This window comes from Erpetoichthys calabaricus, chromosome 12, assembly GCF_900747795.2.
Source record: "Erpetoichthys calabaricus chromosome 12, fErpCal1.3, whole genome shotgun sequence".
Classification (NCBI taxonomy): domain Eukaryota; kingdom Metazoa; phylum Chordata; class Cladistia; order Polypteriformes; family Polypteridae; genus Erpetoichthys; species Erpetoichthys calabaricus.
In genome coordinates, this window is record NC_041405.2 from 128,088,400 (window position 1) to 128,149,347 (window position 60,948).

General features: G+C 39.8%; 3 protein-coding genes across 7 annotated transcripts in view; 2 read left to right on the plus strand and 1 right to left on the minus strand.

Annotated features, from left to right (window-relative positions):
• sin3b (SIN3 transcription regulator family member B) overlaps window positions 1–10,316 on the plus strand; it is a 34,049-nt gene extending 23,733 nt beyond the window's left edge. Inside the window, exons 10-19 of the mRNA XM_028816148.2 lie at window positions 362–478; window positions 600–838; window positions 989–1,172; window positions 2,485–3,088; window positions 3,616–3,785; window positions 3,898–4,071; window positions 4,468–4,560; window positions 5,067–5,158; window positions 6,013–6,211; window positions 6,302–10,316. Coding sequence (XP_028671981.2) covers window positions 362–478; window positions 600–838; window positions 989–1,172; window positions 2,485–3,088; window positions 3,616–3,785; window positions 3,898–4,071; window positions 4,468–4,560; window positions 5,067–5,158; window positions 6,013–6,211; window positions 6,302–6,532 — 2,103 coding nt within the window. The 3' untranslated portion in view covers window positions 6,533–10,316. The remainder of the gene's footprint in view (window positions 1–361; window positions 479–599; window positions 839–988; window positions 1,173–2,484; window positions 3,089–3,615; window positions 3,786–3,897; window positions 4,072–4,467; window positions 4,561–5,066; window positions 5,159–6,012; window positions 6,212–6,301) is intronic.
• A 5,526-nt stretch (window positions 10,317–15,842) lies between these two features.
• On the plus strand, window positions 15,843–27,741 carry uba52 (ubiquitin A-52 residue ribosomal protein fusion product 1). The gene is made up of 5 exons (XM_028816161.2): window positions 15,843–15,937; window positions 19,563–19,670; window positions 26,778–26,864; window positions 27,221–27,323; window positions 27,583–27,741. The coding sequence occupies exons 2-5, from the start codon at window positions 19,568–19,570 to the stop codon at window positions 27,674–27,676; spliced, it is 387 nt and encodes a 128-aa protein (XP_028671994.1). The 5' UTR covers window positions 15,843–15,937; window positions 19,563–19,567; the 3' UTR covers window positions 27,677–27,741.
• A 4,964-nt stretch (window positions 27,742–32,705) lies between these two features.
• On the minus strand, window positions 32,706–60,356 carry LOC114662593 (homer protein homolog 3-like). Of its 5 annotated transcripts, none has more exons than XM_051935059.1 (10): window positions 60,194–60,356; window positions 58,205–58,248; window positions 49,814–49,970; window positions 48,958–49,089; window positions 48,763–48,870; window positions 41,449–41,591; window positions 35,258–35,414; window positions 34,352–34,462; window positions 34,027–34,107; window positions 32,706–33,699 (listed from the first exon to the last, which is right to left on the minus strand). In XM_051935059.1, exons 2-10 carry the CDS (start codon window positions 58,225–58,227, stop codon window positions 33,514–33,516), a joined length of 1,098 nt encoding a protein of 365 aa, XP_051791019.1. In that variant the 5' UTR covers window positions 58,228–58,248; window positions 60,194–60,356; the 3' UTR covers window positions 32,706–33,513. The 5 variants fall into 5 exon arrangements, with proteins under 5 accessions (XP_051791019.1, XP_051791018.1, XP_028671986.1 ...); XM_051935058.1 differs by having other exon boundaries at window positions 60,189–60,356; XM_028816153.2 differs by having other exon boundaries at window positions 60,159–60,356.
• Window positions 60,357–60,948: the final 592 nt, after the last annotated feature.

Here is a 60,948-nt window from a genome sequence, read left to right on the forward strand (position 1 = left end):
AATAGACAAAAATGTAGGTTCTTGGTTATCTCACTGAATTGTGAAAATTTGCTAAACTGAGTCTCCCACAATAGCAACTCCAGCTCTAATTCATATTATCTTGGCCCAGGAATTTACTGGTAAATATAACCAATTTGTGGGATTGCCTTTGGATATGAAAGTAGCATGTCAGATTATCTTTTAGGTCTTTTTTTTATTGACAAAATATATATATATATATATATATATATATATATATATATATATATATATATATATATATATATATATATATATATATATATATATATATATATATATATAATATATATATAATATTATATTATACATTTTTTTTAACATCTTTCTGCTTCTGGTAAAGGTTCTGAATGATACTTGGGTTTCATTTCCTTCTTGGTCAGAAGACTCAACATTTGTTAGTTCAAAGAAAACTCCCTATGAAGAGCAGCTACACCGCTGTGAGGATGAGCGTTTTGAGGTGAGAAGCCAGACGGATTACACTAAATGTAATTAAGTGTATGTTTTTTCTTTTTAATTAACAAAAAGGCATCCTTTTTCTAGTACATATAAAGGAATCTTTTGTTTTCTGTTCTGCACAGCTGGATGTTGTGCTAGAGACAAACCTTGCAACCATCCGTGTCTTGGAAAGTGTACAGAAGAAGCTTACACGGCTGTCCCAGGAGGACCAGGATAAGTTTCGGTTAGATGACTGCCTTGGTGGTACTTCAGAAGTTATCCAGCGGCGGGCCATCTATCGCATATATGGTGATAAAGCAGCAGAGATTATTGAGGGGCTGAAAAAGAATCCTGTTACTGCTGTCCCTATTGTGCTAAAGAGGTGAGCAACATGCCACATCAGACTTAATAGTGGGAGATACAGTGTCATTTGACTAAACTGAAATAGCTGTTAAGCTGAAAAAGGAGTTGGGAAATGTGCTGTCAAATATTTTTTGTGAACAAAGTAATCATAAATTCATATAATCATCAGGTTGAAAGCAAAGGAGGAGGAGTGGCGGGAAGCACAACAAGGTTTTAACAAGATCTGGCGCGAGCAGTACGAGAAAGCATATTTGAAGTCTCTGGATCATCAAGGTGTCAACTTCAAGCAGAATGATATCAAGGCACTTCGTTCAAAGAGCCTGCTCAATGAGATTGAGAGTGTTTATGATGAGGTAGGTACATGCTACTTTCTGTGGATAGATAGGAAAGTGTTTTTAATTAAATACAGATGCAATGTATATAGGCTAGTTTGCTTAGTGTGCATCTTTTTATTTTATGGAAATACGCCAAATAGGAATTTCACTAAAAAGGTAGTTGAGTTTGCAGATTCCCTAGATTCAACAAGTGCATTGACAATGGACATACAGAGAACTCAGAATTAAATTTTTCCTGCAAAATTGAGTTCTCCCACTAAAACATGAGGGGGCACAGGTGGAATAGAGCCAAGGATAAATTAACATTTCATGTTAGAAAGAGGGTGGCACAGTGGTAGCGCTGCTGCCTCGCAGAAAGGAGACCCAGGTTCACTTCCCGGGTCCTCCCTGCGTGGAGTTTGCATGTTTTCTCCGGGTACTCCGGTTTCCTCCCACAGTCCAAAGACATGCAGGTTAGGTGGATTGGTGATTCTAAATTGGCCCTAGTGTGTGCTTGGTGTGTGGGTGTGTTTGTGTGTGTGTGTGTCCTGCGGTGGGTTGGCACCCTGCCCGAGATTGGTTCCTGCCTTGTGCCCTGTGTTGGCTGGGATTGGCTCCAGCAGACCCCCGTGACCCTATGTTCGGATTCAGCGGGTTGGAAAATGGATGGATGGATGTTAGAAAGAGGGTGGTGCAGTGGTAGCGCTGCTGCTTCGCAGTAAGGAGACCTGGGTTAGCTTCCCAGGTTCTCCCTGCGTGGAGTTTGCATGTTCTCCCCGTGTCTGCGTGGGTTTCCTCCAGGTACTCCGGTTTCCTCCCACAGTCCAAAGACATGCAGGTTAGGTGGATTGGCGATTCTAAATTGGCCCTAGTGTGTGCTTGGTGTGTTTGTGTGTGTGTGTGTCCATGCGGTGGGTTGGCACCCTGCCCAGGATTGGTTCCTGCCTTGTGCCCTGTGTTGGCTGGGATTGGCTCCAGCAGACCCCCGTGACCCTGTGTTTGGATTCAGCGGGTTGGAAAATGGATGGATGGATGTTAGAAAGATTTTTCTCTTCACACAGAGACCTACATGTATGTGGAGTAAGTTACCAAGCAGAATACTCTGGGGACCTTCAAATCTCATCTTCTGAGACGTTGCAAAAGATAGGTGAATTTGGGATTGATGAGCTGTGTTAAGATGAATGGCCTGTTCTCATCAAAATTGTTGTGTAAAAGCATCCTGTTTATAGCACAAGAAATTTTGTCGTGGTAACTATGATGTAAGAAATGCAAATTGCAGCACTCGGGTTATATTGTACAGTATATTCACTTTCTTAATTTGCTAATGTACCTGCACACTCTTGTATTTCAGCGTCAGGAGCAGAGCACTGAAGAAAACAGCACACTTAGCCATGAACCTCACATGCTTTATGTCTATGAGGATAAGCAAATCCTAGAGGATGCAGCATCACTAATAATTTACCATGTGAAGCGGCAGCCCACCATCCAGAAGGAGGACAAGGACCACATCAAGCGGATTATCCAACATTTCATCCCAGATCTATTTTTTGCCAAGCGAGGCGAGTTGAGTGAGTCAGAGGAATCAACAGATGAAGAGGCAGAGCCTGAAGAGTCAGCAGGGGGAGGTGCAGAGGTGAATGGTGATCCCCGCCGGAAACGGCACCGCTCAACTCCTCCAGGAATTTCCTGTGAAGAGAAACTTGATTTGAGGGACAGTGAAGCTGAACACCAGAAAGGACTGGATGATGTCTACAACTTAATCTTTGTAAACAACAACTGGTACTTCTTCTTACGTCTGCATCAAATCTTGTGCTCGCGACTTTTGAAGATCTACCAGCAAGCTGAGAAGCAGCTCCTAGAACATCGAGCAGAAAAGGAGCGGGAGAAGCTACTGTGTGATGGCAGGAAAGAGAAGGTTAATGATCTGGCCATGGAGCTGCGTCTGAAACAGCCAAGTAAGGATTTCGGACTATGCAAGTTGAATGCATGGCTCCAGATTTGGGAGGTAGTTTAGCTATTTAAAGTGTGAATATTTTGTGACAGTTTAGGAGAGGCTGTCTTAAGAAGAGACAGCAGAAGTGACCAAGAGTGTCATAGTAGACATGTGGAAAAGTAGTTGATAAAGTCAGAGAACCTCCTGCTGCGAGAGGTGGCTGGGTAACACACAGATTGTCTCCTCTCTGGCATGAAAGGCAACAACTCATAATGACTTAAGAAGCATTTGGAAACTTGAAATGTATTATAAAGCTAAAATGGCCAAGGAATTTGCTTGTGGTTTCTACTACTAATTCATCTTTCCTATATAATCCCTTCCCAACTCATCTGCGTATATCCATTTGACAAATAAAGCCACTGTTACCATTGTTTAGAATTTACTCCTTCACATGAACAGGTTTAACTCAATTTTTGCCCCTGTTGGAATTCTGTAAGTAAGCCCCAATGACCGCATTATTTTTTGTATGTCAATTACTCTCTTCAACAGGTGAAGTAGAGCTTGAGGAGTATTACCCAGCATTCTTGGATATGGTTCGGAGCCTGCTGGATGGAAACTTAGACTCAACACAGTATGAGGACACCTTGCGAGAAATGTTCACAATCCATGCGTATATTGGCTTCACAGTTGACAAGCTCATCCAAAACATAATTAGACAGGTGAGCTATTCAGAATTTTGGTGAGACTGGAAATTCAGCTTTGTTTTGCAATTGAAAGTTGAATGATTCCTTTCCTGTTGATGATCTGCTCATGCTTCCTGTCTTATTACAGTTACAGCATTTGGTCAGCGACGATGTTTGCCTGCAGGTAGCCGAACTCTACTTGAGCGAGCGGAAACGGGGTGCTGCTGGGGGGAATCTTTCATCTCAATGCGTGCGAGCAGCATGGGAGACCAGTTACCAATGGAAAGCAGAGAGATCCATGGCTGACGAGAACTGCTTCAAGGTAAAGATGTTAGTCATATGGCTATTACTGTTATGTGTGCACAGTACAGTGAAATTCTTACTTTTTTCCAGTAATAAAAGGATTTTGCTTTTCATTCAGTCTATTTGTCTGCATTGTACTCCTTCTATTTCTAAGCATCATTACCTGAAGCCTTGTGGTTGTGGGGGGACCCGATTCTGTTCACATGTGGCAGTTGAAGTGATATTTACAAGTCTGACTTGTAAACAGTTAACTTTTATTCCATGGTGCTTCTCAGATAGTGGCTAGCTTGAGTTGATGACTATATTAACAAGAAAGGCATAGACAGGGAAGTGGATGCTTAGCAGTGAACCTCTCATATTCTTCCCATGAATTGAATCACTAAGGTTTTGCTTCCTTTCTAAATTCCTGCTAAAGGTGATGTTCATTCAGAACAAAAGTCAGGTCACCATGACAATTGAGCTCCTGGACACAGAGGAAGCCCAAACAGATGAACCTCTGGACATACAGGTAACTCTTTCCAGTGGAAACACAGTACTTTATCATCTTGATTCATTTCAGTTTACTTTTGTATAGCAGTCTTCACTTAATCAGTATTTCAGTTTTGCAATGCTCCTTAAATTGCTTTCAGTACATTGGAGGTTGTAATGGAGGTAAATCTATACAGAGCAAGAACAATGTAGGGCCTCCAAACTTACATTTACTTATTTGGCTGACTATTTATTTATTCATTTATTTATTTATTTATGTTCAAGGCGACTTACAACATTTACGATTACAACTGGTTACATTTCTTTTGGTTTTCCAATTGGTGCACAGGCCGGTCATATGACTTGCACATGGTCACATAGTGTCAGCAGCAGGATTTAAAGCCATAACCCCAAAGCCTTAACCACTACTCCACACTTGTTCTTCTAAATGTGTTTTTTAATGCTGCTCGGGAATTACTTTAAGCACTGGGATGTACAATGTGAAAGTGGTGGATAATGCCTGCTTACGTTCCCGTCACCTTTCAGCACCTGTCAAACTACATGGAGCAGTACGTGGGGACAGAGGCAGCCCTGTACCACCAGACTGAAGGCTTCTTCAAACCCATCTTCTTGCCAAGGTGGGAATTTAAACACCCCTTAATGCATTTCACAAGGCTCTTTCCAATGTTGAGACTTGGCTTTTAACATCATCACATATATGTTTATTTTTCTGTTATGAAATATCTATTCTAATTAAAACTGTGTGTGTGTGTGTGAGTACTGTAGTTGTGTTTTTCTTTTTTTTTCTTTCATATATGTATTAAATTACCTTTGATGTGGACAGGGTTAACACCATGGGACCAGCTCACATTGTTCTCAATGCACACGTATATCGCTGATATTTTAAATAATTGTTTTAGTGACATAATCACCAGTGGCCATTGCAGTCTTATGTGTTTATCCATTTATCCAGACTTTGGGTTGGGTGGGTGACTGGCAATCAACACATGCCATCTTTATATGGTGGCTCTTTATTAATTTTTCTAATTAAAAATGTTGATTCATTGGTTGTAAAAATGATCCCTTCTAATGGAACATTTTGAAAATTTGAAAAAAAGAGGACAACTGACAAGAATGATCCTTAGCAATTTTAGAGTGAAAAAGAATGAACAATCACGCCACTGTGATTTTTAGATTCTGATGTTTAAAGGCTCCACCTGCGTTATGTGTCTATTTAAAGTGCCTTTCAGAGTAGGATAGCTGGAATGCCATCTAGAGTGGGACAGAATTTATTATGGGAATGAGAGTGTGTGGTGGCCGGTGGAACGAGATGGAATTTTGTTGGTACCAGCTAGGAGCAAGGTGAAACTTTGTTGGGGAGTGCGAGTGAAAAATCTGTACAGTGCAGACCCCTAATTAGAACTGTAGGACTACCATCTATGTTCAGGGCTAGTGTATAAGGTAAGTTTGTATTTGTTTCTTTTGTATCCAGGAACCTGCGCAAGTTTCGCAAGTGGCAAATCAAACAAATCACAGCCATGAAGGACAAGAGGGCTTGGAGGCCCAAGCTGGGTATGGAGTGTGCCAGTGATGTAGACTGCCGCTTTAAGTTAAACACTCACAAAATGGTGTTTGTGATGAATTCAGAGGACTACATGTACCGTCGTGGCTCGCTTGTGAAAGCCAGAAGGGTGAGTGTGACATATCTGGCAGGTGTTAAGTGAAAAAGGGCAAACCCGAGTCGTTGGCTAAAATTTTTTTTTTTTTTTTTGTCCTTCTAGTGTCAGCACATAGTAGCTAGAGGGCAGCACCAACGTTTTGAAGAGTGGCACCAGCAGTGGCTGTCGGATAATGTCCCTGATGATGCACAAATGGCTGTGCAAGACTGGTTGATGGGTGAAGATGATGAGGAGATGGTACCATGCAAAACCATATGTAACACAACACATGTGAATGGTATCCCAGTGCACAGGTACCATGTGCATTACAGCAAACGGCCACCATCACCTTGACCTGCAAAATATTTCTTGTTTCATTTCACAACTAGAAAATGACTGAAGATGCCTGTCATGAGGAGCTCATTTTATATTTGTTACATTTTGGGTGGGTGGGGTCATAAAGTCAAGTTAGGCCTGCAAGGATTTTTTTTAACCCTCCTTCAAGGGAGACGGGTGAAATAGGGCATGGCAGAAAATTGGTCCCGTATTTACAACACTCTCACTCTTTATTGGTGTGACATTGAACTTCAGCACATACTGGAAAATTCTGGTATAAATTAGGTTGAATAAATCACCATACATTATATTAACATCTCTTTATCACAATTAAACAAATCATATATAGCAGTGGATTTTTTAAAAATTGATTTAAAATGTTTTTCTTCCACACTGTTTCCCAGTAAATGTACATGTAGTGCTCTCCAAACCATGCAACACGAATGTGTGCTTTCTCCTTACTCCTTTTGCACAATCAAATTAATGTATACGTCAGTTGCCAGAGAATGATTTGGATGAGAGGTACACCCTTGCACTGTGGGAGGGAACTTCCTGGCCAGCATAGTATTTTTTTTTTTTTTTTTTTTTTTTTAAACTGGCTTCCTAATATCACGTTCGGTGTACAGGCAAGGATTGCTTTCCTTTCAGTTGCACTTCATAAAATTTCTAACATGCATATTATATTTATGAAAAAAAAATATATACTGTATATTTAAAACTGTGAAATCATGGGAAGTGGCAAAATGCCCTGACATTTCTATCTGCTTTTATTTTTTGTCATGCCTTAAATCTCCAAATTTGAAACCGCTTTTAATTTTGTTTTCCTGCTTTGTATTGGTAAAGTTTCTGACCAACCAGTATGAATATTCACTAACTTTTTTTTTTTTTTTTTTTAAATGTGTTTTGTATCCAGATTTTAAGCCCTAGTGCAGTCTCCATGCCTACAGGTTTCAAACTGGCGTCTCTCAGCTGCTTTTATGTTTTTTAATCTTGTTTTTTATAATCATACAGTTTGTTTAATGATAGATTTTATATGAGTGCAATATGTACTTTGGGTGGGATCAGAGTCGTTGCATTCAGGCAAGCATTTTTCACAGTAACAGAATTTTAAATTCACTGCCACAAACCAATTCTACACACTGCAGGTGTTAAATGGATAGGTTCTGTCTAGCAGTTTCCGTTTAACATTGAATATATTGTTCAAACTAAATTTAGATATGACCTAAATTTTGCCTTGCTGGTACTTTTGCTACACAGATAATAAACTTTAAGCAGAAGTAGCTATTTCATAAAGACATGCATTTTTAGTATAAAATATGATTTTTTTTTTTGCAAACAAAGAGTGGAAAGTAATTTAATTAAGAAAGTGAATGAGGGTCCAGCCTGGCTAGTCCATTCACCAGCCATGCATTTTACTTTATTTTCAAAGTGAAGGCCACAATCAAGCATTTTTTTTTTTTTTTTTTTGGAAAGTCTGCTTATATGCAACTTTCACATAAGTGAGACCTCAGTTAGCACAAACAGTGCTCTGCTTGTTGATGAAGAAAACTTTTGTGACTGTTAAAAGATATGAAGATGGAAAGTGTACTGAAGCGTGCAACACTTCAAAAGAGAGAATGAAGACCATGAAGCAAGATTTTCAATTTTGAGTTTTTCCTGGTGACTTTCGATTAACAGTAATATGTATGTATTGAAACTGAGGGTGTGCAGGCATTTAGGAAGAATCAGCCTGAACATTTAACTTGGCACTTTATTCCTTATTGCCTATACCTTTGCTGTATGTACAACTTCATTTTTTTCCTTTTCCTGTGTATTTACAGCATTTTTAATACTTTTTTTGTGTTTTTTAGTGATTGCTGAATTATATGTAAAGATACACTTGCACAAATCTGAATACAAAACATTACTTCTGTATTACTGTATATATATTAACGCTAACTGTTCTCACAGATGTGCGTGCAAAATAATTATGCAGTGTTATGGTAGGGTTCCAAATCTGTACTAGTCCAGATACATGTGCAGAGAGAGAGATGTTAGGTCAGCAGGTCAATAATGATCTACTTCATATCATTTTATGCAGATATTTTACATTACATTTATATCAAGATAAGCTGGCTTGCAGCATTCTACGTGACTTATTTAATACATTTTATTTTACATGTATCTATATACAGTCATTTATTTAGCAATACAACCAAAAAATCCCTTTGCGATTTTATAATAGTAACTGAAACTGCAGCTGATGAATAATAAAGTATTGACATTAATGTACTTAAATATTTATAATGAACTATCCAAACATAAGTTCAAAATGATTTTAACTCTTAAAGCTACATAAATCCATAAGGGCTAGGAGAACTGTTAACTATCTAAACCTGTAAAATCATCTCATTAAAATGCTACATGCATTGTAATTTAAGGCTATATAAATAATTAAAAATACTAAATACTATATGCATAATTAAATTATATTTATTATTAAAATGCTCCATGCATAAAAAATGTAGATTATTTAACTGAAATACCTTTAACTGTTTGGCAAGTGTGATGAAGACACTGTCTGTCTGATCTATGGGTTCTAGAGTGTGAATCATTCTTAGTTTCCCCCAAATCACCCTAAATTTGAGAACACAACTGTTTCAGACTAAGTAATGTCAGGATTTATAATGTGACTTTTTAAACATATAGTAATAGGACAAGTTAATTGACATAAGGAAAGTGACTGCTAAATGCAGTTGACAAGGTTACTTTTTAAAGTGCGTAAATATTTGTTATACTTGATATACCTTACTGATTATTGATTAGCCAAAAAAGGAGTGAAAGCAGACATTGGAGGAGCCCTTGACTGTAACATTAGCTCTTTTATTTATGTGAGCAGAGTATTTTACTTATCTGTGTAGACTGAACAAAACTGTGATTGGTTTATCATTTGCTTAAATCTGTTCATATGTAGATCTTTCTCTCTCGATTCAGTGTGCATGTGTGTGTCTGTATATTCTGTCCTGTCTTGTCCAGGTCTATTCAAGTATATAGGGATGTCAGATCTGAAACATGACCTAAAATGCCAAATCTTCTTAAAAGTGACTTGTCATTGAAAGCATTATCAGGCCATTGTAATGAGCCCGACACTTGGTAAAAACTTGTGGCCAATCAACAGATACCCCGGCTAAGAAACACTGAAATGATTTTGAAAATTTCATAATGGACAGCATGAAAAGTAGCTTAAAAGATTTTTCAGCTCAGTGAATTTTTTTTCCATCACTTTTAGCAATTTTAAAATATATTCTTCTTAATATTTTTAAATACTGCACAGCTTCATGCCACGCCAGCTATCTGGATTTATGAATTCTTTTTGGGATCAATGAGTGGATGCTTTAGTGCAGAATTGCACTGAATGTATTAATTTGCACCGGTGATGTAATAATACTGATAAAATGAAGTGCAAGTCAAAGAAGAGCTTAGATTACCTCCATGTATCATGGAGAAAGCATTCATCCAGTAGTGCTGTACATTGGCTGGGGCTGCGGCTGCTTCCACTTCCACTTGGACATGCCCTTAATGACAAGATTGTATTTTTTTCTCTCCCTCTGACATAAAGCTTTTTTCTCCTGTCCTAGGCAAATGTATTGTAACTTGAGAGAAAATAATTTTTTAACAGAATCCTAACAAATGGTTCATATTGTAATATTTGGTTGGGGCTGGGGGTTGTGTAAGAAATGGTATTTGAATGGAGAATGTAAACTTCTTGTTTTGAAGTAGAAAACTGAAGAAATAAATGATGGATTGTAAAATTCTTAAAGAAGCTCCTCAGTGTGCCAATGACAAATGAATCTGTTTTTCAATACTGTAATTTGATAGCTGCTGCCAGCCTACATGGAGTTTGATGGCTTGTGTGTGTTTGTCATTTAGCCACTAGCTTCTGCAAGCAGAAGGTTGTTACTGATCTCTGAAAGAGGCTAAACCATGCCGTTCTGAGAAAGGGCATGCTTCTGCTCAGTCCTCCATTTACTGTATCATCTGTTTCCTTCCTAGCGTGAGGGAGAGTCGGAGTGGCAACAATGAGAGAGCAAATGGCAGACATCAACTTGGGTTCATTTAAAAATGATCAGCCTTATTTTATATAGCATAGTGGTGTTCAAGTTTAGTCCCAGGGGTTCATGTGGCTGCAGGTTTTTGTTTCTGCCATATTCACAATTTGTCACTCATTTTTACTTTTAACTGATCTCATTGTTTAATTACCTGCCATTTTAATATTTTTTCTTACTCTGCATTCAAAAAAGTATATTGTTGATTTGTATTCATAGACATTAAGAAATAATTTTGTATTTCTGCTAAACTCACTATGTAATTAATTGTCTTTTAAATTCATTTTTCCTGTGGAGTTTGCTCTCTTTATTGTATGTAAATACTGGCAATTAGTGCCAAGCAGAGCAGACAGCAGTGCAAACACCACTGACTGCTAAAGGGCAACAGCCAGTTCAGTATTACCCACTTGTGAGTTTATTAGTAATTATTGTAATAAATAACCAGAAAGTTTAAAAGAACAACTTACTTTAAACAAAAAGTGAATTACAATTTTTACTGGATGACCCAGAAGTTTATAATTTTTGGATTGATACAAAAACACACATACTCAAACAGGGAAGCAGCAACATGTGTAATTAATGTAAAAGAAGAAAGTGGTTGGGATGAATCTGATCTGCAGCCATAGATAGAAGGCAACATGTAATGGTAGGAACTGGTATTTCAGATCCAAGAGAAATACATACAGCTTAAACGGGCATGAAGACTGCAGCATGGCACAGTTGTTAGCAATGCTGTTTCACTGCCTCCGTGTCCTGGATTAGAAGCACACAGTTGGTAGAGGTCTGTGTGGAGTTTGCACTTTCTACCTGTGTTGGTGGTCATGGAATCTGCAACAAAAACCTGCACTCACTTGGGGTCCCCAGGACTGAGATGGAGAACCATTGTGCTGCAGGAATATTTTAGAAGTTTCTAACTGGTTTCCAAATTGAAACACTACTATTTTAACTCATTCCACTTTGTAAATTTTCTCAAGACATCTCCCCCAATTTGAAGTAGTGCGGCTAATGAATCTAACTTTTCAACTCTTAACACATTTTTGATTTGACTGATGAGTAGTCTTTGACAGGGCCACTTTGGGATATTTTCTACTTTTCAGGTTCTGAGGGAAGTGACCACCATGCCAATGCCCACCTAGACAAGGCGCATTAGTGGGATAATAATGTGACATGCCACACACTTTTCTTCAACTTGACTTCACAAGTATTTTCTGACAAACCTCGGTACATGTATTAACACCTGTACTTTAAAATTGGGTTTATGTATGACTGCAGAAGACTGAAAATGGAATAAAGGATTTTGAATCAAGGCAACTAGGAGTGGTGAGGTGTTGCATGTTGATTAGCAAAGAATTTCACCCATACACCTCAAAATTCTGACACTGCACAGCAAAACTGTCAGAGCTAGTAATGTGAATGTATATACAAGTATAATTTCATTCCTTCCTTACATACACTTTTAAGGGTTACTTTAAAAGTGTAAAGGACACTGGAAATTTTTCTGTTGTGGCAAAGGCGCTATATAGGCGTCGACCCGACAGACTGACAACGGAGGCACGTGTAAAATAAACTTCTTCTTCACCACTCTGGCACTTAGAGTAGTGTCTGCATTGTCTTTTTATAGCACCCCCAGAAGTGCGCCAGGTGCTTGTTCATCTACTTCTGGGTGCAGTCCAGCCCACACGGGCTCATTACGCCACGCAGCTCCCCCTAGCGGTGGCCATGGAGCCCAACAGGGATGAGCTCCAGTTTTCCACCATTGTGGCCCCGATGCAACCCAGGGGGGCTGCCCCAGAACCAATATCAAAGGGGCGTCCTGACCGTCCACCACACTGGGTATAAACATATAAGGAATCATCACAATCTTTGCTTCATTAAGAAAGGCTTAACTCAAAACTTCCACAAGTCTCCTGCCATGCTCTTGATGTTTCTGGGATGGGCTATTATTATTTATTCAGCAGATGCCTTTATAATATATATATATAAGGCTGTGTAGAAGGTGGAAGTATCAAAAGCAATGAAGAACATGATAAACGAGCAATAGTCATACTACTAGTATATAATTATGCATGCGACTAGACTAGCACTCCTCATTGTCCTAAACTTTTTGTCAGTACAAAAGCAGCTATCCTATAGAAGAGATACTATGCAGTTTCAAAATATTTAAGGAAAATGTGTGTTTTCAAAAGACCCCTAAGTATGAGTGCAGTTCAAATAGCCAAAGGAAGATCAAGTCACAGCTTTAGCACAAGAACACAGAAGCATTGTTTATCTTGGTATATCAAGCAAGACCAGCTATGTTATATGGGTTGGAGATGGTGGCACTGACCAGAAAGCAGAGACACAGCTGGAAGTGGCAGAGAGGCAGGGGTAGAACAGACACTTCTTGAAGAGCCACATGGAGAAACTAAAGACTAGAGGTAATGAGAAGTAGAGCCATTCGGAAAATTGTAGGTCAAGGTAAGAGTTTTGAACAGGATCCCTGCAGCAACAGGAAGCAAGTGGAGAGAGCAAAGCAGTGGAGCAGTAGGAGTGACACAAGGAGCAGAGAACACCAGCCAAATAGATGCATTCTGTAGGAGCTGGAGAGGTTGGATATCAGTTGTAGGAACCCCATCAGAAGAGTTGAAATAGTCCAGCTGAGAGAAAACCAGTGGCTGAGCAAGGAGTTGTGTGGCATAATTTGTGAGGAAAAGTCAAATCCTCTAAATATTACGAACACTGAAATGACAGGATTGGGCCATTGAAGAAGTATATTTGATAAATGAAAAGTGAGGAGTCCAGAGTCATGCCAAGATTCCTGACTAACTGATAGTGAAAGGGTGACATTTCAAGAGTAATCTTTATGGATAAATCTGATCAAGGAGAATCGGAAGACAAGTGAAGGATATCAGACTTTGAAAGGTTACATTTAAGGTGATGAGCAAGCTTCCATGATGAGACGGCAGAGAAACAGCCAGTGAGCTGGGCTGAAAGCTGTCAGTTGTAAGAGGGAAATGAGAAGATCTATGCAACATCAGCATAATGGTGGTCATAGAAGCCATAGGAATAATGTTGCCCAAGGAATGAATGTAGAGAAAAAAAGGGACGCAGACACAATACTGATCCTTGAGATACACCTGTGAAGAATTTCTGTAGGGAAGACAAGGAATTAGCCCAGAAGAGAGAAAAGGGTCGGTCATAATGGTAGGATTAGGACCAGTCCAAAGTAGAGTCACTGATCCCAAGCTTATTGAGGGAAGAGATAAACAAGGAGTGGTTAATGGTAATGAAAGCTGATGAAAGGATGAGAAAGATAAGGACAGATGAGACAGAAGCAGCTTGAGCAGATCTAAAAGCACTGCAGTCTCAGTAGAGTGACCCTTGCAGACTTCAGATTAAACAGATTCTAGTAGATTGTTGTCAGAGAGAAAAGAGAAGAGTTGCTTGTAGATTATGTGTTCTAGAGACTTGGACAGGAATGGCAGAAGGGAGATGGGTTGAGAGAAGGTTTCTTGAAAACAGGGATCACGTGACACTTCTTTAAATCTGTAGGGAAGATACCAGAAGTCAGCGAGGCATTTCAAATAGAAAAGATACAGGGAATCAATGAACAAGAGATGGACTGAAAAAAAGATGAGAAGGAATAGGGTCCAGTGCACAGGTGCTGGGTCTGTGGGTACTGAGCAGGTCAGAAATGTTCCAGCCATTTGCAGGAGGGAGGTGAATGATACAGAGGTGACTCAGATGAGGTGTTTGAGGTCTTGTACTGTTTTTAAATGCTGGTGACTTCAGATGTGAAGAAAGAAGCAAAATCATTAGGAGATACTGATAATGGCTGTGGAACAGCAGGAGGACTTGTGAGAACTTGAAGGTGGAGAAGAGGCAATGAGTCTCAATGTGCTCAGTGTTTCCAGAATGGGCTTATTTCCCCTTTAACCCTGAATTAGCTCAATGTAGTTTGAGAATGTTACGTTATTTTTATATCCTGAATACTTAAATATCCTAAAAAGCAAACCTCACAAATTTATATGCAGACAAGTAATCTCTTTCAGTGTTAACTTGACCATTAACAATTGTTTGATAATATTTTCCTATTTTTTTATCACGTTTAACATGAATTACATATATAGCAATAATATGTATTATTGAGAAAAGTACACAGCAAAGCGCTGCTGCCTCCCTGCGTGGAGTTTGCATGTCCTCCCCGTGTCTGCATGGGTTTCCTCCGGGTAGTCCGGTTTCCTCCCACAGTCCAAACACATGCAGGTTAGGTGCATTGGCGATTCTAAATTGTCCCGTGTGTGTGCGCCCTGCCAGGGATTTGTTTCCTGCCTTGCACCCTGTGTTGGCTGGGATTGGCTCCAGCAGACCACCGTGACCCTGTAGTTAGGATATAGCGGGTTGGATAATGGATGGATGGATGGATAATATAACATATGCTTTAATATTCAAACTATATTCAATACAATTTGATATGGCTGGTCCATTGATTTCTCCATATTTATAACACATGTAGTATATGGTGTAAATTGACCACAACACATGCAAGATCCAATCACAAAAACCTTTGTTTTATAGTCCTAAATGCGTATGTCAAGTTGTGTGAACTTTTGAGCTGTGGCTTTGCAGATATCGTTATCGGTTTATTTTATTTTTTAATTTTAAAGCTTATAAAAATCACCTAAAAACTAATAATCTGTCATAACTAATGAAAGCAAGTTGTCCACAAATTTTCATGGGAATCGGTCCGTTGGTTCGTGAATTGTAAAATGTTTACCACACATCAGGAATGCTCAAAACGTTCTAGGAATATGAAAACGTGTTCTTCGAGTATTTTCATGAAAACACTACTTCATCTTTGAAAAATTAAGAAAGTACAAAGGAATTGTAATGCCGTAAGACGACGAATAACAAAAAAAATCGCAAACTCTTTTAATTGATATACGAATGTGTTTACTCCATGTCAACTATTATATTCAATACAAAAGTCTTCAAACATTTTCCCGGTTTACCACAGCAAGCCCTCAATTCCTTAACAGCCCAAAATTGTTGTTGTTTGTCACTCGTTTGCAATTATTTTCCCAATAAATGACTAGTTGAAACAGTCGAGCCAGCTGAACAGAGAATCCGTGACGTAAAATATTTTTCACCTTACTCGCCTGACAAAAACATCCCGGTAAACACAGTTTAATCGAATTTAATGTTCTGAATTTCTTCTTGCCTATACAACCTTATTGACGTCACTTCAAAAGCCCGCCTACTGTGTCTCGCGAGAATGCGCACTATTCCATGTGACGTATTTCCGCTGTCTTTTCGAGCCTCGCTCTCTTTTTCCTCTGGCCTGGCAGCAAGCGTGCAGGTTGGTGTCTGTGCTATGTGATTCTTTGGTAAAATATGACTTATAGTGCAATGTTACAGCTCTAGAAGTTTCGGTAATATGGTACTAGTACTATACCATCGGTGGTGAAAACTCTTAAAGTTTATCCCAGTGCTGTAGCGGTGAAGAGAACTGCATATATAAGGCCTGCCGTCCAACGTGGAGTCGGCCGCATGAATATTTGCGTTTGGCTTAGGAAAAGTTGTTCGGGAACCCGTACACATTAAGACTTTCTGATTTTGTTTTCATATGATGTTTAATATATATATATATATATATACCCAATACGTAGTGAGCCCACTCTTCATCTGTATCAGATTGTTATTCATAATTCGTCTCTTTGTCGAACGCACCTCGCCCCATGTTAAGAGTCGCCGGCGCTAGTCTCTACACTGTTTTTAGGTGGAGGTAGGGGTGCCTGTTTTCTTCAGACTCACTAATAATTGACAATTCATTGATGTCAATCAGTCTAACACGTCTTTGAGAAAGGTGAAAAATGTTTAGACACGGCGAAAAGGGTACATGCATAAATCTGATTTAAAAGAAAACAGGGCTGAATAAACGAAGAGTTGAAGTTTACATTTTTGAGTTTTCGAAGCAGTTCGGAACGACTAATTCGAAGTCAAATCTTAATTCTCTTTTCATATTAACATCTCGTGACCAGATACCGCTTAAAATAAAACTTCCTGCCAGGCGGTCGAGATCTGTTGTGGTGATTAAACTTAAGGAGCAAAACGTTCATTTTGCCACTGTAGAAGGTGTTTTGGGAAAAAATGTTTAAAATAGCTTATTTCAATAAGTACTTGTTTAGTGTTGTGTTCTTCAGGGTCTTATCGAATTACTTAATTTTAATTTGATGTGGCAGACACATGTGGGTATGTATCCAAACCTACATCATGAACCTCTTTTTATACCTCGTGTAGTCACATGTCTGCACAGTGACATGTATTTTGTAATTGCAGCAGCACCTGGCGTTGCCCAGGTTAGTCATTTTTAGGTCTAACCAAACTCATGTGAATGGTGTTTAATTTGTACCCGTCCAGAGACGAGTTATAGCAATTTAATTAACTTCAGGGCTCAATATCTGGGAAAATGCACTGCCCTTTAAAGGAAATGCCCAGGACCACCAGGGTCAAAATTTTGGGTTCTAGAGTAGTCTAGTGTTTGCTCCCGACAAGTAAATTATGTTTGCAAAGTTTTGGGATTGGAGCAGGGTGGTGGAATTGTATGAAAAGCAAACACACCCAACTGACATTCAGCAACTTATGTTAGGTTTAATATGTTGTACATAGCCTGTATATTGTATAAACTTGTGTATTCAGTGATCAGCCTCAACATTAAAACCACCTGCCCAATATTGTGTGGGCCCCCATGTGCTGCCATAATAGCTCTGACCTGTCAAGGCATTGACTCCACAAAATCCTGAGGTGTCCTCTATATTTGGCATCAAGATATTACAAGCAAATCCTTTTAAGTCCTGTAAGTTGCAGTGTGGGGCCTCTACACATCGGGCTAGTTTTTATATATCACATCCCACCGATTGTCAGTTGGATAGAGATCTGTGGAATTTGTCTTTATGTATTGTCTTTTCTTGGATCACTTTGGTAGATACCAAATACTGCATACCGGGAACACCACGCAACATCTGCTGTTCTGACCCAGTTGTCTAGCCATCATAGTTTGGCCCCTGTGAAGGTCACTCAGACCCTTATGTTTGGCCACTTTTCCTGCTTCATCACATCACCTTTGAGTACTGTTTACGTCCTGCCTTTTATATTCCTCCACTTAACAGGTGCCTTTGTAACAAGGTAATCGGTGTTATTCACTTCACCTGTCAATGGTTTTAATGTTGTGACTTGTAAATATTTACACACATGATTTGTACGAGGAGTACTTGTGTTAATGGTGTTTTAATTTAGAAAGATAAGCTTTCTAACTGTACTTGTGCTGAAGTGGTTTCTCCTTTTGCTCACAATCTCTCTTACTTGGGACAGTAACCCACTCAGAACAAACACTGCTGAAACTGAGGAAGATGTCTTTTAATAAGAGCAGATGAGGGAACATAACACACTGTCTGTTCCAGTAAGTGTTATCCGTAATGTCTGATAAGGACTGCATTGCTTTTGGGAACATGAGTTAAAGCCCTGGCTGGGTTTTGTGATGGAGATTATTTCAAGGAGCTGTATTTGGTGCTGAGCAAGGTCAAGGCTTTTGCCACTCCAAGCACTGGAACATTAAAAAGGTACTGTTCCATCTAGTATCAACCTCTTGGATATGTTTCAGTACAGATGTTTTAGACTTTCTCATTTGCTGAGAGTCTAAACCTTAAGGCGGCGGCACCTAGTTTGAGACTGCAGACGTGTTCTATGGCCTTCAACACCAGATTCTGTCTGTGTGAGGCAAAATATGATGCCCTTGTCAGCATTGTGCACATACTGCCAAATAGGCAGCATTTGCAGTGACAGTGCATTATCTTTTCTTGTATTCTTTTTGTCACTAGATACTCTTGACATCCTTAATCGCTTAGTTGTGTGTGTCACAAAATTTTGCTTCCCCCTTGCATGTGGCAGGCAATACAAGTATGTTATTTCTCCTCAAGATGATTCCCTCCAGATTTGGGGTTTTTATTGGCTCCTTTCATTTTATACATTCAATAAGCTGAATTCAATAAAACAGTTTAAAAAAAAAAAAAAAAAAAAAAGTTTCTCTAAAATCAAGGTCTGCGTACAGAAAAGTTCACAGGATGGTGTAGACTAGGCACTGATGTTCTCAAAGACAAAACTAGTTGGGTACAGGAGAACATGCTCACCATATTAATGCTGCTCACTCAGCACAAGACATACAACCAGCAGAAGCAAGGCTTGGCCAACATTGGCAGGCTTAGATATACAAATACTCTATAAAGTTATACAGATAGCACCAATCACAAATTGGGGGACAGAGTCGCAGTTTTGTGTGTTTTAGGTCAATATGTTCTGATCTCAGATCATCAGCTTGTCCTTAATTTTTTATATGTTGAATCTGAGCAAAATATTAAACCTTTAAAATGGTGTAATTTAATGAAGTCCTATTCACTGATGTTATATGGTGTTTTTGCCATGTGAACTTCAAAGTATCAGTGTATGCTTTAATCTACTCAATATATTTTTTGAGTACATCATTAGTTCATACCACCGCATGTTTCTGTAACTTAATGTGTCCCCTCCATTGGTTTAATTTACTGCGTATGTTTATCCTTGCATATTGTTAATGGCCATTTGTATGTTTAACTGCCATAAATATGCACTAAGTTGGAGTTCAGCGTTTGTGGTTTTCTGTGTGTAAAAATCAGATCAGAGAAATGTAATATGTAACAGCTAACAGAGATTGGCAAAGCTGTTTATAACCGCCCAACAATGCCAACATCTAATGTGACAATATTGACCCTTGAACCCATTTAATTAATGCTACTACCTGATAGACAGTGGTATCTTACATATGCTGCTTGTGCTTGGGGTAAATGTTGGGAGAATTTTCTGCCTTTTTGTGGGTGCAATAAATCATTCGGCAATTCAATAATTTAATACATCCTTAATGTTCTTTTGTGTTTTCCTAATTTTTCACACAGCCAAAATGCAGATATTTGTGAAAACGCTGACTGGGAAGACAATCACCCTTGAGGTGGAGCCCAGCGACACAATTGAAAATGTCAAGGCAAAGATTCAAGACAAGGAAGGTAGGTTTGAGGACAAAATTGTATTTCATGATTGTGTGTGTGTTTTGGTATGTTTGACCGCAACCATAAGTTGTAATGTGTCCACATTCAGAAGGTAATCTAATTACATGGTCTTTTGTGACCCAACTAACATCCATCTGTACGACAAAGATGTTGGAAAGACTTAAAACAAGCTGTGTTGTACAAAGATATCCCATTAGGAGTTATCTTTTTTTTGGGGCAGAGATGAATTGTGGTCTCATCTGGTGTGGTGTTCATTGTTACCCCAAACCCTCAACGCTCTCTTCTATCAAAGACTAATATATTTCCAAAAAAATAGAGCCGCCAGTAATTTGGTTCAACTTAAAGCACTGTTTCCAAATATGCCACTTTCCCTTCTGTATGCCAAACATGTACTTTTTAGGTTCATTGAACACTCTACATTGTGCAAATGGTTTGGGTCAGTGTTTGGCAACCTTTATGGCCTCGAGACCCAGTTGTACCTAGTAAAGCTCACTGGCAACACACATGCAGAAATGAGAATGATGGCAAACAGGGGGAAAAAAAATCGAAGAGTGGCCCGTTTGGTTTGGAGTGAGGGTGAAGCCGGCGCCATTAGAAACGGGATAAAAAAAATCTTGGCACAGCTCTGTCAATCCCTTTGATGAAGCATAAGGGTTATACCATGAACAAGTTACCAGGTGAAACAGCCACCATCCCACAGCCCATTCCTCTGTGACCCATTGATGATCACCTGCTACCTCCAATTGGCTGAGAAACACCAGGGCTGCCAGGAAAGATACTGCCCCCTACCCCATAACTCAGCACTGGAAGAAGCTGCTATGAAAATGTATGCTTGTACTTCGTATATTCCACACATGAAATGCTAGAAAAAAGCAGTAACAACAAGGGACAACTGCAAAAGAAGGCAGGAGAAAAAGTGTGAATTGTAGCACAAAACACTACTCTAGTGTACAAGACGTAAGGTTCTCTGTGTCTGTTGGTAAACAGGAAATTATTTCAAGGACTGGTATGAAATATTTTGAAAGTAGTGGTATGGATGAGTATGTAATTATACGTACATAGTTAAAAGTTTTGTTACTGCAGAGTGGTATATAGTGTGTGTTTGTGTTGTGGCGGACTGCCAGCGGGCCCTTACCCACCCAGGACGCCCCAACCATGGAAGGACTTGGGAAGAGAGTATTTTCAAGACCGTTTCTCCCCCAGACCGACAGAGGGACGTCCCCTTGGCTTCCAGCAGGGCTGCAGGTTATGAGCATGGAAGCTCAACCCTGCTGGGGCCCATGACCACTGCCAGGGGGTGCCTGGATGTTTGCAGGCCACTATTTAGCAGCACTTCGGCCACACCCGGAAGAAGCTTGTTGGGCACCTGGACTCCTTCTGGGTGCCCTATAAAAGGAGCCAGTCACCATCACTCAAAGGCCAGAGTCGGGAGGAAGAGGACAAAGCCTTTGTGGAGGACTGGAGATGGCGGCAAAGGAACTGTGATGGTGCTTTATGTACTGTGTTGTGCTGTGGGGAGCAGAAAAAATAAAAACAATAACTGCAGCCGCAATAAATGAAATTGTTTTGGTGCTGGAGGCAATGTGTCCAAAAAGGGGGCACCTTGTGCCAAACAGTAAAATATAAAAAATATGACGCATAAGTTTTAATATAAGAAAACATGTCGTCTTTGTTTCTGCTTGTGACAACAGAAAGGATCTGGAAATCTTTTAATCGCATGTTTGTTGTATTGGTTTTCTCATTTTCTATTTGCTCATGCAAATTCTCACATAAATACAGAAGTAAATCAAAGCAAAACCAAGCACATGGCAGAAAAAGTTTACTGTGATTTGGTCTTTCCAGAAAAATTCATGTTCTGTTGGGTGAATGGTTATTGTAGAAGAAGGAATGCTGAGATGGCATGCACAGCTGGTCTACGTTTAAAATGGTTGAATATTGTAATACTGGCATTTTGTTTAAAAAGACTTGTATAAATTAATTTATAATGTGTGTGTAATCACAACACACAGATCAATATTCGACAATTGCCTTGCACATATTCAGAAAGTGTTTAAGCATTTATGTTCCTGTGGTTTCCCACATCATATTAGACTGCATTGTAAGACACCAGTTTGTGCAAGATATTTTAAAAATGTATAGAATCACTTAACTTTAGAACACCATTTTGTGTGGCAAATTCATATACAGTAATCCCTCGCTACTTCGCGGATTCACGACTTCGCGGATTTTATATGTAAGCATATCTAAATATATAACGCGGATTTTTCGCTGCTTCCCGGGTTTCTGCAGACAATGCGTCTTTTTACTTCTGGTATTTGCTTCCTCAGTTGGTTTGCCCAGTTGATTTCATACAAGAGATGCTATTGGCGGATGGCTGAGAAGCTACCCAATCAGAGCATGCAGTTAAGTTCCTGTGTGCTGCTGATTGGCTCAGCGACGGAGTGCTGCATTAACCAGGAAGTCTCATCTCACCCATTCAACATTAACGTGCTCTTGCTACTGCATTCAGGAGATTATCACCTTCAATCATCATCATTTTTACTGCGCAGCATATTCATCACCATCATCACGTCATATATAGCTACGTGTACTTCGCTATACAGTAAGTGTAAACTTATCTACCGATTTCATATTGCGTAGCAGTTGTCCCTGCTATTAATAGAGTAAAGGGTGGGTTGTAAACAATACAGGGAGGGTTTAAAAACGTCCAAATACACGTTAAATAATTAAATAAATACGGTGTGTCTACTTCGCAGCAATTCAGTTATCGCGGTCAGCCTTGGAACTCCCGCGATAAGTGAGGGATTACTGTATACCATGTTTGTGAAGAAATAACTTTGACTTTAAAAATACTGGATTTCCTCTTTTAAGCAGAGAATTTGATTTTAATATTGCAATGCTGGAAAATTGCAGGTTTCATATTTGCTGGAAAACTAAGCAGTTGATACAAAAGTCTACAGCCAGTGACCAAGTGTACCATCTGTTAGAATGTGTTTAGTTACACATACACATATATAATGTGCCACCTCTACACTGCCATAAATTTCACATCATAAATAAATATTAGCACCACTGTAGATTCTTTTATGTATACATGGGACTAAAAATGGCAAAAAAAAAACACAACTTCTTTAATATATCTACTAAGGTAATGAATCACTGGTGTGTAAAGGTATTTTCCATATTGTAAATAGTGTTAGTGAAAATATATCTTCCATAATGTGTGTGTGTGTATAATATATTTTGTGTGTGTGTGTGTGCGAAAAGTCCTTTTTGTCTGCTCTTTGCCTTTTATTTCTGACCTTGATTTGTCCTGCTATTTTTTCAATTACATCTGGTTCTGATGATTAATCACCTTTTGTTTGCGGTAATGTGATCTGTTCTATCTTTTCTTTGATACTGTAGCAACTGACATGATAAAGTGTCACAAAAGTTTTACTTGAACAATCGCTGACTTCCTATCCCCAAACGTAACTTTCTAGCAATCTCTCCAACGCCCCCCTTACCGCATCAATCAATACCCCGCTATCAGTCTTCCGTGCTGTACTCCGCCCTCCCTCAGGCGGACCTAACAGTCACTTAAAACCAAAAAGCCCTCAACCTGGCTGGGACGCTACAATACTTAGAATTTTACTGCTTTCATATTCTGCACCTTTGTCTGCATGTGTATCCCGCCATCGTTTGTTTGAGCCTTTCGAATTCCACTGCTTTCATAATCTCTTATCTGTCTTTTTTCTCTCCAACTCCTTTGGGTCTCTATTCTCCGTATTGTCCTTATATGCTTTATATGTGCTGAGAGCACAGGATATGTGTGTACTACGTGTTTTTACACGACTGAGTTTTTTTTGATGAATGTGCTCATATATGATATCTTTTGTAGGTAGGGCATGTCTTGCAAGAATCTCGAGACGGACTCTGGGACAATCTCTTGGCACCAAGTCTCATGTTTACGGTCCCCGCGAGACGCACCGTGGCATGTCTCTTTTGTCTTGCGGGTCTTTCAAATGTCTTCCGAGAAGGTCACATATTGTAGCCTTGCTTTTGCTTTCCAGGATTTTTTTTTTATAATAGAGAAATATATATAAAATTAAATAAATCTCTAATATGTAAAAAATCATTATTAACCAAAATATCAGTGCTTATCAGATCATACTTGACTAATGTACAATACATCAGAACAAATAAAAGGGCAATGATTGTCAAGATGTTTTACACAATGTCTAGTTATCTAGTTACTTGAATTTAAATTGCAGAAGGTAAAGCTGATTAAGAAAAAAAAATACCAAATCGAAGAATAACACTATAGAGATACAGCGAGTGACCAGCAACTGAATGAAGTTGGTCACGTTTATTTATAGACATCATCAGTTAAAAAGTGTGTTCCCAGGCTATTTATTGTGTTAAATGTTATTTTTCTAAACAAAGACCAAGTTTCATTTATTCGGCAGTATTGTGGTGTATAATGAAAGGAACATTAAAATTTTCTCTCCCCATCTCTTGCTTGTGGCTACAGCACTTGCAAACTCTGCTTATGTGACTTATGGCAGCTAAGCTTTGTTTAACTTTCACCAGATGATACAGGCAGTATTTCAGAGAAACTAAAATTGTATCTTTATTTGTTAAAAATCAGAAATATGCTTAGCTGTGAAGGTCACTCAGACCCTTAAGTTTGTCCATTTTTCCTGCTTCACCTGAGGGAGGTGCCAGAGGTTATCCTAACTTCATGCTCTAATCAGTTCAGCAGGCTCCATTTGCTCCACACGATAGAGAGTCCTCTCCTTTTACATCACAGCTCATTTCTATCAAAAAGACTGGGTAAGCCCAACAACCATTTGTAAAGGAGCAGTATTCCATTCATTCATTCAGCTGCTAGTACTCCTGATATAACCACCACCCAGATCTCCAGGTGAAGATGTGGCTAAAGAATGAGTATAAGACTGAAGACATTATGCCAGAAATTTTCTCACCCCTTTACTATTGTAGTCGGATTAGAGTTTAAAAACTTAAGCATTTGCATTAGTCAGTAATTCTCATAGGCATGTTAACCCCACTTGTAAATAAGATTCTGGGTACTTGTTTTACTCTGCTTAGAATAGCTGCTTCTCCCCCTAGCCTGCAGCGTTTCTCTTCTAGAACATCACCATGACCTTGGAGTTGGAAGTAACAAGTCTCATCTTCACCTCCTCTCTCTTCACTGTAAAGTTCATTCTAGAGGTCATAATGTGATGAGACCAGGAAGTTAGCAAATGGAGTAAACAGAGAAGATAAATTCTCAAGTCCCCAGACAGAGTACACTAGAAGCCTTGGCTGCATCATGATATCCTGCCCATGAATATCTCCAACATGTATTTGGTCATAGCCTCTTTCCGACTCTAGGAGCACCCGTTTGAAGGATTCATAGTTTCCCGTGGTTCTCGCATACTTTAAATACAGTTAGAGCGTCTACTGACCTGTGGCCGGGAAGGTTAGTATTATTATTCTTTGTTCTGAGGTTTTGATATCGGTACTACTGTGTGGCCTTTCCCAGGGAATCCATGGAGTGTGATGTGGCCTTCACTTCTAGTGTTGTCATTGACGTATATTTTATGCAACTCCAACAAGGCACCCTAACACAAGACTCCTTGATGGTATCCTCTGCATTCAGCATTTCTGGCTTGACCTCACATCTGTGGCCTTGCCACCACAAATGTTTTTAGTCATGGCAGTGACTTGGACCACAGAAATGATAGATACTTTATTAATCCCAAGGCGAAATTCACATACTCCAACAGCATGTGCTTTATTTTACCAGGTGCTTCTATAGTTTTGCTTTCTTTGGGCTTGGTCACCAGGTTTAGGCAATCATTTGAGTGTGTCTTCCAACTCTGTATTAAATTTCCAGTCAGCTTCACATCTACAGCAACCAGCCAGGACCTAGTGAATGCCCTAAACCCCACACAGGGATCTCTTGTGGGGCACCTCCATAGTAGGAGAAAGAGCATTTAAGGGGAGAAGTCTTGTTCCAGAGCTAAAACTGAAGATTTAACGGGGATTTTTTGCCTCTTATTTCGCCCGGCATCAGAGAAGTTAATTCCACACCCAGACCGGCAGTTTCCATTGGCAGTGTCTGGTATCTATGAATTTGTCATATCCTGGCCTGTCAACTGATTATAAATTGTAATGGAAAAATAGTGTATTCAGACCGCTTCACTTTTTTCACATTTTGTATTGTTGCTACAATTGTTTGAATTAATTTTTCTACCTCATGAAACAAAACTCGATATGACATCACAGGCACACAGTGAGGAACGCATTTGTGTGCCTTCCACAGATTGGTGTATGGGATACAGAGACATCGATCCAAAGCAGGGTTAGATCCCTTGGCTGGCCTGAAGGTTGTAGTCAAATCTCTTTAGTCTAGCTCTGTCGGGGTGGGCAGTGTCAGTCCTGGAGAGCCGCTGTGGCTGCATGTTGTTGTTCCAACCCATTTCTTAATGAGAAGCCAATTATTGCTGATGAAGCGCTTATTGCTCAAGTCACATTTTGATGCTTCATTTTAGTGGTCTCGCTTGTTAAGGTTCCCCACCCTTAATTGCTTATTTCAGTCATAAACAGCTGCATTCACTGTGTTTAATGGCTCCTTATTAGCAGTAAGATGTAAATGACAAAGCAGTCTCCATCTCGCTCGTTTCCATTTACACCTGTGTGTTTTCATAATGCACTGTTTGATTTAATAAAACACGTAATACAAAATGTGACAGACTGAAAATTATCCGTTTAAGGCTTCAAATTGTTTGGATGATATCATTGGAAAGGAAGAAATCTGATATAAGAACCTTACATTGCAGACTAACAAGCCGTAAAATTAAATAAGGTCTGAGACTGGCAAGGATTGGTTTCTAATTAAGTAATTGGGTTGGAACGAAAACCAGCAGCCACTGTAGCTCTCCAGGACTGACATTGCCCACCTCTGGTCTGGCCCAATATTTTGTCAGTCCAACATTTGCAAAGTCAGATGTACTATATAACTTTATCTTGTTTGCTTTTGTAAAAAGATTAAGGTGTGTGTTAGTTTTCATGCTAATATTAAAGGGATCCTAAAATTGTGTTTTTTTTTAATTGCAGGCATTCCTCCGGATCAGCAACGTCTAATCTTTGCTGGCAAGCAGCTGGAGGATGGGCGCACATTATCAGACTACAATATCCAGAAAGGTATGGTCTTTGAAGAAAATGTATCAAAAGAATTTTGACCATTGGTAAGTCACATGGTTTGTGCTGGTGGTTTGCACATACGAGTCTGTTTTACTGCTGTTAACGCAGGACACAAAGCCATGACTTGTTGAATCTAATAGTGTCCGTACTTTCAGAACATGTCTATTTAGGGAAAGAATGAAAAGGAAATACAGCATGTTTGAAACAACTAAAAATGAACAGGAATTGTAAAAACTATTGGTATATATTTAGTTGCCCTTGAGGAAAGTACAACTCTTGAATCTTGTCAGTTATTGATTTATGTGGTAATGCTGCTTGCTTTGTGGTAGAGCTTTTCAGTATTTTTTTCTCTACAGAGTCCACCCTACACCTGGTACTGCGCCTTCGTGGTGGTATCATTGAGCCATCCCTCCGCCAGCTTGCTCAGAAATACAACTGTGAGAAAATGATCTGCCGCAAGTAAGTGTGACACTTTAGATCCAAGTCAAGGTAAACTTTAGTCGTGGTGGGTTGAGCAACTGAACTGTCCAATTCTGATCTACAGCCACAATCGTAAAAGGTTGTACCTCCTGGACAGGTCTTCATTTATTTAAGCAAGAGAATGTGACTACTGGAATACATTGAAAGGTTAATTGATAAGACAGTCTGCATGCATTCAGCTGTGATACCTCTGGTTAACAATACACATGTTGGTCATATCTCTCGCCTGTCTCTCCAGATGTTATGCGCGTCTCCATCCACGTGCTGTCAATTGCCGCAAGAAGAAATGTGGCCATACCAACAACTTGCGACCCAAGAAGAAGATCAAGTAAAGTGTGTGACCTGTTTCAAATTCTTGTCAGTGTGGCAAATAATAAATTTGAAAAAGTTTGTTGAATTGGGTCCTTAATTATTTTAGTGGAGAGTCAGGGAGAATGGGAATTAGAACAGCGATCCACATAACTTTGCCTTATAGCTTTAGCAGAATCACAAAGAGGAAATCAAAATGTTGTTTTATATCCTTTGGGTGATAGTCGAGATTACAAGTCACAAGTGAAGTACAGAGACAGCACCATTTTATCTTTGTTTGGTATGATTTACATTTTCAGTTGATGATAGAAAAACAGACCACACAATCATTCTGTGGCACAGTTCTTTTATTTAGGTGAAAAGATTGACACAGATAATATGACTCCTGCTTTTGGGGAGCACTTATTACTATTGCATGTTAATGTTCATATTCAGGGGAGTGTTACATATCCAGTGTGCTCTATTACATCTTGTCCAGGGTTTTTTGGGGGAGTATAAAGTATATAAAAGTTGTTCCATAAAAGCAAGCAATACAGTTGTGGATTTTCTTTTTTGGTAAATGTCCCACTCTGTTGTGTATGCCGTACTCCAAGTCTTCAACTTAATCCGCTTTAAAAGTGAAGAGGTGAGGAACCTGCAACAACAGACTTCCATATGATTTGCAGTTGCACTTCTCTTTCTGTAAGTTCTTTATTTTTTAATCTGCGCTATTGCCAATTCTGAGTGTATCTTTAAGGTTGTTCATCTTTGACTTTTATTTCATACCGAGTTAGACTCAAGTTGAATTTGATCAGTCAGTTAAAGATGAACTCATCTTCAGCAAAGGAGAGCTGACCATTTATTTACTAAGGCAAAACCATACTGTAGGGAGTGTGACTTGTTTAATTTCTGATAAGCAGTGTTGGCCATCATTTAAATCCCCAGAAGTAGGTTACAGTCTTGTCCAGTTAAGCACACACGTTAGGCAGTTTACCTACAAAGTGAAACATTTTTTGTTTTTACTGAACTGTGTGGCCTGAAAGGTTCTCATTGTACAGGATTACATTTATATCTACTGCAAGGTGAGCTAGACCCCATTTCTGCAGGAAAGTACCATCTATGGTTTTAGATATCAAGGTGGATTTATTTCCTCTTATCTGTAAAGCTAAATTGTAACAACCCAGAAAATGTTAGTGTGAATAGGTCATTTTAGGCAGCTTTTCATTTTATTATCCAAATAGTATAAAACGTGCAAGAGAGCTTTTGTGCAAACCTAACTTTATAGGTCAGACATGCCAGAGCGAATGTTGTTCACAATCTGATAATGTACTTACTTTGACTTTGCCAGTTCTAAAGTAGTTCTCGGGAAAGTAAATCTACGTCATCAATGTTATGTTGTGGATAAATATCAGAGTCCTTAACGTTCTGTTAAAACTGGCACATTATGATGAATACACAAACTGGTGAACAGCACCAACAGGATCTGTCTTTAATCTGTGCAGATTGTAAAAATATATACATTTTAGAAAGACGGAATGCAGCTACTTAACAGTAAAAGAAGGAATTGAGGGTTCTGAATGTTAACAAGTGAACCAGCAATAGGCCAAATAGTTTAATTAGCAACAGCAGTAATTGGAACAGAAGCCTGCAACCACTGTAGCCCCCCAGGGTCCGAGTGTGAAACATCAACCTGATGTGAATGGGGACATTTTTCAGTCATTAAATGTTATTCCCCCAAAGAAGGTTACTGCTCATATGTCTATAATTTAGTCTTGAAAATCCACCAAAGCAGCAAATATCCATAGCAATCAATTACATAAATCCAGTCCTGGAGGACTCCATAGCTTCTGCTTTTCTTTTTCTTTTTTTTTTACCCCCCACCTCAACAAATTTTTCAGATGTAAATTAATTTATTTATTTGAGGTTGTTTAATTAGGTGAATTGTTGCTTAAACTGCAAATCTAAAAAATTAGTTCTTGAACACTGCTGACAGAGTGAACGATTTTCTGTAGGCCAGGCTGGTAATGACTTGCTGCATTCAAATGGATGTTTAAATTAACCCGATGCTCATTTAGCATTCATAAAACAGTCTAATTAAACAATCCGCTCAATCCCAAGAGCAAAACCAATACAGGACTGCAGTAAAAGGCTTTAGCAACTGTGGCTGTCTGATATACAATAGCATTAAAGCTGTGACTATGCTGTAGACAAACTACTAAAAGCTGGAGCAGAAAAATTGTTCAGTTTAGCTGCGTATTTGTCACACTGCACACTTTTTAACACTTTCCATGTGCTTTTACTTTAAGTTTAATGCGTGGTAGGAATTGCCATCCTAATTATGAAATTAATCAATAGACGGAAAACTAAGGGTGTACTTGTCCTACCAAAAGACTATAATTGAGAAACACTGACAAGTGTGGCCTAATTCTTGATTTGCTTTTTGTAAATATTGTTTGATTTGTTCTTTAGTCTATAAACTCAAATTGACTCTAATTGTCTTTAAATTATTAACTGTGACATGGCAATGTGCTGTAAAACACAGTCGCAGATGGCTGAGGCATTGCATTGCAAAACAGCTTGCACTGCGTCTCCATGAACAAACTAAAACTGGCTGTGGGTTCACACCTAACACGTTTAAATGGAAGCGATGTGTTCACAGCCCTGCAACTACCATCTATAAAAGATCAAAACGCCACAACACTCCCACATTACCAAACAAACAAGCACACCTAGCAGTGTGATGTAGCTGCGAAGTTATTCCTTTACTGGTATTAAACTGCATCTTTGTAAGAACCAGTTGCAGTGCCTTCAATAAAGTATTTAGACCCATTTAAGTTTTTCAGGTTTTTCTATGTTGCAACCTTGTCCTAAATTACTTTTTTCCCCAATTCATGCAACATTTAATACCCCACAATGACAAAACAAAAATGGGTTTTGCAGATTTAATAAAAGTGAGAAGCTAACATGACATTTACACAAGCACCCAGACCCTCTGCAGTGATACTTGAAGTTTCATGTCTTGGATGCATCCCATTCTACAGTATTATTGATCATCATGGAGATGTTTCTGTACCTTTGCTCAATTCCATTGACTGGGCATAATTAGAAAAGACCCACGCTTGTCTAAAAGATGGTCCCACAGTTGAGCAAAGACAAAGCCATGAGGTCCGAGGCACTGCCAGCAAATACTGGAGACAGAATTGTGTTGAACAAATCTGGGGTAAGGCTACAAAAAAAAAAAAAAGCACTTAACCATTCCCAACAACACATGCATCTTGAGTGGAAGAAGATTAGAACCACCATGACTCTACGGGCCACCCAGCCAAAGTAAGAAATTGGAAGAGAAGGGCGGGCCTTGGTAAGTGAAGTGACCCATCTCCAGAGAACCTGTGTAGGGATGGGAGAAAGTTCCAGAAGGACATCTTTGAATGAATCAACCAAGCTGGGCTTTATGCAGAATGGACAGACAGATGCCTCTCCTCAGTAAAATATGCAAAGGAGTCCATTTGGATTTTGCAAAAATGGCACCTGAAGGACTTTTCACCCTACAAGCACCAAGATTACCCGTTTGAATTCAATTCCAAGCTAACCTGTCTGGAGGAAACCAGCCACTGCTTCTCAACTGTAAAATACCATTGCAGTGGTGGGGCAAGCATCAGGTGAGGGTACTGGGAAACTAGTCAGGGCTGATGGGAAGCTAAATGGGGCAAAAGTACAGAGATACACTTATTTAAGGAGCACTCATCTTCCACCAGAACAATGACCCCAACCACAAAGCAAAGACAACACTGGAGTGAATTAGGAACGACTGTCTGTTAAGATGTGGAACCTGGACCGGACAACAGAAAATAGCCGCCTGCCAGCAGACTCCATCCAACTTACCAAAAATAGTTGTGTTAATGTGATTTTGTGTTTACTTTTACAAGTAAAACATTTCTAAAGCCCTGTTTTCACTTTGTCATTCTGGGTTATTGAATAAAGTGGCAACATAAAATGTAAAATATATATAATACAGAGTGAAAGGGTCTGGATCCTTCACTTAAACTAAATTAACTTTAAGTTCACTTTGAATTTGCAGAACTGTCTAATTGAATGATTCCATTCCTCCCGCTCAAAAAATATCAGTTTAGGAATGGCACTTAAGTTGGGGAAACAACACTACACCTCAGCAGCACAGTGAGACATGAGAAACCGTGATGTGGTAACATGAACTTGCCTCATGTAATAAATACGGGCTTAGAACTTCTTGTGAAAAAGACAACCTTATACCAAACAAGGGTTTTACTGTTCTTGGTTGCTTGTTTGTATTTTCTAGAGGTGCTACAACAAAGGATCACATGATTAAGAATTTGATCACATCCAAATAATTCAGTCAAAGCATCAAGGGAGCCATGCCTGCTTATTATTGACCAATAACGACTTTCACTACGAGTGTGTACCTGACAAGGAATCGGCAAGCAGGGTAGAGCAAGGATATAATTTGTAAATATCAGAGCATGAGTAATAATAGTATGTTTTTACTGATATACTAAGTATTTAAATCAGATGTGTGTGGCAGTGATATTTGTATAGCCCTGGCTTTACTATTAAACATATTGAGTGACATCCAGCAAAAAGCTCTAAACCCACTTATTACCATCAGCGCCCGAGCCAAGACACCATGGGCACATTTGAACCACAGCTTTTTAAGTGGAGAGCTCATCATGTGGCAGTGGTCACATGTTACAGGAATTTTAAGAGTTACCATTGGGGATGACAAACCTTCCCACCCTGTTATAAAACACGTGACTAACCAATCTGCATTTCAGGAGAAACTAAAAATTTTAACAACTAAAAAGCCAACTAAACACAATAAGCTTGTGTCACATCGCTCTATGCACAGTGCAATCACAAAAAATGCAATTTCTAGCTAAACTAGTAATATATTTTTTGAATGAGATGAGAAGTCAATGTTATGCTACAGCTTGGCCGAGTCAGGAAGGACTTTTTGTCTTCTGAACTTTGCGTGAAATGAACACAGCATTAATCCCCAATGGCCCAGTCATGCTGATGAAGTAGATCTTGACTCAGTGAGATTGTACGGCAACACAAATTTTATTTAATTAAATGGTCACGATAAACTCAACATTCCCATTATACGTGTTGGCTTCCAAGTTTGGAGCCTAAACCTTAAAGCTTTGCAACCAACATGGCTCTCTGACCGTCAAGAGCAAATGCCTGCATTTTTGTGTCATGCAGAAAGCGATCATCTACACATAGTATTAGAGATGTTTTGGTGTGCCTCTTTATCCATTTAATTTGAAGAATCCTGCATCGCAAACTGTATCCACTACTCTCCAAGCTGCAACATCTACCACATTTGGAGGGATATTTTGTTCCTAATTATGCGTATTATTTTATCGATCTGGCTGAACAGATGTACCGTATGACCATAACAACATAGCACCTGGGCTGCCAGCAACCTGTGATATCTCCCATATTGAGATGTTAATGCTGGACCACGTACCAGCAGGTCTGAATTTTACAAGGACATGTATCCATGCCATTTATTGCTGTTGGAAGCCTAACTCCACCCCCTCGCTATAGGAGGAACCCCATGACACAGCACACCATCACATCTTCCTCCTCCAGTTCAGTTCCGTTATTGCCTTTGCAGAAGAGATGGTGGCTTGGTGGCTTGCTGGCTTCCTAAAAAATGTGGTTCAATGCTACTTCTATGACACGTTTTCCTGAAGGCTACTGTACAGGATGCTCTAAATTTGGCAGGCTGCAGACAACGTTGGCTATCGGTTTCATGTGCTTCGTTTTCTTCTTCCTGTAGAAAATTACTGGTGGGTTTTTTTTCTTTCCTTTCACCCATGAGACAGGCAACTCTTCATTTTTACTTCTCCACCATTTTGGCTAGACTCTGCCGTAAATCAGTCAAATCGAATATCTTGACATCAAGGATGTCAAGGATTCTCTGGACTTCCCTCTCTGCCTGTTCACGCTCCTCCAGGGAGCTGGCGAGGCTCTGCTCCGCACTCTGTGCCCGTCTTTCAAGCTCAGCATTCTGCATTTCCAGTTCCTGTTGTAAATACAGAAGAGTCAATAATCAGCCCACTACATTTACCACCAAGCTACTATGTCATGCTGCCACAGAGTTCCCTCAGGGGTCAGATAGCAGATGGCATCACAAACTGGAGTTCGTTCAGTGTGAACATGAAAGCTGCCACCGTTTCAAAAAGGGTGCTGGCAATGTGTAGCCATGCCGCAGTCAAAACTGAGACAGGTGGGCTCTTCCAAGCTTATACATGACACACCTTATAGATGGTTCCCAGTGCCGCCACTGAGCCCTTATGTCAGCGACTCCAGAAAGCCCCCTAGCGTTAAGTGACTTGTGTAAATAACCCACCTGTAGGCGTTGTAGTACCTCTTCCCTCTCCCTCTCCAACTCATGGAAATCGGACTTCTTGCTCTGAAGCAAATGAATCTCCTGGAGAAACAAAAGGCACAGGATCAGCTTTCAGAAAGACTTTGAGGGGTCAATGTACACATGTTCAGCATGTGCATCACTCCGTCAGTCAATCAAGTGAGGGGTCTCCCCTCAACAGGCTGCACCATTGGACGGCTCATTTGTTTTTCACACCTTCAGCCCAACATGACAGGCTCCACATGGACCTTGGTGAAACATTGCCAGTACTTAGACCTCATGGCAGTGTCTAGTCATACTTTACTACCTCATCCTTTGCTTTCAGTAGAGTCTCAAGCTCAGCAAGCGACTGGCTCAGCTCATCTTTCCCTGCCTCATTTGAAGGATGCCGACTGCTTTGAGTCTCCAGGCTGGCCACCTAAAAGACGAAACAGAAGAAAGACGATACGTGATAACTGTCTTAGTGAGGAACAGAAATGACTTAACACATCATACGGTCTGATCAATTCTGAATTAAAGAAATCAAAAACGACCTCCTAGTAGCTGAAGACTTTTGTTCCATTTTTCCAACTCCCTTCTCACCCCTCCTGGGACTTCCTGGGCAGAAGCTCTTCGAGGTATGGAGTGAGCAGTGTGCCCATAACAAGTAATATGACCTTCATTTTGACTTGGCGTCTTGGCTGTTTCTAGGTTGGCCTACTTCAGCAAACTGGCCTAGTTACTGGGAATGAAGGCGCACTAGTGTGAGCTGCTCCCTACACTGAGCTGCAGTTAAAAATAATCCAGTTCCTCCCCAGGCAGCTTCTGGGTTAGGCGTCCACGTGAATGTGAAAAGCCATTAATCACAGAGAGTTCTGGGAGCTGCTGCTTTCCCCTCGTCACATTCTTTTATATTTTAACACTGCCATCCTTGCAGTCACCTTCGGCAGTATCTAATTACATGGCTTATGTATTAAGAGGGTCTAAGAAGATAAAGGGGGCTAAAGTGACTGAGGTGAGCTGCACGTTATAAAAGGTAGACCAGTAACCTGCAAATCAACAGTAGCCTTGCAACTTTATGTCAGAACGGAGGTTCCTGTGTGTGTCTCACCCTCTCCTGTGCCTTATGGTGGTCCAATGACTGGAAATATGGAGAGGTGGAGAGGTCAGCCTTAACAGTAGGCAAGCCAGACATGACTGTGAGCAAGCAGATCCCAGAGATGCCATTACCTACCTGCTCCCGCAGCCGGTCCGTTTCTTCCTGGTATGCAGCCAGCTGCTTCTTCCACTGTTCTACATTGGCATTGGCCTCATGCAGGGCTGCCACCAGCTTAGTATTGCTGTCCTGCAGGGTGAATAATTCCGCTTCCCAATTCATCTCACAGATGGAACTAGAGGAACATAGGTGGGAAGAGGGCACAAGCTGATTAAACTGCCCACAGGTTCATGGTTGGGGCAAAGAGTGAACTGAATCCAACAAGTCAAGGGGGACCCAAATCAACGCCTGATCAAAGATTTCAGTAAATCAAGCACCAATGTGGTTACTTTAAAGCGTTTTGCTTTTTTCAATGACTTTTGTTTATTATTTGCTCATTACCTGCCCTAATAAAAGAATGTCTGTGTGTTCGTCCAGTTGCTATTACTCTGTCATTCCAACAGATGGCACATCACAAACATTAGCACTGCTTTTATAAATATTAGGGGGCTTTTCTCCCTGCTCGCTTCACTCCAGCCACCTCGCGTCTCGCATTGCCAAAGGTGGGGGTAGGGGCAGGGCTGAACACACGCTAAGGAGATGCGGTCTGATCAGCTGCTGTCTTTCTGCTGCCGAGCTGCGTGTTCTGCTTGTCGCGCTGCGCGTCGACCATTTAAAAGCCTGTACAGCAGCTGTCCTTTTGTCTCACGGTCTTCTCTCGTGTGGCGTTAAAGTGTCTCTCGCGGGAAGTCAAATTGTCTTCTGAGAAGATCTCCTTCCAAGCCTTCTAAGATTTTTTTTTTTTTTTTTATAATAGAGAAATATAACACTGCTGCCATTAAAACTCAGGTCTATGGTGATTACTTAAATTTCAAGCCATGTTAGATGGGTTGCACAGCTAGAGCTTTCAAGTAAATCATTCATCCACTTTCTAAATCTGCTTTATGCTGAGCAGGGTCATAAGGAAGCTGGAGCCTATCCAAGCAAGCATAGGGCACAAGGCAGGAACCATTCCTGGATGATAAATTGGACTGGACTGCCAATACTGATGCTCTGTGCAAGAGAGGACAGAGCCGACTATACTTCCTTAGAAGGCTGGCGTCCTTCAACATCTGCAATAAGATGCTACAGATGTTCTATCAGACGGTTGTGGCGAGCGCCCTCTTCTACGCAGTGGTGTGCTGGGGAGGCAGCATAAAGAAGAGGGACGCCTCACGCCTGGACAAACTGGTGAGGATGGCAGGCTCTATCGTAGGCACAGAGCTGGACAGTTTGACATCCGTGGCAGAGCGACGGGCACTCAGCAGGCTCCTGTCAATCATGGAGAATCCACTGCATCCACTAAACAGTATCATCTCCAGACAAAGGAGTAGCTTCAGCGACAGACTGCTGTCAATGTCCTGCTCCACTGACAGACTGAGGAGATCGCTCCTCCCCCACACTGTGACTCTTCAATTCCACCCGGGGTGGGGGGGGGATAAACGTTAACATTATACATAGATATTGTCGGTTATACCTGCATTTCTATCACTGAATTTTTAATACAGTATCTATCACCAAGTGAACAAGCAGACATGTGCATATGTACACACTAGGGACAATTTAACACTGCCAATACACCTAACCTCCATGCCTCTGTACTATGGGAGGAAGCCAGTGTAGACACAGGGCTAACATGCTAACTCCACACAGGGAGGATCTGAGAGGTGAACCCCAGCCTACCTGTGGTGAGACAGCAGTGCTGAATTTTCAACTAATCCTGTAAAATATACTTACTTAGGTTTATATATGTTTGGAGGGTTCTACTTTCTCTTAAAATACTATGAAATTCTGTTTACACTGACACATTAAAAATTAAAAGAAGGTACATGTTATACAATTTAACAAGGCTTGCACCCAAGGTAACACTGCGACTTTATCTTACGCAAATAATTATTCCATCGATGGAATATCAACATCCAGACAGACAATTTTGATCTCCAAGGAATGCTTCAAACTGCTTTTAAATAAATGAGAGCATAATAAACAAATATAATAATTTAACAGGCATTACTTTAGTAGATTCAAAGTGCAATGGTAGCTGTTAATATTACAAAATATTTTTGGGATAGAGTGCAATAACAGAAAAAGCAAGCAAAGAGATCCATTTTTGAAAGTTATGCTAAATATGGGGGTTGCTTTGACAAAATACACTACTGGTCAAAACTTTTCGACCACCTCAGTTTTTCCAGCTTTTCTTCAAATTTAATCAGTTGAAATGCAACGAATGACCTACAACGGTGAACAGGCCAGCAGTAAACTGGTTTAAATTTAAAGTTTAGGTTAGCAAAAACTGAAAAAAAAGGTAATTTCAGAATATTAGAAATGGTCCCTCTTCAGGGAACAACTAATAGGTCACAACCTACTGATGCTCTGCAGCAATCAGAATAAATGACACCTAGCAAGTTGAACTAAACCAATTTGCACAGGTGTCCCAACTTCTGTTGATTACTTAAAACATTCCGTCTGTCTTAAAGTAGAGTTGAAACAGACCGTGTTACTACACTCTCTGAAGTACTACTTGGACAACATCATACTGTAGAAAGATGTAAATTCCAGTGGTAATGGCAAGAAAATAGCAATTAACAAATGAAATGAGACAGAACATTATTATCCTTAGCAATGTAGGCCTTTCATTAAGAGAAACTTGAAAAAGAAAATCGAAGTGTTAGAGAGTCCAGTGGTGTCCTACACAATCCAAAGACAATTGGAAACTGGAAGGAACCCCGATAGGAAGAGATCAGCAAGACAATGACCCAAAACATACCCCCAGGCTATGTCAGAACTACGTTAATACATTTCAAAACATGAACTGGACAGCACAGTCTCCAGACAGGATGGACTGGACAGAAGAGTGAAAGGAAAGTAACCTACAAGTGCAACCCATTTGTGAGAACTTCAGCAACAGGATTGAGAAGATCATTCTGTCCAATATTTGGTTTCCGTTAATGAAGGAATGCTGTGTGTGTTTGGCTGTTATATCAGTAAAGGTGGCTACTTTGATGAATGAAAAATTTGAATAAAATATTGTAACAGTTAATGATTCTTTGACTTATTCTTTTTTAAATTTGCCAGTGTTTGTTTTGTGCATTGATTTCACGAAACATTAAGACATTAAACTGTGTGCATTTCTTTAAAAACTGAGGTGTTCTAAAGCTTTTGACCACTAGTGTAGTATATACTAAAACTGTATAAAATTCAGCACAGTTAAAACTAAACTCGGGTGTTTCATATTTAGAATTCCTTGCACATGCAGTTCAGAATTCAGGTGCCTGCTACTCCCCTAGGCTGGAAGACTCCTCTCTTAGGTTGGCACGATTGCGTACTGATTTGGAGGCCTCAGGCTCTCGGCCATCCTCTCCACACGAGGACTTGAAATGGCCAGATATGGAACTCTAACCAAAAACAAGTGCTTTACATTGTGACATTACTTGACCCAGCTTTATCCTAATTTTTAAGTTAACAGTGTCTTATCAGAATGTTTTTGCACTCGTTAGTACTAAAGGGTTGTCTCTCTTGTAATGTCTTGAGACTAAATACTGAATAAGCAACTACTGTTTTAAATGTGCTGTTGAAAAAAAGAACATAAAGAGACAAAGTACATACAAGTGTAAAGAAAAATGTCAGGGCAGCAGGGCTGTGCGTCCATCCCCAAATGTGGACAAGTGGGTGGGTGAGCACACTCTGTTACTGCTACCAGCACAAGTGTTGGATTCATGTTTTCTCCGCGTTTACTAGTTATTCTACTGGTAGTACTGGTGTCCACTACATGTAGAACATTGTTATTATAGAATCAGCTAATTGTGAAACTGACCAAAATGACAGCCTCGTTGTAAACTGAATACCACACATTACATTCTGTGGCCCAGTTCATTCTGCATTATCATGCTAAGCCCACGTGCAGTTTTCCCCCCCAACTTGGTCCACTATCATTGATTAGGGCAGGGGTGTCAAACTCCAGGCCTGGAAGGCTGCAGGTTTTCATTCTAACTCTTTTCCTTATCAGTGACCAGTTTTCACTGCTAATTAACTTCTGTTTCCTTCATTTTAATATCCCTGTTCTTAAGGATTCATTCCTTTGAATTGATTCCTTTCTTCATTAAATGGCAGCCATACAGAAATGAGGCATGAAACAAGATGACCAGCTAAATCAGGGCTTCAGACTCCAACCAGTTTCACAATGAGAAGCCGATTCTTGCTGTTAATTAAACTCGTTACTTAATTCCATGGCTTGTTGGTGCTCTCATTCTGCCACAGCAGACATTTCCAGAACTGTTGATTTTTCTGTTTTTTCTAAGACCACCATCACAGTGTTTTGGTGAGCGGAGAGATCAGCCTTACTGAGACCTCCACCTTTCTTTATTTTCACATATTTTGTGATGGGCACAGGTGAGCTGGTCATATGGATTCTTGTTTTGTGTCTCGTTATTGTTTGGCTGCTAATTAAGAAAAAGGAAACAACTAAGGGACCTGAGTCAAGGTAATTAAAATTAAGGCAAAAGAAGGTAATTAGCAGCAAAAACTGGTCACAAATCAAGAAGATGGTTAGAATGAAAACCTGCAGCCACTGCGGCCCTCCAGGACCAGAGTTTGACACCCGTGGATTAGAGGTTCATTCAGTACAGTGGCTGGTCCTCTTTGATATCTGCAGTTTGGACTACTTGTACAGAAGTTTTACATCCCCATTGCATGCTGGGAAATGCTGCTTTACTGATGTCATGACAACATATATGTGGATACTGCGGCTTCATGCTGCTCGGAAGCCTAAAGAGAAAGTAGAAAAACCAGAGTGCCCTACTGATCAACTGGGCGCCTGACTGAAGGTGTAAAGAGCTTTTTAATTTAACTTCTTGGAAAAGTTATTTTATTATAGGATATCTTCATTTTGTCCCCTGCTAGGGCATAGGAACTCATCTGAATTACTGATAAATCAATTGCTTCCATTTTGAACACTACATAAATGTTTGAATTTGGCTCATCTTTCAGCGGAGTTTGTTTGTATGTCAGCCATAGATTTTATTATAGACATCTCTGACATAAACGTATATTATAAAGCACTAGAGAGCGAAGAGTCTTTATAACGTTTATTTGGCATATTATTACATAATATTAGACTGATTTCTTCATCCAAGGCGACTTACTTATAACATCTGAGATGTAATCAGTTACATATCTCGTTTCTTCAGTTGGAGCCCAGGCAGTTGAAATGACTTGCTCGTGGTCACACAGAGTCAATCATGGAATTTGACCCCACAACCACAGCCTTAACCTCTACAGCATACTGCCGGTCTTAAAGGGATATGCCTTTATCAATACTGTAGAACTGTTGACACACACGTACACATATACAGTAGACATATATTCACACACACACAAATTATTTTAACTTCTCAAGCACAGCAAGTTTAACGATTTGCTTATGTTCACTCAGTAAGGCAGGAACTGAATTAGTGACCTTGTGGATTAACGTCCAATGCCATACGTGTTACACCATAATGGCTGCCTGTATTTTTTAGTGTTATAGATATACCTGTTCATTAAGTGTTTGTCTTTCAGTTGGTTTATACGATCTGAGATGGTAAAATTCAATTTACTTCTTTATGATATAGCACGCTGGAAAAATCAGTGTAATAAATACCAAAAAATGGGAGTCCTAACTTCTCTACAATCTTTGCACAAACGATTAATTTACAAATTGTGGTAGCCTATATGAGGCTATTGTTTTTTTTAAATCAAATTCCTTCATAAACACATCCCATCAACCTGCATGCATGCTTTTTGTGGATATGTGGTTGACTAAACAAATCCAAGTTTTCTGGACGTCATTTATTTTATTTTTTTTAATGTACAAGTACAGTGGGAAACATATGGCTAACGTTTTTTGTTTTCATATACTGTACTTTGCATTGTTAACCTATTTTTAACAATAATCAAATCTGCCTGGAAGTTTACAGTTTCACCTCATCATTGCTCGTCTCTACTGGATAATTTCACCACTTCTTATCCTGATCCCAATACCCCACAACCCCACTTCAGCGTGGCTTTTGACACCCCAATGCAGACACAGCTTACTTTTCTTGAGTTTAATTAACCATGTGTGCGTGAAGCCATGTTATTTAGTGGTACATAAATGGACAAGGGTCTGTGTTTCAACTTTTACATGCGGACTGTATATGAAGTCAATGCCTTACCCTTCAGACAGCATCTTTTTTATGCGCTCCTTTTCAGAAGACAACTCAATGTCAGCACTTTGGCTACGGTACAGCTTGTCTTCCATAGGGCCATTGATGCAGAGTGGATGGACAGGAGGAGACTGCAGATCTTCAGAATAGTCCTTATATGTCCAGGCAGCCAATAAAAGAAAAAAAAAAAAAAGATGAAAATGCCCCATAAGAGAAATGTATCACTGTTTTCTATAATAAAAAGGTGGAATGATTAAAGCACTTGGGAAACTCATATTATTTATCCCCATCAAAAAACTGTCATCTCTACATCCTTGCTAATGCTAGAATTTGTGTCAACAGTTGTACAAGAACCTTTGTAACATCAGCATGAAGAGGAACACCCACCAGCAACTGTGTTGGTGAAGACTACTGTGTGTATCGTCTCCCATTTTCTTGGCTTTGTTGCTTATTTCCCATTTTGTGCAGTAAGGCTCTTCCCACACGTAAAATATCCTATACATATTTAAGGCCCAAACCAAATGTTGATGAGCAGAAAACAGCAAGTGCTGACAGGCACACAAGTGAATGACAAAAACAGCAACAAATGCAAAAACAAAGGAATGGAACAATGCCAATTAATTACTTCACCAACATTACAAATGAAACAAAAGGCACCTACATAGTGACTGGCAACTCACAACAACCAACAGTCTTGACAAGTATAATGGCAACGATCTTGATATGGCACCGGGGCACTATGAGCTATGAGGACAGCCTCAAAGTGCCTTTATCGTACACTACACATGTGTCTGAAGTGTCAATGGAGAGATACCACACATTTCTCCCATGACAAAGGTCTTAAATTGGTGCTTTGAGGACTATTTCATTTATGTTAGGTAGAATGCCCAAAGGGGACTGGGCGGTCTCGTGGCCTGGAACCCCTACAGATTTTATTTTTTTCTCCAGCCTTCTGGAGTTTTTTTTTTTTGTTTTTTCTGTCCACCCTGGCCATCGGACCTTACTCCTTTTTATGTTAACTAAGGTTGTCTTATTTTAATTTCTTATTTGTCTTTTATTCTTCTTTTCTTCATTATGTAAAGCACTTTGAGCTACTTTTTGTATGAAAATGTGCTATATAAATAAATGTTGTTGTTGTTGTTGTTGTTGTTGTTGTTGTTGTTGTTGATGATGATGATGCTGCAAAACATTGTCTGGGGCATCTCTCCATAATCTTCCATAAGTGCCAGAGGGTGCTAAAGAAATGGCAATTCATCCATGGTATATGGGTGTACGTTGACATCAGGATCTCCAAACATTCAACTGTCATCTTGAAAGATTCCACTACCATTAAAAAAATAAAAAATAAAAAAAAAAACACAACACATACACAACTCTTCATCACAGCACAGAAGTGCTCATTAAAAAGTGCTTTGAGTTTCCTGGCATTCACAGTGTACTCCAAGGCCACTGAGGAATCAATCTAGAAATACGCACCCCACACCATAACAGAGCACTTCACGGTGTGGAATAAGCACTCAGGCCTGTAGACTTTTTTTTGGTGTGTACCACTCACCTCGCTTGTTGAGAACAAGGTACAAGGTGTAGAACAGCTCATCTGACCAACCACAAGTCCATTTTTGTAACGCCATCCATGAATTGCTCTTCATGTTGACATATGCAATTATATAATCCAGAGTTGCTTATTTGTTTTTCCTTTCATCTCCCCTGAATGCACGGACATCTTAGTTTATGTGTTTGCACAACTGTCCACAGTTGTCCTTAGCTGATGATGACTTTCCATCCAATTTCTATTCCAACATCATCTTATCCACTGTTTCACATGAAGCATCAGCAAGTTCGGCTGTCAGTGTTGCTAAAGATCCTGCCAAACTTATGTCAATAATCGTACCTGTCTCAAATCCACTGAGATTTCTTCAAGTCATTTTAGCCCACGTAATGAGCCAATGGGTGTCCCTAAGCAGTAAGACTGATGGGATGTTTGTTATTTACTTGCTGTATTTCAATGACTCCAGAGGAGGAGAAGTTGGTGTTTTTAAGAAAACCTCTGCTCATGTGTTTGCTTTATTTTGCCAGTACCATAAAATTCTCAAATCTGCATAATTCAGTTCAGAATCATGGGGAGTTGGACCCTATCCTGGTAGAATCAGCACTCAATGTAGGACACAACAGGATAAACCAATCAACCGCACACATACATCTGTGGTTATGTGGGAGGAACAACCCACACAGACAACAGCTAGGTGGGGGATACAAACATAGCACAGGAAATATCAAGGGTGACAGTGTTAAGAACTGTTCTGCCATGCCACACACCTATCTATATTAATTTAGCATCAGAATCATAACATCCTCAAACCTTCTTCATCCAAAGAATCATCCAAAAATCACAGGAGCCCAGAACCTGTTCCAGCAACATTAGGCACACGCCAAGAAAGAAAACACGACAGGACTCTAGTCCACTGCGGGACCCATCCACACTTAAGGCCAACTAGAAAACATTCACAGATCTAACTCTCGCATCTCTAGGACTGACATGCCTTGAGAACAACAGAATACACGGTGGTCCTCCAAGACATTAGAATTCAGAATTACTCATCCTACCTCATCTCGACTCCCAAAGAGTGGCCCAAAACTATGCTAAACAATACAAGAAATGAGAGACTTTATGGAAAAGAACGGTGGACTTACTGTTTGACAGCAGCAGAGAGAATGTTAATTTGTGATGATAACAGAGTGTAAATAGTACACAAAAGTGTAACTTTAATTCTTGCACTTTTAATTTTCATTTTATATACACACAAACCATACAGTCAACTTCATAAACATCAAGAAATGAATACAGCAGAAAATGAAAGACTACGATGTGAATCATACACAACCATAAAATGGGTTACTCATTAGGACAGGTGCAGGCTTGAATTCAGTTGGACCCCTGGGTCTGGTACCACCGCACACTTCAAAAGCCACTCTCAAGTGATCACAGAAACAAACAAGGCAGACACATTTAAGCAGATGGTAACTGATGGAAGAGTAGGGCTTAAGAGGCCAACAGTAAAATCGCTCTCACAAACATATCACACACTGCGGCTCCACTCGTGAAGCAGCGCTGCTCCTTGTGGACCCGAAACTGACCAATATGCAGACTTAAATAAGCAAATTAGCCACAACCGTCATATTGGCCAAACAGCTCTGCACAGATGCACACCAGCAACCTGATGTGCACGATGGAGTAGTTCTTAATTGAGGATACTGCTGGCTGACTCTGTCCTCAAAGTAAAGCAATCAGCCTTGCAGGGTGACAAAAAAATTTCAAGTCTGATCTATTAATAAGCACTGGTTAAACAAAACAAGTTTTAATTTCCATCATGACCCATGTGAACACTACACTTGTTAAAACATTCATAACGGTTTTCAATGCCACTGAAAACATTTTGTCTTGCTTGTGCAGCCACTGTTCTGTTTTCTTTGCTGTGTCCCATCAGTGGGAAAGCTGTTGAAACTCGGGCAAGGATGTTTTTGTTTAGAATTTGCACGAAGAGGGACAGTAAAGAAGCTCCTTTTTTGGGATTCTTCCATTGTCTAGGATAAACGGCGGACAATTTACCCTTCAGCAACGACTCCCGGAACAGAAAATATGGAATTGTCAAATGTGTTAATCCCCCAGACTAAAAACTAAGATTAGTACAAGCTCACAGTCAAGCAAAAACATTCAAAAGCAGTTTGTAACCCACTGCAGTGTATGTTCTTAGCAGTGGGGCACCCTAACCTGGACTACTAGCCTTTGTCTTAATGGGTATTCCAGAGAGCACTCTTCAAACTTGGGATGAGAGAGGTATCCCCAAAGTGCAGAACACCTAACTTTGTGTCTTTGTACTGGGGGCAAACATACAAGTTCAAATGTAAACATGGAGGTTCTGGAACCCATGCTAATTTAAAGGAGATGCTACATGACATCCTTGCCACAACTTTATCAAAGTACTGGACAAATTCAATGATGTTCAGGAAGAGCATTGATGGACTGGCAAAGAATAAATCTGCTTATTTATTTGGTTCTGCAATAATGTACAAAGTTACAACACCACCTTGCAAATGCATTTATACAGAACACCAGTGTCATCAAGATGAAGACTGTAGATCATTTTTACAATAAGGAATAGTTATTATTGTTTCTAATGTCCTATTCAAATCATTTATTACTTTTATCCAATAAACTCATTTGAGGCTAAAAGTGCAACTAAATCAAAAGTCAGGAAACAAATGGAAAGATTAGAAAACACTGTCTTATTAGACAATTACAGTACATGATAAACTACCATATTGTGTGTCTAACTCAAAAGCAGCTTCTGGTTGGTTGTCAAACCATTTCTAAAAACATAACCCACGCACTCTGGTAAATGAGGCAAACGAAGAACAAAATGAATATACAATATGAACATTAATGAAAAAAACAAAAATCCTAACAGCAAACAGGCAAAGAAGTGGAGATCTCAAAGCGCTCAGATGTAGTGTATGTGCGCAAGACAGAGAAAGAGAGACAAGGATGAGGTGAACAAGCCTAAATTATACATATTCAGAGTTCATGTATAAATAATGGGCCATTAGTCCAGCATGGTATTTTAAGATGAGCAGGAAAAAAAGAGAAGTATTTAAAAAATAAAAAAAAAGTATCTACCAGATAAAAAGTATAGAAAGGCAAAAAGGAAATGAACCCAATGACAACAGACAAATGTCAGCTACTTTCATGTTTCATATCAAGCTAAATGCACATTGCCCTCCTTCACTGGGGGAGTTGCCCTCAAGTTACACTCCACTAGCACTCAATGTTCTGTAGCAATCTAGACAAAAAAAAATCAATGGCTCTGCTAAACTCTTAACACCCTGGGGAGAAGAGATCAATAAGCTCCCCACTTGCACTTCAAGTGCTGAAAAGCCATCAAGTGGCAGACAATTCACCACTAACCTGTGACAGCTGAAGTTGTAGAAAGTCATCCAGGAGACATCAGAGCAGGTGAAAAAAGTAAAAGAGAAGGGGAGAATAAGAATACGTAAAATGTTTGTCCACTTTGATTACTTGCAAAATTATGCTGTAAGCCTTGGTTACCAGCTAACCATTCTATTCATTAATTTACAAAACCCACTTAATCTAAAGTTTGGAGTTCGAGGGCCTCATGTATAAACAGTGCATACATAAAAAAAATGCTGCATACACCCACTTCCACTCTCATATCAAGATGTATAAAAACTAAATTTGGCTGTACACATTTTCATGGCAGCCTTGGACCATGCGTATGCACAGTTCTACTCGGTTTTGTAAATGGGCAGCACCCAACATCTAAGCAGTGCTATGGTTTCTGTGTTGTTTCCTTTTCTTTTTTAGATTTGCTTCCATGATGTGGGTTTTATCAAGTACACAAAAATTAATTGCATATTGTTTACAAATTTAAAGCACTTGATTATAACAAATCTGTAACCATATAATGGTCCACGGAATGGCCAAACTATTCCAATTACCATGGCTGCTTTAGCATTGTTAGAAGACACTGCAAATGGAAGAATTAGAACAGAGCACATATTTAGAGATCATACAGATTATTTTTGTCCCATGATCAAGACTGGCTTCTAAGTTGATTTAGATTCTGAACAGCTAACCTCTTGGAGCAGAGTGCTGAGCTGGGGCCTGCTTTACAAAGGCAGACTTTGAGGAATTGTGTTCGATCTGCTCCTTTGCAAGTTCTGTCCACCCTTGGGATTTTAGCCTCAGGAGCTTTTCAATGTGAACTGGTTGACCGATCGGGTATTTCTCAGTCATCACTGAATCATTCCATGCCAGCTGTATGGGATGGGATTATCCACTTGTCAACCAGATACTGTATACAAGATTCATTAACAGTGCGGTTGAATGGGCAAACATCAAAGTACAACTTGTTGCAACGTCCAGTTTTCCAAATGTAATCGGAGCAGTCAACTGTATGCACTTTGCTATAAAGGCGCCTTCAGAAAATGAATTTGCTTATGTAAATAGAATGCATTTCCACTCTATTAATGTGAAAATTATCTGATGTGAAAATTTGTCTCACTAAAGTTGTGGCGAGATATGCAAGTGTCTTTCCAATAACTGCAGCAGCTCGCTACTCAAACAGTGTCAGCCCCAGAATTCTGCTACCTCCTCCAGTGGTGTTGAAACTCAAATGGTGGGCTGCAACTCGCCTTTTCATGGCAACTTTGAACTGTTGAGTGCTTCAGCAGCGCTGTACCACTCCTTCAGTTTCCTTTTGTTGCTTATACCGCTGCTTAAGCCACCAAATGGTACGGCTTTCCTTGACACCACTTTGCTCACTGGGACCTCCATTTCGAATTCATTTGAATTCTTTTTTACATGTGCTTTTGCCATTGTCTTTTAACAAAACACCGAACAGAAAAGGATATTCATATTGATTTGCATATTCAAATATGCAAAATTCTGGGAGGAGTCGGGGTGGGACTGAAGGCTCGTGCATGTACGTGAAAATTCACATTGATTGGGATTTATAAAGGGAAAGTACATAGAACTATGCTTACACACAGTTTTAGGCATCTGAATTTTTTTGGGCATACGCACATTTCTAGTTTTTTTCGAATGCTGTTTTAGTGTAAATTGTACGCAAGATGTTATACACGAGGTCCCTAGATTCTAGCAGCAAAAACACAAGTCAAAAGCCAGCCCAGGATGGAGCGACAATGCATTGCTGCACACCTATACGGGGCCAGTTTAGGGTCACTAATTGATGAACTTGCATTGTAGGAGACATATCGGAGAAAACCCACACACCATGCAAGAATGTGCAAACTCTACACAGAAAGTGACTAGCCTCTGAATCAAGTCCATCCTTAACTATTTACTTAAGTGCTTGGAGGAGATGTCCTTCCTCTTCTTTTAGTTAAAATTTGTAGGACATGCTTGCTGTTTTAGGAGAAGTAAAATAATCTGTGCAGCACCCTTATCCTCAATCAAGCAGAATGCTCCAATGGCGCTGTCCTAAAGCTTCACTATACCATCCTTGGCAACATATGTTCATTTAGCCTTTGGGTGTATGGTTAATGACTTTCCTCCTCAAAAGTCTGTCAGTTGACTCCTTATAAACAAATAAACTGTGATGTTCTCCTGACATTACTTCTTTTCTTCTTTTGCATTAATGACCACAATGCCTTTGTCTTTGAAAACTCTTTTCTGAATGTTTTCATTATGAATTGTAAATTATAAAATAAATACTGACTTGGGACTGCGTTTTGGGGGTTAGTTATAACTTCAAATTGCACAGCTCCATCCCCAAATAATCTCACCTGAGGGGCAGCAATATTCAAAGCTGGATTGGTCAGCTCAATTTTATCCTGGGACTTTTCCCGAGCCAGCCGGGCTGCCTCCTTCACTTCCTTGAACCGTTCCGAGAACTGGGAAGAAGCAGATAAGCTTGTTCGTTACACACATACCAGGATCAATAGCATCAAGAATCACCTAGCTCATACCACCTCATCTACCTGATGCAGCTGCTGCTCACTTGCAAAACCCAGGCCATATACCGTGTTTGCCCTGCTGTCCGCCCACTGGCCAAACTTCTGTGATGTCTTAGTGAATGTCATGTTGGGAGTAACTGTGCTATTGATGATGGCCTAGAAGCAAAGAATAAAGGTAATATAAGTGAAGGGACTAGGTTAGGGCAACGTTACTGGTCTCATTCATGAGGCTATCAAACATCAGCACTCAGTAACAGGAAAACTGTAAAATGAATATAATGCCGAGTAAAAGGTAATAATTTAACTATTCCAATTTCATACAGAGATTTTTGATTGCTGAACTAAAGCAGAACAGCCTGATAAAAACAAAAAACATCAGAGCATTTTCAGTGTGCTGTGCAACTCATCTAACCAGTAACAGCTCAAGTGCCTATTATGATAAATATTCCAGCAGTAACTGGAAAAGCAAAGCAGAACATCAAACTCCACATTGGTTTGTTAAGCTGCAAACCATCTTTTCATCCAGCACATCCCGCAAAACATACCAATAAGGCGGGCAGAACGAAGTGCACTAAGGGCCCCATGGGCCGTTTATTATTTATGGGCTCAGCTGTGAGAGACGCACACATGACCAAGTTTCTGCCCGAGTGGTTAAACTGATTTAACTGAGCTGCAGATAACGAGAGAAGCTGGAAGTCATGGGGAGGAGGAAAATGAAAGCCAATCAGAGTTGCAGAACCTCTTAATCTACAGTGAAGCTGTTTCTGCACACATTTATGCGAATGAGGTAGTTTGGTAAAGAGAGATCCTATAAATTACTCCCCAACCACTACCACCATTCCCCTTGTCAACTCTCCATTTCCATAAAAACATTACTCACCTTTGTTCCACCAACGCTGATAATGCGGTACACATTCCGTGTGGCATCATAAAAAAACGAGACAGTGACAGCATGCTTACTGGCTGGAATCCAATTCCTTTTAGTTGTCGGGTCAATCTGGAAGACATGTGCTCTGGTACTATATATCGGCTGCTCCCTAAGGAGAAAATATATAAATAAATGTTAGAAAACGTTTCCAGAATTAAGCCGGTGCCTGATCTCCCTTGAGTGGGAGAGTCTAGTAAAGACAGGTTTAGTGAATAGGTTTTCAGATCTCAAAACTATGCCAAGTTTGTCAATAATATTCTGTACTGGCTAGCCATAATGCATGATTGCGATTCTTTAAGTAATCTTTTGTTTGTATTGTATAGTGTTTGCTCCAGGATTGAGTGTGTGACACAGCTCAGATAAAACCAAGTGAAAAAATAACACAACACTAAAAATAAACAGAAATGACTTGTATTTCAAAAGGCTGAGCTGCGAGTTCACTGTTTCCACAAGTACCAAAAATTCAGTAAGGTCAGTTTGTTGTTCATTTCAGAAACATTGTCACACAGCAAAATAAAATTCTATTATGATTTACCCCAGGTTGGGGAAGAGACCACTCTTTACCTATTATCCTCCCCTACTTTGTCTCATTTACCATTACTCTACCTTTCAGCTGTCCCTAGATTGTTCACAGCTATTTTAATGGTTTAAAGCATGCAGATAATTAGGTGTGACAGGTAAAGTGTGAGATAATGCACAGCTCAAAATGAAGTATTATAGCCACTTAACGTGCATATGATCCAGATGGAATTCTCTTGCAGCATTGTGGACACTTCAGTTTATTAACTGCAAGAGTTATCAAAATCACACCTGGACTTCACAACCTTGTGCTCCACTCAGAATTCTGTTAGAACATCTTGAATAGGACAGTTATATCAGAAAGTTGTGTTTCTTTGGGAAACAATCTAAACAAACCAGTTATACACAGAAAAAATGCTCTATACCAAAGCCCCAGAGGTATAGAAATTGCAAAAGGGGGGGGTAGCTGGGGTGTCCACTCAATATATTGTAAATGTGTTTAAGGCAAGGGTACATCTGAATAAAAAATAATGTAACTTTCTTACATTTGCTTAAACCATTTTGAAGGCCTGAGAGACTCATGGGAGTATTAAGTGCAAGGCAAATATAAACCCTGTACAAGATGCATTATCCACTACAGAGCACACAAATACAGGGCAAATTTAGAGTCGTTAATTAACTCAACACCCATGTCTGTGTGACCGGTGAAGACTCCTACCCAGACTCTGGGATGAAAACCCTGTATGGTATTCGAACCCAGGAAGAAAAGTTCTCTGATAAAGAACTCAATTCAATGGCAAGGAAAAAAAAGTGAGCGAAGCATTTAGAATTATATGCATTCCAAGATAACAGTAAAAATTCATCAAGTCTAAATTATAATAGGAATTATTTTCCAGATATTTTTCTTATCTTTCTCATGACCATTGTTTGAAAAGTAGTAAGTCTCCCAAGGCCTTTTCACACTAGCATGCGGTCAGCATTGCAAGTTGTCTGAAAGTGCCAACAAAGATTAGAAGGGTCTCTGTCTGGGATAATATGGGTAAAAAGCAGAGCTGAAGCATGTGGAGAAGATCGGCGAGACATAAACCACGCAGTGTTTAACACAAATGGACATTTCACAGAAATGGAAGTAAAACTACATCATTTTCTTAAACAAGAATTGCTAGCAATATACTAAGTAGACTTTTTGCAAAGCTTGCGACAGGAGTCTTCAAGTTCTTCTTTTACACAAAAAGGTAGCTTGTTCAATCCCCACTAATGACTCGCAACATGACCATGAGAAGTCATTTAATCTGCCTACTGTCAACTGTATCTGTTATTGTAGAGTGCTTCAGAATGCTGCACAATATAAAAACATGGATTTTTTTTTTTATTTGAAAATTTCAGTTTATTTGTGAAGGATATGTTCCAAGTATATGAGTTGTGCACCTTTTGAAGAATGTGCAGTAGGATCTTCTCACATGAACATAGCTGAACAGTACACGTTTATATATATGAAACTATTTAAAGAGTTTCTATAAAAAATCAAATTTACCCCTTGGGGAAAAATGTTCTATGTAAAGCAATTCACAGAATTTTCACAAAGCATAGGGTGTAATGATACACCATCCCAGCATGAAAAAGAGGCAAGTCACATCCTCTGGTTAGAAGTGGCCCTCTGAAAATCAGCTTTATTAAGTGGGTAAATGAAATCAGATAAGATTTAAGTGTGAATTAGAAAAGTCCTTATAAAAGCAAATGAAGAAAAAATAATCACAACTGTAATCATCATAGTCCAAGTCTGCTTTTCAAGTAAGGTTACTGTCATTAGAATAAGTTCTGATCAGATGGAATTTAAATATACCATCAATGAACTAAATGAAAAGAAAAATTAAAACAGTTACTGTTTGAGGAGCCTCGCAGTTAGGAGACCTGGGTTCACTTCCCGGGTCCTCCCTGCGTGGAGTTTGCATGTTCTCCCCGTGTCAGTGTGGGTTTCCTCCGGGTACTCTGGTTTCCTCCCACAGTCCAAAGACATGCAGGTTAGGTGCATTGGTGATCCTAAATTGTCCCTAGTGTGTGCTTGGTGTGTGGGTGTGTGTGTGCCCTGCGGTGGGCTGGCACCCTGCCCAGGGTTTGTTCCTGCCTTGCGCCCTGTGTTGGCTGGGATTGGCTCCAGCAGACCCCCGTGACACTGTGTTAGGATATAGCGGGTTGGACAATGACTGACTCTGAGGAAGCACAGATACAGAGTATAGTCCTTGTATGGACTATGCACACTCTTATATTTGATAGGACTTTTTAAAATCTTTCTCCCAAATCCTAAGAAGTACAAGTTAGGTTAACTTGTAAATTTAAACTGGCCTTGTGTAAATGCGAGCCTGGATGTGATGTGCTAGTGCTCCATCCAGGACAGATTCTTGCTATGCAGCCAATGCTGCTAGGATGGGCTTCAGCTATTCACAACCCTAAACTGGATTCAGAAGGTATATGGGAGCTTTGGTCCAACAAAGACCACTTCATGAACAAGACATACATATATATGCCATAGGTATAAAAAAAAAGGATTTGAAGGCCTCTCTTACACTCAAAGACAATTTTCAGCCATGAAGAAAACATTGAACAAAACTGGTGTGGATGAAGAATAAAGAAGATGAAACCACTGCTACCTAAATATAGGTTTAACTGTTTGTAGAAATTCGCAAAAGATCACTTAGATAATAAAAGGTGGTTAAGAGGAGATGCTTGTTGAAAAAGATCAGGGGGTCAAGAAGAAGCATTTTGTTTACAAAAAAAAAAAAAACCCCACACAACTTGCCAAGATTATTCATTCTGGTTTGCCCCAGCAAATACACCTCCACTGGTCAGGTGAAGATTAATAAACTATGGGGCACGAAGTATGAGAACATTTTAAAACATACAAGTAACTCAACAAATAGACTGGCAATAGAAAAACATATTTCACATTTTCAAAAAGCTACATCATTTTGAATTTAACTCTAGTATAATAAGAAGCACTACAATTTGAAGCAAGCAGATCACAGAAGAATGCCAAAAATGTTAATGAGCTGACGCAACTGGGCTAAAAAGTATGAGCTAAAATGAGTTAATAATACCCACCACTGTTCACATGGTAGAGAAAATGTTGGCTGTGACCTCAGTGAAAACAACTGCTGAACTTAAGTGTACATACTTTTTTTTTTTTTGGAAAATACAGTGACAGCAAATGTTCTGTTTGTAGATTTAATGATTTAATTAAAACATCCATACATTTTTGATCCAATTTTGCTCATTCCAGTGTGTTTCCCGGCACAGCTGTAAACCAAACCGAAGTTGGATGCCTACCAATCACATGGTATTTTCACGCACAAGTGGCCTATTTAAAATCGCCAATTAAATTTTTAGGCACATCTTTGGAGAGCTTAGTCTCCAGATATAAATCAGTGAAGACACACAGAGATCTTCCAAACTCTGCACAGAAAGTACGAGGCTAAGAACTGAACAAAGGTGTCCAGTGCTGTGACACAGCAGTTGTAACAAGTTTATTGCTTTGCATAAAGCCATGGAAAAAAAAATACATTTTTGTGTGGTTTATTCAGTTTCTCTTTATGCGTTATTAGGACTTAAAATGATTACCACATACCATGTTAAGTTAAATTAAAATCATGATTAATACAGATTATTCTAAAAGGTTCTCAAACATTTTCCCCACCTTCATTAAATTCCTCATTCAATGGACAATCTTAGCAAAAAAAAAAAACACAGTTGTGGCTACAAACATATCAGACTAAAAGACAAGGCATGAAGCACATCTGTACGGTGGGTTTCGGGTGGTTTATAAAACCAAGTTATCTTCTGCAAAGCATGTTCAAATTCAGAGTTTCCAAATTAAAAAGAAATGTTTTATTTTCACTTCAGTCTATTCACCTCTGTCAAGAACAGAATCATCTACTGGATGATGGGACCTACTTTAATAAGGGTAAAGACCAATGCATTTACATTTCCTGAAAACACCTTTAATACATCTAATCATCTTTGCGCACAACTTACCCTCTCTTTTAGGACCACATAAAACATAAAATAAAGGCCTTAGAAGCACCTATCTGGAGTGAAATTGAAAGATGAAGCAAAGAAATGACAGGGCCACAGTGAATGCCGTGTCTAAATCAGGGATAATATCTGCAGCCCACAGGGACGCGACTCGACCCACTTTCAATGCCTTTTTACATTTCAGTGTCATACTAATTTCAAGCATTGCTAAAGGTAGAGAAGTTTTTTTTCTCTCGTTTTTTTGACACACACATTTACTACAGCAGAAGTGTGGAAACCACTTTATGTTCAATCATAGTTACTGTCAACAGTGTGTATATGTATGTATATGTATAACATATACACGCACACATTATTTTATTTAAAGCAACTAAAAACCTGCTGACCATGAAAATAAATATGAACATGCTAACTCCACCTAAACAGCACTTAAGTGGAGAATTGAATTCAAGCTACTGGAGCTTAGAGACCACAATACTAGGTACTTTGTTATCATGCCACCATGAATATAGGATAATCTACCGGATTTATTGTTTTCAGTATTCTTTACACAGAAAGCTACCATGGACATAGAGGACAGCAATTTAATAATGCATGTTGCCTGCATTAATCTTGCTGAATGGCTACTACCCAGCACATATGACTATCAGAACAGTATTCATCTCCTGACAGCCCAAGTACATAACATTGCTGAAGGGGTGGATACCGAGCACAAGTACAAAACAGAATTTTGTGGCTGTGAAAGATACACAGCTAGGTTTAGGGGATGCATTTACAAGGATCTTTATTAGGACAGTCTCTGAATGTCTAGGCGAGAATGCTGCCCCCACTGCTTTGCCTACTGACTTACAAGAGCTCACAGATGCAAACATGGTACATATACTGTTATTTCATAACACCACTTAGTCCGATCTAACGCACATCTACCAGAATGTGGGCGGAAAAGCAGAGTATTCACAGAAAGATACTGACACATACAAGGAGAATGTACAAACTCTACCTAGACAATTGCAAACTGAGAGGAATCTCAACCCAAGCTGATCAGTCCATGAAACATTGTGTCACCAAGATGTCTACAATTATTACACACTATTATTCTGATATTCGTAAAAATAAGAAACTTATGTTACTGACATATTAATCTCAATATGCAGCGCTTTCTGTGGTCATGGCAGAAGAAAAATGTCTAAAACCTAGAGTACATTTGACCCTCTACTTAATTTCCCAAAGGGCAAAGGTGGCAGAGGATTGTGGCATATTAAATAAAATAAGGAACATCCCACAATTATATAAGCAAAGCAAGACTAAGTGCTAGTTTACATAGCCAGGAGACTGGGAGGGAGTTTCACACCATCAAATGAATGGTGACCTGGAATAAAATAGTCGTTAGGCTTCACAGTAAGAACATGTCCCCCAAGGAAGTCTACAAGATTCCTCAAAGACTCTCCATGATGCTAGGTAAACCCAACCAGGCACAAATTCTGGCAATAGATAGTAGACAACCCTCACATGCCAAAACTAAGTGACCTTTGTGGAAGAAATACATTGGAAATATATAAAGTGAAGAAATTTTGTCCTTAACTAGAACCACTTAGAGTCAGAAACCAGACATGAGGAAGCCTGTTCACTGTGTGTTTAATTTCTCTTCACGATGAGGGAGCACTCCATCACAGCAGTCTGCCAAGGGACAGACCCTAAGCAGAGGATGCCACAGAATGATCACAGAGCAAAGACAGAGAGACACATTTATAGACAACTGAATGTGCTCAGCAGAGCAGGGCTGAATTAATGCTTAAACGACATCCAGCATTTACTTGTTGATTTGTTCATTAACAGCTAAATCTCTCTTGTATAAAAAAAAAAATCTTGGAAGGAGACGAGCGAAGCAAGCAGGGGGCAGAGCCCCCTAGTATACCTAAAATAAAAGTCTCATTCTGGTTTATCTCTGTCCTTCTCAAGCTCTTAAGTTCAGCTTTTACCCTTTTATAGTATTCCTGTGTATATGACAATTGCCAAGTCTTACTGTGTATATGACAGCCTGCCACTCTCCTTTCTCCACCACCTAAAAACCTCCTTGCTTAAACAAATGAAAACTATATTTATTAACCCTTTATTCTGCTTCAAAGATAGATGCCTTATTTTAATATGGATTCATACCAGAACACTTCATACATAATGACTATATTACCCCTAAATGACTATGTGACCCCTAAGTATTATTGTTTTTCCACACCTTCCATTCAAGACAAAGTGAGGCCCAAGTAAACGGACAGAAAACTAGGGAAACCATTACAGGCCGACAGGTTCCTGCTACCTAAGATTAAGAGTGAAAGACAGAGAAATAAAACAATGAGACCAATTACTCATTTAGAAGACCTTTACATACTGCACAGAACTTAGTGGGGCACAGGCACGTCCACCACGGGGTAGGCTTAACTGTTGAACCTATCGTTTTAAAGGTCCACACTGGACCCAAAAGTGATTCAGGGGCTTGGCCCGAAAGAACCAAAAACGTTTATTGACAAGATAAAAAGAGAGAGAGACAGAAAGAGAGAGAGAGAGAGAGAGAGTTTTGATACAACTGGAATATGTATCTTGATTGGATACACTATCAGTAATGGCCGGGCTGACTACAGCATGTATGGTTTTGCCTTTTCTGTGCTCTTCTTTGGTTTGTCTCCACCTTGTAATCAGGTTGTAATTGTAAGACTTTTTTCTCAGACTGGCTTAAAGTATAATATGAAGATTCAACTAGACTCAATCACAAGATGGAGCAGTTCAACTTGATGAGCTTTCCTGGGACAGCATTAAAGAAAAACCTTAACATTTTGAAATATTTACTTATTTGACTGATGCCTTCATCCAATTCATCTTACAATATTTTACATACAATTGCTTACATTTCTTTTGGTTTTCAAAATCGAGAACAGGTGAACAGACTTGCTCATGGTCAAGCTGTGTCAGTAGCAGGATTTGAACTCAAAGTCTTAGGGACTGGACTCCAAAACCTTAACCACTATGCCACACTGCCTGCCTAAAGCAGCTAATGTGAAAAAATGCATTTTATAGTTTCTTGCCTATTTAGCAATAGTAAGTAATTTTCAGTTGCTCTCTGGTTAAATTAGCCAACTCAGATATTTAAATGGAATGAAGTGACATCCTCCAATTTGGCCATAAACTTCAGATGTGATTGTAATTTGAAAAAGACATCTTTCCAGCTCCACTTCACCAGCCACCCCAGTACCCTTAACAGGATTGAACAGTTATATGATGGTTCTGCTAAAACAAGAGTATAGTAAACACCACAAGTCTCCTCCTTATCAAAAATGAGCTCCAGTAAAACCTAATTCCATTTAGCCAGATGAACCCAAGACTCGAGGTACAGAGCCAGTGAAGCTTCAGTGGCACACAGCAGGCATACAGTGCTTAGCTCAGGCATTGGCAAGTTCTACACACCGCACACTACATCTCACCCACCCACCCTCCCTTTCTTATCACTGCCTCCTACCTGATTGCATTGATCTCACACAGCAGGCAACTACTATGTGGATTATATGAAAAAATCATGAGTGTGTCAGACAATAAAGACAAAGGTGACTGTTAACCAACTCTTTTTTTCGGACATTGAGGACCTTGTCCTGAGGCGATTGTATTGAATCACTGTGCATTTTATACAGCATCCTAAACAGTGATTTGTGCCACCAAGTGCTTTCTGTAGCACAGAAAAACAAAATAAAGCAGTGCCGAGCCAGAAAGCAAGATTTACCCCATCCCAATAATACCCATAAACCGTACCTCTCTCTGTGTAGTGGATACATCTTCACAAGCAGGACAGAACTCTGAGTATGAAAAAAAGAAAATAGTTAGCAAGGCTCAGCAATCCAGAGATAAGCAGAACTAACTCACACATAACTCACAGAAATGTCAGTATAGGAGAGACCATTGACAAAACATACAGGAAAGCAATACTGACAGGTAAGAGATAAGCAAAGCAGACATATGATAGGCGAGACCAATGGTCAGCAAATAAGCAACAGAAGGAGACTACAAACAATGCAGTAAGACAGAGTCAAGTGAATGAAATGGACAATAGATAAACAGCTGAGGTTTAAAGATGTGACAAGGACATCCCATGGGAAATGAGCTAGCAGAACATAAGACAGACAGGTTCCCAGTGACAGACACAAATATTGTACATCTATATGAAAAGAAGCAAATGTGACCAAGAGTGAGTATAAAAGTGAGTCAGAGAGACTGACCAAATAGATGAGACAAGGCAAAGAGTATCAAGTGATACTGTATGTCCTTAGCAAGACAGTCATAGTATGAGAACAAGACTGGCATAAAAGTGACACTAAGGCAGCCAGAGAGTAAGTAAGCGATAGTGAAACATCAAGAGAGCAAGTGAACAAGCGTGATCGAGAAAAGAAAAATAAGTGTGTGCATGGCAGGCAGGGAATTAAGGCATTAATCAAAATAAAAGACAGGTGAAATGAGCAAAAGCATTACAATACAGTACTATAGGATATGAGTGACAAGAAGACAGACAAAATGAAGAAGCTCAGATAGCCCATGAATGAGCAAAACTGGTGAAATGAACAAGAGCATTATAGTGTGCGAGTAAATCTGTAACAATAAAACAGGTGCAAATGATTTGGACTGTTGTAGCTCAACCCTGAGAAACTGTGTTAGGCAGCAAAAATGTTCGATGTGGCAGTGTGGGATGGACAAAATGAGCAAAAGCAGGACAGCCTAAGTGTGTACATGTGAGAAAGAAAGCAAGACAGGTAAGTTGAGCAACAACACAACAAATCAAAAAAGTACGATATTCCAAGAACAAAACTGTGGAAGATGACCAAGAAAACAAGAGCCCGAGAGTGTTCATGCAAAGCAAAACAGAAAAAAAATGATCAAGAGTGTGACAATAATTACAAAATGAGGGTGACTGCCTAAGATTTCACATGCCAAAAGTGATTCAGTGGGTGAGAAAAGCAAAGCAAAAATGTGCAAGCGTGAGATGACAACAGAATTAAGAGATAGGAAGCCAAAAAGTGAATGAAAGGCAGCTGACTAGCGAGCAAGACTGGCAAAACAACTCAAGACATACCCCGTGAGTGAGTAAGCAAAAGTCAAAACAGACAAAATACAACCAAGAAGGAAACAAGAGTTTTAAATAACTCGAGATCAAAATGAGAGCTGGGTTGACGGACACAGACAGAGGGAGGCATAATCAGGGTAGAATGAGATCAGGCAGGGGTGAGACTGACAACGCAAGCGAGGCAACCAAGGGGGCAGAAGTGAGAAAGTGAACCAGGTTAAAAACAAATAAATCCATAATAAATAAAACGCAAAAACAGACACTGAATGTGGCTGTCAGAAAGTGAACGACAGAAACACAAACACACACAAGAGAGACTTGACAAAATAAACGCGAGCGCAACAGACCAAGTGAGTAATTCGGGATGGAAGATTGAGAGACTGGCAGGGAGGGAGTGAGCGAAGGGAGTAAGACAGAAGACAAACAACTGTGAAAGTGCATGCAATGACAACGCGCTACCAACTCCGGACACAACGACTCCGAGGGAACCCGAAACAAAGTGAGTCTAACGACACCAACTGACGACGCTCCGGTCAGTCAGGACGCCCACGTCGTCACCCTGCGCATTACCGGCAACCCCCTAAAACTCCGCGAGGCTCTCGAAGCCAGCACTTACGGGACACGAGCTTCAACGCGAAACTTTATTTGTACCTCGCGAGTCTCCGGACTTCCCTCCCGCACCTCACCCCATTGCATGCCTCTTGTCTCCTCTGGACTCGATGGGCACTTTTATCGGCTCCTTTGTCTGCGATGCGCGCGTCCTGCTCAGATTCTGCTGTTGTCTGTATGCCTGCCTGCCCTCCCGCCGTCGCGATCTCTCTCTCTCTCTCTCTCTCCCTCCCTCTCCCTTTCTCGTGTGCGCGCTTCTCCCCCTCCCCCCGCCGTTTCTTCCTTTTCCTTTAGAAATCCTTGCGTCGAGCGTCTCGAGACTAAAAGAGGCCGCGCGCGTCTGCCTGACCCAAATCTGCCCACCAATATAATAGAAAGAACACTTTTTACACCTGATCCGTACTTAGAGTACATTGACGGTAATGGAGCTGTCCCTGGCACACGAGAAATTTCGTGCATGAACTGGAATCCAACTTAACTGGAATGTTGCTGGTTTCAAACTCTGTGCCTTGGCTGTAGCTTCTGAATGAAGTAGGCTGACATGGCACAGAACCACACAACAAGTTATGCCCCGGGAGCCTGGCAGAAATTATCTGGTCTGCCAAATGAAGGTCATACCAGCTTGAACACCCTAGTTTTAATTACACCTAGGAGTATGAGCCAGAGCTAGCAGAACTCTTGACATTACATGGGCTTGCCAGATCAGGGCTTTGGAAAGCCTGAATAAATAAAATAAATGTATACTGTATTAATCCCCATAATGCCAGTAATAGATGGTTTATCTGCAGCTGAAGTCTTCAGACAGCTTGAATCTGCTCCATTATAGTATGTA

Excerpts from the sequence above, each read along its gene's own strand:
- uba52 (XM_028816161.2), top strand. The coding sequence starts at position 19,568 with ATGCAGATATTTGTGAAAACGCTGACTGGGAAGACAATCACCCTTGAG. Across the intron at positions 26,865-27,220 it reads AGACTACAATATCCAGAAAG|AGTCCACCCTACACCTGGTA; the intron begins GTATGGTCTTTG and ends TTTTCTCTACAG. Across the intron at positions 27,324-27,582 it reads GAGAAAATGATCTGCCGCAA|ATGTTATGCGCGTCTCCATC; the intron begins GTAAGTGTGACA and ends CTGTCTCTCCAG.
- LOC114662593 (XM_028816153.2), bottom strand. The coding sequence starts at position 60,203 with ATGCAATGGGGTGAGGTGCGGGAGGGAAGTCCGGAGACTCGCGAG. Across the intron at positions 49,971-58,204 it reads TATCCACTACACAGAGAGAG|GGAGCAGCCGATATATAGTA; the intron begins GTACGGTTTATG and ends TTTTCTCCTTAG. Across the intron at positions 34,108-34,351 it reads TACTGAAAGCAAAGGATGAG|GAGATTCATTTGCTTCAGAG; the intron begins GTAGTAAAGTAT and ends TTGTTTCTCCAG.